Genomic DNA, 60948 nt, shown 5'->3' on the forward strand with positions numbered 1-60948 from the left:
AAAGTGGGGCAGCAGGCAATAACTTAACCCACCACAGGGTACATAAGGCAACACTAGAACTTGAATTTCACAGATTTTCAGGTTCCGGTAACACCACAGCAGACTGTCTTTGAGAGCAACAGAAAAACATTACCAGAGCAAGGACAGGGAACTGAAGAAAACTTCTCAAGAAGGTGGTTAGAAAGAAAAGCTGCAGCAACGCATGGAGGACTTGGTAAATGATAGAGAGGATGTTATTAATGTTCCCTCAGCCCTTGGAACTAACTACACGCAACCATGTACTGATTGCAAGGCCGTAACACGCACTTCAACAGCACAGGCATCCTAGGCCACATCTGGGAGAACACACAATCCAAGACACACCTAGTAAGGGCAAAACCTGCTCCTGAGTAATCTACGGGAATAATATCTTGCATCTCAAAGCCCCAGTGCTCACAAGCACCATCTTCTTCCACTTCAAACAAGGACTCTTTCTTCAGAGCTGTCAAATCTGCCAATAACCAGCACACTGACAGCAGGCAGTACAGCTCCTGCCTTTTCGAAACACCATGCCATGGAGCTGAAAAAGATCACGAAGAAGCCAGAGGACTGCTGAATTGACAGATTAAACTTGTAATATGATACTTCTGGTCCACAATGGGACTGTCAAGATGAGACAGAACAGATCCAGTCTCCTTGACCATGCTACCAATCGTTAAGATTGCAGGAAAGCTGAATAGCTGGAAGTTTACTAGTGAAGAAACGTGTGTCAGGGAGTTTTGGCAAACTTTCTCAGCTCTGCTGTACAGCAAGTGGAAGGGGGTCCTACCCATAGACCTCAGGCAGCCAACTAGCTACTGGCAAGACAGGGGGGTAACAAATATAAGCCATCATCACATCTTCACACAGCAGGGCAAATTGTTTTCTCCCCACCTATTGATAACATACCTTGCAGCTGTAACACACAGATGCCAGACAAAAGGGATAATAAAACATATTTTTAAAAGTTCCAATTCTAATGGTTTTAACTTATGAACATGCTTCTATGTGGCATGATCTTGATGTACTGCATCTCCCAAATTTAAAGCTGCCAAAACCCAATTCCAACACCTGAGCCCCCACCCTAGTGTAGGCTGGCACTGGCAGAACGGAATTCCGTGTCGTAACAGCCGATCTGTCCACAACCCTAAAGGACAGGACAATCTGACAACTGTTTTCAGTCTATCTAGCTACAGTGTGTCTGCTGTGAAAAACCCATGTTTCAAGACAACTGTTACAGGACCTACAAGTGAAGTGTGACATGGTGCATAATCAGGATGAATTCATACCACTTTCCTTGCAAGTTGGGGAAATGAAGTGACTGCAAATGAAATAATTTTTTTCCCATTTAGAGGAAGTCCTCGAGGCAGTTGCCTGTGAAGGAATACAATTTAACCTGCAGGCACCATCAGGAAAAAAATTGTTAAAATACTAGTAAGCTAACAAGAGGGACTCTTGTTCTAGCAGAAAGCTATTTTAAAGTACAAAAAACCCCACCCTTCTCTAAACTACACAGGCAGAAGTGTTAAATCCTAATGGAGGGACCAGCAGACTACGTGGAAAGATGTAGTTACAGATGTTAGGGTGGGCATGAAGATTAAGAGGAAGTGAACAGAGGGGCACCATCCAGAAAGGAAGAGTAGTTCCTACAGCTCCACCCAAACCCTGGAGACAGAAATGTTGATGTTCTCCCACTCTGCTGAAAGATTTCCCAAAGCAAGCCAGCCCTATCCCAAGTCTGCGGGCTAGGTTAGGGAGAGCTAGAAGAAGTGGTTTTTGGCAGGTACCCAAAGAAAGTATTTCCTCTTAGGTGATTTTGTTACCAGGCAACTGTAGTAGCTGACTTGGGTATGATGTCCTGAGCAAAAGCCAAGACTGATACCAACACACGACTAGTGGACACCAACATGAGGAGTGCAGAGAGAACACAAGTTTGAAGAAGTAACAAAGGTAACAGTCCTCATAAAAGGAAGTTGTCAGCACCAAGACCTGGAACTGCAGGCTTTCCTGGAACTGCAGGCTTTCCTTTAGAGGCCATAAGAAGATATGAATGTCTAGGCCCATGACAGCAACTGAAGTCCTTGCTTCCCAGTGAAGCAATACTCAGCCCCTGAAGGTCCTGCATCAACATGGTCAGTCCAAGGACACTGTTCACAATTGCAGAATGCTGGTACCAAGGAAGGGTGCAGCAGGTGAGGAAGGATACAGACCGTTCCTACAGGGTCATTTCAACCTCCCTTCTCTATCCTCCAAGTACCCATCTTCTAGCCGGAAGAGATGCAGTTGAAAAAGGTGTGTCAAACTTAACAGCAGGCAGGCTACTACCAAGGGTTTGTATTCAGCTTTGGCAGGACAGCTGTGCAACATGACCCTGAACCAATCTATTTTCTTAAGGCCTCCGGCAAGTAAGAAATAAAAAGAAAGCCATGGCTACAAAATTACCATAGGGAAGGCTGAAGTAGAAACAAACAGAACTGGTGATGCTAAGACTGTAATCAACATTTAATTCAAATGGAAAGGCTGTCTCATACCCTGTCACTCATATATACCAAAAGGTTTCAAAGTTTTATTGCAGTCTGTTGTTTTGGGTTTTTTTAAAATCCATCTCACATGCTAGGTTCCACATGTAAAAATTGTATTACTTACAGCTGGTGAAGAGATTTTTGAAGAGACTGCCATTTTTTTTAATCGAGCATACACAGACACTTCTGTTTTCAAAAAATCAAGAAGGTTAGCAATTCGGGGATTTAAGAAGTACACTTTAGGTTGCATGGACTCTGGAGCAGGAAAACTGGGCAAAAATTTATTCTAATATACGTGACACAGCACAATGCAAACCACCACGTTAGTCTTCTAACCTTTATTCAGTGTTTAACATTAAAATTAAAGTTTGCCTTTTATTAACAGTGAAAGACTGCAGTCAGTATTTGGAAAGCATTCCACAAAATTGCTAAACTGTTTATTTTCATTGACAAAAACCAAGATATTATTATTCTTCTGTGATTTCTGTCATGAAAATATTTATGACACTAACAAAAAATTCTACATAAAAAAATATTTTTAACAAAGGTTTTGCTATCATCGTTTACATACACATTATAGAAATTAAAAAATAATTATCATTTAATGAAAAAAAGGATAAAGCATCTTACATGCTACTCCATATAAAACAACTAATTGGTTTAAGGATGGAAAACCAAGTCTAGTATCAGATGGGGATGTGCCAAGGTAACTCCTACCCACTGTGGACCGTATTATTGTACCTGGGGGCTCCCCAGTTCCGCTGGTGCTGCTTCTTGCCCATTAGATACTGCGTTTTCCACATTCTTCATCCAACATGCAGCCTCAATAATTCCTCTACAACATACTAGTCTGCCAACAGTGCTGTCCAAGAGCAACACCCAGAGGCTAAATATACCGCTACAGCAACTCTGCACATTTTGACCTGTTTCTTTCCAAGAAGGAAAACCTTCATAAAGATAAGCAACAATTTCCTGTAAAAATAAAGAGCTGACAAAACTCTTTCAATGGTAACATTAACAGCGAAGTATTGCAGGCAAACAAGCCTGCTCATGAAAATCACATCTTTACAGCTATTGCAAACAAGTAAGAACAGATGATATATACACACACTTATGTAGAGCAAGCATTTGCAAAAACTGCTTGTATGTGTATAGTATTTTGGTTAGCAGCAGCACTGCAAAGGAACAACTAGAAGGATGCCTGCTCTCTGGAAAGCCAGTTGTGTTTTTCAAATGCAAAAACACAGAAAAGAGGCAGGCTGCTCTCCATTTCCTTTACCAGTTGTCAAAGCAGTACTTTCCAACCCCCCACCTTATATCTTGAAGGCAGTTGCTGTGGGAACATGTTGGCTATGCGATAACAAAAAGACTCTAGCAAAAAGGTAATACCCTAGAGCATCTTTAAGAGAAACATGTTATCTGGAATCACAGCAAGAAGAGGGATAGAAAACTGGATACAAAACCAAGTCACTAAAGCTTCACCTCTAACATTTAACAAGACTATTCTCTGTAAATTTAAAGCCTATATAACGGACAAATAAGGATGACAAACTGAGAACACAATCAGTAACATCACACTTATAGCCCTAAACACTTGCTTAGAATAGAATGTACTTAGAATAAAACACAGTGAAGATTATGTAGTCACAAACCATGACTGCACCTGCCAAACCTTTTATTATTTTGAGATTCCAGATCCAGACAATGATTTCAAAACCAAACAAAAACAGACATCTCAATCAAGCACCTGATGGAAAAGTTCATCATCTATTGAGTAGGGCTTGCTCCACTCTCCTCATTTAATCACATTCTTCTTTCCATCTGTCTTCTCAGAATCATGTTCTTCACATGGCTTATACTCTTCACCTGGTTGTGGTGAAACTAGAACCGCATCAACTACAAGAAAGCAATTATGCCTCAGCACCTGCTCAGCTGTCAGTCTGTTACAGCAGAACAAATTCAGGAGAAGAGATTTAACTTTATCATCCTATAAACAGAGGGAGAATGATTTCATCAGTAAGCAAAACAAACTCAATTACAAATAACAACCAAGTATTTGATGAACACATCTTGTAAGTGCTTAGGGCCCAAAGTCCTCACAAAAGGTTGTACCATAGCATTCCAATGGTCAGCAACGTTTGACAGTCATAGTGCTCATTAACAACAAAATAAAAGCAAGCATTCAGCACTAGCTCTGTCAACCTGGTGCCAGCAGATTTCACAGAAGATTATGAGTTATTATATTTTAAAATATCAATTCACTGAACTACCATAAATTAGAGAAATACTGCAGGTGGTCTTTCTACTGAGAAGGAACAGAACAGGTGCCATTCACCTTCTACAACTTCATCTTTTAACTTCTGTCACATTGCTTTATCTCTCTACAGGAGGACAGGAGAAAAAAAGAAAACCAAAGTAATGGGCTCTAAATCAACAGCAGCTCTTTTGCTATTAACCCACCACTTACACTTAGGCTCTTTGGATTTATCAGAACGGATTACATGCCTAAACACTTAGTACATTAACAGTGCTGGACTCCATACACAAAACATAAAAACCACAGCTGCTACACATTCATAAACGTCAGCTGTTGAGTGAGGAAGAGCACACACTGGATTTCGGAAAAGGGGACTGCAAGAAAGACAATATCAAATGCTGATCTAGAAATCTAGATCACCATAACTCAATGGGAGCAGAATCTTTCCATAAGAAGGCTTGCTTGTTCACAGTCTCCAAGCCAGCAACATCTCTGGCCAGGGTCAATAAAACAGCAAAGCACAAGCTACCTGTACACCTCTCACCTCTCCCCATTTCACCTAGACAGAAGAATCACTGTAATGCAAAGGAATGTACACAAGTAGTCATAAACTTGACAAGACAGAAACAAGCAGACAATTTCCAAGTCTTCCACTAATTATCAGAGTGACTCTGGAGCATTAGTCGCTCCCAAATAATCTGAAATCTGGGGGAAAAGATGAGATCTGAAAACCATTGATCTTACAGGCATAAAGGATTGTTAAATGTTTATAAAACATTTTAAATGCTCAATAGAAAAACCTCTACTTATGAAGATCCAAATGTGCAATGAAATACAGGAGTGAACCATGTCTACACACTTCCTCTGAAAAATTAAAAGTGAAGAAAGCCTGAGCATTTAAAGAGCTTGAAAAGCTTTGTACTTGTACATTTGCATTTCATGATACTATCAAACGTATGTCAACAACAAATATATCCCCTTCTCACACTAAGGAAACTGAAAATTGATTCCACAAGGAATACTGTTGTAGGACAACATTTCATTATATGAAATCCATTTCATTGTGTTTGCTCTTATTTACCTTTTTTAAAAAAAATAATACACAAAACTGGATGCTGAAACACACTGAACACTGAAGGTTGACATGGCTAAATGAGTGGCTACAAGATCTTATCTCTAAACTTTGCTTTTCCTCAACAGTTACCTGACATTAATATCCCTGTTTTAAAGCCTAATGTTATTTTCCTGTGGCAATTTTATATTTGCTGAAAACAACAAGAATTTTATTAGTTGCAAGTGTGCAATTCCTCTGGGCACGAGACTGAGACGGGATGGAAATTACCAGCCTGTCAAGAGCCTGCAGATGGGCATGGAGATTAATTCTGAATAAGCTGATTACAGATAAAGCACTTAAAAGCAAAACAGATTTTCCCCAAGAAGTGGGACAAGGATTAACAGCCAGGGGTCTAAAAGATTCCCCAAGAAACAGCTGAAAGATATTTATTAGTATTACATTTCTCAGTAAAACCTTTATGTGTGTTCCTGTGCACTGCAGGCAGCACAGATTGCTTTCCAGCAGACTTTGGTGGTTGGTGCACATGCGTGCACACACATCCAGGATGAATCCTTAAAAACTGCCAACTATGATGTATTGATTAGGATCGTATCATCTGACAAGGTCAAAATCAAATGCTGCTTCTTTTCATCAGGGGCAAAAGTTAAAGAAACTTGCTCTTATTAAAAGCTGTAAAATTAATTAATCCCTGCTAAAAACAGTAATGGCTAAATTAATTAATTAATTTTCCGTGAGATAAAGGCAGCTGTTTGCACTTCAGAAGATACCTGCTACAGAAGAACACATAAGTATAATACCCTGAAACTGGCTGTTTAAACTTTGATTTGCATACTTCAGACCTTATTTATAAAACATTATCACAGCAGAAATTTTATGGGAAACAGAAGTGAACTAACTCCTATTTTTGATATCCCAAGAAATCTTTTCTATCTCCTTGAACAATTACGTTTCTTTTATGTATGAGACAAAGTTAGGCTTTTCAGTATCTAAGGATTATTATGCATAATGCTGAATGCCACAGACGGTTCTGAGTGAGACAGACTCTTCTGTACAAGTTTTGTGGAATATATTTAAACCCCTCTTGTTAGCCCTAATGGTGAATCATGAAGTACTGAATCTTGTTTGCTATAGTATTTTGCGTTTCATGACATTCACCTAATTTTTAATATGAAACCAAGCAACTATAATGAATGACAAGAAACACTATTTACAGGATCACCTCCCTGCTCAAATGGTGCATGTTTTATTATTTTATTTTCCATGGTAGTGTTACTCTGGCAATACTTTTGCAGAAGGACTTGGTACAGTCCTGTGCTTCATCAGTAATGCTTTCATCACTGGACAACATTGCTGAAATGAAGTTATTAAAAGACATAGTGTAGAAGGTAAGAGTCATCTAATAAAACAAGATTATTTACAGTACTGTGTTATGCAGTAATACACAAGCTACCCTGCCTAGACACTGGAAGCACTACAGCTGTGTTAGGTCTGGTACTGTATCGTAACAGTTTCTTAACCTAAACACAGTAAACAGGATACACTAAGCTTATAATCAACACAATTCTAGTAATTTAGCCCCATGCTTTAATAGTTATCTCCGCAGAGCAGGCAAATCATCAATTCACAAGTATAACCAATAAAGAGGGATTTATTATTTGCGTTTCTTTTTCCCTTGACAAAACAACCCAAATTTATCTGACCAACAGCACCTCTGCTGCTTTGTTTTCTATTTTTCTAGAAAACATTGGGATTAACCTCCAACTCTTCCCTATATTCCTTAGGAAATTCTATCCATAACCTAAGACTTCACTTAAAAGCTAAACAGTCACCCACTTGCAGGTTTTTTAATAGTGTATAGCTTTATTTAAAGAGTTTCATGGCCTCCTCAAATCTAGATAAAGCAGTAAGCTCTCACTTAAAGTAAGATCAACAGAATAAGCATGATATGAGAAGTAGTCCATACAGATTAAAAAACACAAGGGCAATCCACTCAAGGGAGATGCGAGGGACACAGCACAAGAACAAAGCAGTCAGTAACTAGACAAGCAGAAGTACAGCAAAAGATTATGAAGCAGGAACTAGTCTGGGAAGGCTAATGATTTGAAAAAGGTCCATAAACCTCCCAGTGAATTTCTTTAAACTATGTATGGAGGCATCTCTTTTGTTATTCCAACTTTTATAAGGAGGAAAAGGAATCGCCTGTAGCAAAGGTAGAAGAGGTTGAAAGCAGGCAAGAAAAAAAGGTATTAACTCCTGGCCAGAAGGCTAAAAGCTTATGGGAAAGAGAGTTACACAAGAAAATAAACCCAAGGAAAGACAAGCGCTCAGGTAAATTTGGCACACAGAGAGAAGGCCATAAAATTATCTGCTTATGACTAATATCCAAAAGATAGGGAAGTTAGCAAAGGATAGACTTCAAAGTTGGAGACCTAAGTTGGGGAACATGAAGGCACACAGCTCTACTTATTCTCAAAGAGTCACTGAGGCAATGGGCAAGGATAAGCTTCAAAAAAGGGACTGAAAATAGAGTTCAAGGTGACAACAGTTGCTGGCATACAGTAGACAGAGAACAACAGTTGAAAGAATGAAAGCAATAACACAAATTCATATCATGCAGGGTCCACTTTCATCTGTGCATTTGTTTCAGAGGCATAGGAAAGTTTGTTTCACACACAAAAAAAAACCCCAAAGCGAAGAATAAAGGGCACAGTACGCTTTTACAGCCACATTTAATTGATTAAAATAGAATTTGGCTGTTTTATTAACGCTTAAGCACTGTGCAACCGTTATGCAGAAAGACAGATGAACATATTCAACTTCCCTGACTTCAGAAAAGATAGGCTGAATCTCAATGACTTATTCCCCAAGTCTGTAACTTGGTGTCATTCAATTAATAGTTATCTGTGAAGAAGTTGCTCCTCCTGAGGTCAGAGTTAAATATTAAGAAAACTCTGGGATTTTCTACCTTCTCAAACATCATTTTATTTATGCATGCTACTTAGGATTATCCAAATAGTCAATTAAGAACGTTTTCTCAACCCAGCACTTAGAATGAAATGTTTGACTTATTAAAAAAAAAATTATTGATTAACCACCTCTAAACAAGAGCAGTCTAATCATCCTTATCTAACAATTAACATACCATGACAACCACATCTACTTCAGGTGTTCCATCTTCTTTTGTGCTGAACTCCTGGTTTTGAATGCAAAGCTGTAAATGAAAAGACACATAATGCATAACACCAGTGGGTTTTTTTTCCTTTTAGTTTAACAAAACCAAACATCAGTCGAGGACATGCCAGGTTTCACGTGAAAATGGACTGTTACAGGAAAATGGCAGGGAAAGGCTTTCTTCCTAATTTCACAGTAGGGAAAAAACATGCAAGGGGCTCAAGTTCCCCTTATGCAGAAAGAAGGGGAAAAAAATTAGTATCAAAAGAAACTTTTAGAGGTCAAAACAGACTTTTAAAAATATGACTCAAAGTCCATGTCCAAGCTGTAAGTTTAATTATATATCCTCTTTAAGAAATGCTGAGGAGTACTGTAACACACAAATACGAACCCTGTAGCCATAAACAAAGTAAAATTTCCCCAGTCTTTACTTTTGCCTAGAACCATGCCCGAGTACAACATTTTCCAAAACCCTGCCCGCAGGTTCAGCTGAAAATGCCTCTACTCTGAACAACTGCATAGACAGCAAAAGGAAACGTGTTTAGCTGGTGGTTGGCTGTTGTGACACAGATCAACAGAGAACTTGAAAAACCACTGTCTCAATTTTAGAAGTGCCATTGCTGTTTAACAAGGGAGAATGCAATTTCACATGCTCAACATGAAACCAGCAACTGTTGAACATAATACTAACACTTGACCTAGAATTTTCCATCAAATAATCAATACAACACCAAGTCCGAGCTGAAGATTAGTTGCATATGGATTAATCTGAAATTCAGCTGGCAAACTTGGATGAGGTTTCACAGAAGCATGTCAAGCTTGCTGCATCCCAAATATTCTCTTCAAGCAGAGTCAGCCACTTGTAAAACAGTCTTTTTTTTTTTACTGTTGTTTTTTTTCTTTTTACTCACTTCTACTTGTAAAAACCTTTTTTTCTAGAACAGATGAAGATCTGATTAGTGGTACTGAAAGTGTTTTAAACCATACCACATTAATAAATTATAAATATCTACGATGTTAAGCTACACTTTAGTTCATCTATTTCAGCAGAAAAATTACTTAATTTTGAGCAACTGCTTCCTAAATTAGGAATAAAACATAATGAAAAGTGACTTTTATATGAACCAGCTTCATCATCTCAGCACAGGTAACTGACAGTGGCTACCTATCAACTTGCAGTTTACATCTCTGTTAGGAAGCGGTTTTAAGATGCCACAGCACAAAAGGGATTACTGAAGCCATCACTGTACAGCTGATGGAACTGCCAGTTTTTCCTAGGAAGACCCCCATGTACCTGGAGCTCCAACTGGTACTCATTGAACCAGTTCCAACGTATCAAGTGCTCATGCAAAGTCACTGCCTGGGAACACCAGCACTTGCTGGGTAGCTTGTGGCTTTTCAGGTCTGGAAGATTTGAAGTTTTCCCATTCAGAACACATGGCACTGACACCCTGAGTTGGGGAGGCAGCAATACAGTGCCAGAAGACAAAGAAGAGATGTAGGAGATGCTATGCAACATACCACTTAACCAGGAAAGTAGATTGCTTTCTCCTCCCTGGCATAACACACACTAAGAAACAAAACACCTAATCTAAGCACTGTTGCCAGCAACAAAACATAGGACAGTCCCCATCCTTGTCTTCATCTTCCTTCTCTTGATTTGGGTAATTCCTCAAGGACAAGGTCATAAAAAAAAGAAAAAAAAAAAAGGCTCACAACGAATGAATAGGAAGTGCAGTGCAGTAAGAACTGACAATCCACAGCATGGGAAACAAAAGCATAATTTTTGTTCCTATTACTATACAAATTACATTGTATTTTTTACAGAAAAATGCACTGTGTTCTGCCCCTAATCATAACTCCCATTCGTTCTCCACTTACCACTCAGTTGAAAATGTGAACACTTATTTCACCAAAATAGTTCAAAGCAGAAGCTGGAGATAACATTCATTGCTCTTTATAAGCCTGCTACAGTTCCGTAACATTGCTAGAAACTCTCCCACAAGCCATTACATACCCAGAACAGAAGGCAGCCATAAGCATACATGTCAGAGGCTGGAGAAGCTGGCTGTCCCATTTTCAGTTCAGGAGAAACTAAGCTCAGGGTACCGACAACCATAGTGTTTGCAGCAGCACGTTGTTCCTACGGGGAAAAAAATTGTACCCATAATTTCAAGCGAGATCAACAGCACACTGAAGCAGATGCATCTCCCTCTCCCTTTTAATGTGTCAGACTTTACCATAGAGTTCTGTGCTCCATACTAGAACTATTAAGGCTTATAAGGTGGTAAAGAATACAAACTGCAAAACTTCTCAAACCGGGGGGGGGAAATCACAAATATTAAAAGACATTCAGCACTATTTTGGAGAACTCTAGTTCTGAAGTTCAGTTCTGCCAGCTTTCCTATTTTCTCTTCTCTGCCTTTCTGGTCTTCACCTGAAAATAGCTGCTTCCTCCCTCCTGGTTTCCAGCATATTTTAGGACTGTCTACTGTCAAAATAAAAGCTAGATCCTGAGTTTCTATCCCCCTCCATGACAGCAGCCAGCACCAGCTATAGCCAGACTGGAGAAGGCTACACTCCAGATCACCAAGAGTACTCAGTAACACACCAGTTACCAGCTCCACTCGTGCGTTTGTGATCATGCAGAAAGTACAAGCACTGAGCAGTACTGACATCCCTATAGAAAAGGCACAAACTGGATCCCGGCTGTGAACCATGGGTAGAACTTTACTGCTCTATCACATGGGAGCTGCTCATTTCAGCACAGCTCATAGCTGCAAGGAGCAATAAAGAGAGGGATAGTCTTCCTCAGCTTTTGCACTTTTCACAATGAAACCACGTGTGCTGAGTATGACCATTCAGAAAATTCAGCTGTCAAAAATTTTTAAGGCATCTTTCTTCAGCATGTTGAAAATTGAAATTTCTTTCAAGGGAAGCACACCTTGCTGTCCAAACATTTGACACTCTTCCTGAGATTAACAGATAATGCATTTCCAAAGCAGAAATAAAGGTTCTCAATGAAACTTACTTTTATTTATATTATGTTTATTATATTAATATAATGGCTTATTATTGTAATATATATTACTATGAAAAAATTAAATAAGCATAAAGCAGACCTCTAGCACAAAAAATTTTAGCTCAAATGAGTTTAGAAAGTCAAAAGGTTACTACAGAAGAGATACTATTATTGAAGACTTTGCTATGTAAGCACAATGAAGAGTAAGAAAATAGCTTGTGTTCTTAAAGAATATTAGATTTTCCCCAAGAACAACTATGAAATTCTTTACTACAGAAACTGAGGACTAAATCAGAAGTACATATAAATTCAAGTATATGTAGACATGTAAAATCCTGTTAATTTACCAAATACCACAATAGATTAAAACACATACTAGAACCCCATTACCTACCAAACAGAAAGGCAAAGACTTCATGAGCTTGATGAGCCCTTCAAACATGAGTTCTTACCCTCACCTCTGATGACATTGATTACCTTTAAATATACAACAGACAGCCAACAACTACTGCAACTTCTCTTTTTTGCTTAACCAGAGCCCACACTCAGCAATTCCTTTTTTCCCCTCCAAGATTAGATTGTTTAGAAAAATTTCAATAAGACTCAAACTGCTCAACCCTATTCAGAATATGAAACAGCAATCTCACTGTTAAGCACAATAAATCTTTTAAATTGCACAGTCAGCTGTCTGTTTTGATACATAATTCTGACTAAAAGTCACTAAAGGATTTTTTTTTTTACCTCTGATTTCGTGAAATCAAAGTCTCCAACAATTCCTTGTTTTCGATTCACAGCAAAAACATTATTTCCATGCAGAGATCCATGCACTATATTAGCTCCATGCAATGTTTGTAGACCTTGGGCCACTCCTTTCATCACTTTTAATGCCTCCTAATGATATAATTTGGGTGTTTATTACAAAGATAGATATGGAAAAAACAAAGCACAGTATCAAGTATGTTTCTGTCCAGAACTAAGACTTCTTATTTTCAGGTTTGTACACATTCAGAATTCATGCTACTTCTATTTTATGAAGCATCGATTAAATCCTAGTAAGATTATTATGACTTGCACAGCCAGGCAGGGCAGGGGGTGGGAAGAAAAGCCAGCAGTCACTGATTAACAAATCACTAACATGAAAAAATAGGGGGGGACAGGACGGGACATGCCACTTGGACCTTTACAAGTAGGTCCAAGTCAGCAAACAGAAGCTTCAAGTCATCAAACAGAACTAGAGAAAAGACTGTACTGGCTTCTAGCTACTGCTTCTTTGAGAAAGGATGACTATCCAAACTGCCTATACACTGTGTGGGGAGGATGGAAAAGAAAAGGAGGGGGATGAAGTGAGGGAGGAGAGATGGAAAAATAATTTAAAAAAAAAATTACACACACAGGAGTCCTCTAAAACTTCAATACAGAAGGACCTACCCCTGAACATCTAACGTGTTCAACTCCAGTACTTTTAAAATGTACTGGTAATACAGCTGAGGCATTAATTTCAATAAATGAAAAAAGTGTATCCAAGCAAAATCTTTCAGAAAGTTATAAACTGCTGCCTGACCGGATGCTAAGAATGCCAGTCAAGCTATCCTGTGCAACCCTGTACAGTCACTGTCAGCCACCAAAGGAAGTACACTGGTGAAACACCATCAGCACCATAAGATACAGCAAAACAGCAAGAGTTCAGTTCAAAAACACATCAGCTAAAATGCTGATAGTCTAAGTAGTTATACTTACTTCTAAAGTTAAAGGTGTATCAGCCTGTAAAGCTCCCAGACTTGCTCCTGGGTAGTACGGGACCATTAAATATACCAAAGGATCAGACTTCAACAACAGAAGAAGAAAAATAGACTGTTTCAAATATCAGGAGTATTGGAATTTTAACATGCATTAGATGTGTGATAAATCATTTCATTATCCTAAGCAGACAGTTTATCTAAACTCAGAAAGGAACTATTTTTCTCATTCAATACTCCAATTTAAAATATGTTAACACTTTAAGGTCCAACTGCAAGTTTTTCAGCTTAAACCAGAAATCAAGATCATCAATTTGAATCTTGCCTTGCAGAAAAGAAGGAACAACAGTTGTAATAATCCAGATCTTTCCTTCTGTTGATTCCAAGCTCTGTGATACTTGGCAACTCTTTCTATCACTTTGGCTTCTGAGCTTACATCTACAGAGTAGCCCTTAAAAACAAAACAGATACCCGACCTATTACTCCTAATGCCTGTGACATTATAGCATTAAACTTTTTTTAATTAAAGAAATGCATATTGTTAGGTGCCATCAAATAACTTCCTCTTCTGCTTAACACAAAACTCAATTCCAACTGTCACAGACTGTTCCCAAATTTTCTTATTAACTCTTAGAAAATTTGTACCAACAAAACAGGGAGCATGTCTTTAATGTGAGATTTAAATAAGCCAAGTCAAAAACAAGAAGAGTATTTACAACTACGCCTCTCATAATACTACATCCCCTCATTTCCCAGTTGCTAGCAGATTGGTAGAGAAGCAAAGCAAGGGAAAAGAAGCAGTTTCTGAAAGGTCTCAGTGAAACCATCAGGAAGACAAACCAGCATCTGCAAAAAGAGACAGGATTAATGAGCACGATAAAAGGTCCACCAGATGCCAGAAAGGACAGACAGTAGAGGGGAAGCACTATTCATTACAGCAGTCCTCAAAAGAAGCTGGGGGGAGTTGGGGGGGGGGGGGGGGGGGGAATTCAGTAAGCAACATGGAAGCAATCAAAGGAAAACAATGCTTCATGTTCTACAGGCCCCAACAAAAAAAAATCTGCCATCAGAAAAGACCTGTTAAACACAGGGATATGAAAGGAACAGCAAAGTTCACTAAGAATCAGCACGTTAATAAGCCAAGGCCTCACCTACAATGCTAACTTGAAAGCCAGTGCCAACATTACCTTTAAAAGAACCTTCTGGCCCTGAATTTCCGAACACACTAAAGGTCGCTTTGTGCTCAGTTCCTTCATGGGCTCAGCATCCAAAAGGTCGCGCTCCAGGCTGTATGTCAGAAGTCCGCCAGAGTTCTGAGGCACATGCACACACAGATATCCAGGGTAAGCGCATGGCATTTAACAGCTGCTAAGATTCAGAGGCTTTGACTCCCTCTCCTCAATCAACTTAGCAGAGCACAAAATCAGTTGGGACATGTTAAAAAGTTAACAGCACCTGTTATGAAGAGGCTGGTCATGATGAGGCAGCTAATGAAATGCATTCCTTGAACATCTCCCAGAAGAGGGGTAGAAGGAGGAAGACCACAACAAACAACGCTCAGCATGTGTCCCCCAAATAGACACAAACTGTGCAGAGCATTGTTGGTGCAGAGTCTTGATAGTGCCTGAAACAATTAACTGACAGTGCATTCAAACACAATCTCTGCTTACCATAAAGTTTAGGATTCCTGCTTCTGGATAAAGAAGTGGTAATTCAGGGAACCATTTCTGTACCAAATGTGTAAGCTTCTCCTAAATGAAGGAAACAAGGCCCAAAGTTTCAGGTCACTGGTTTCTGACATATAAATATACACTGACATTAGCAATGTATACCCAGGACATTCAAATGTAGGTTGACCATGACTGCATCTCCTTCAACAACATCATTCAAAGTAACATTGCCATTTGCTTTAAAACAAACAAACAAAACCCCCAAAAACCACACCACCCAAACAAACACCACTCCCACCCCCCAAAAAAAAACCAAAACAAATGAAAACCAACACACACAACATGAATACAGGAGTTCAATATGGACAGATTTTTTAAATCTGAGGGTGGGTAGTGTTAAGGCTCCAAACAGCTCATGCACTATCACAGGAAACATTTCATCTTTTCTACAAGAGGCATTAGTAGACCTAAACAAAGGAAAACTACTTCACTACGCATAAGTGGAAGATAGAAGTCAAGTAGTAGCACAGACCAGGCCAGCATCTCATGCACCTCCTACACAGCTGTAATGCTGCAAGGTAATTATTACACACAAGTGCTACATCTACAGAGGTAGGTATATCACCACAAATTCTGGTGCCCTTCTACTTACTCACAAGGCAATGGTTTCTGATTCTTCCTTCCACATACACAACAAAGAAAGGGTGATCTCCTTCACTTCAGGATAAAAGCCTGCTTTAAACTAATCATAAGGAAACAGTTCCCCTTCTTGCAAGAAATACACTCTTTTTTTCAGCAACTGAGCTTATGCTTTCACCTGCAGCTCTCCTGGGTTGAGAGCTACAGCTTACATTTTTTTCTCACCTCACTCCCTTATGGAGGGGGGAAGGGGAGGAAGGCCTGAAGAAACTATGTTCAAATAGGGATAAAATTGATCACCCTCCATGCTTTCTCCCATAGGTTTCACCAAAAAAGGACCATCTTAACATTCAACACTATAAAAATCACATTTTATGTTTTACCCAGAGCACACATTAAAACAACTGAAATGTAGAGGTGCCTCATACAGGTTTGGTTTAGCTGCCTAAGTAGTTTAATACTTACATATTCTTCTTGTTCCTTGGATATTCCCTGAAGAACCCTATTTCGCAGATCAGCAATTTCCTCTTTTATTCTTGTCATTTCGAACTCACTGTAATCATCAGACTGCATTAGGAATAACAAAGTTAGCATATAATTCTCATTCTGCTATTATACCAAACAATGGTAACCTACTATATCAGGATTAAAAAACTTCGATATCACAGTTCCAGAGTTGAACATATTCTCAAATGCATATTGTACTCAGTCTCCTTCCTGGAAACACAACAGAATCTCTTAAAATCTAATCACAGGGAAAGTTGTTCTCTTTATTTATGTGACAGACCAAACATTCTAACCCTATGCCTACTTGTTTCCTAAAAAAAGAGATTATTTTTTTATTATTAGTTGATCACATATAATCTTAACAGCAACATAATTCATCTACCAGCAATGCCAGTTCCATAATTCATTCACTTTTTTCTCCCATAAGCAGGAATTTTCCTCATGTCACCTCATTATTCAAGAACCCTTTTCCCAATGGGTTTCATTAGCGTGTCTCATTTTAAATCTCTCTTGGAAGCTTACTGCCCCTGTACAATGCTTACAGAGAAACACATGCAGGTTCTTTTTTCTCCTTAAGCATCATCAGATTAATTAATGTACAATCAAACAAACAGCACTGAAGCTGCGGTAGTATGTACATTCTTTGGACTTCTCTGAAGGGAACAGACATTGACTTCTGTCACCAAAGGAGAGGTACACCATTAAAGTAAAAACTTAAGGTAATCACACAACCAGCACAGTAAAAACAGCTGGACAAAACTGTTCATGCTGTGAACAGCAACCACCACCAGAGGGACTTAGTTAAAAGCACAGTGCCATGACTGGGGACTGAAACAGAGAAGTGGCTATGTACTGACTTTTTTTTTTTTTTTAAAAAAACATTCAGGCTTGGTCTCAGGGGCCTCCAAAACTTCCACAGTTAAAAGCAAAATTCAGGTCAGAAAAACACAAACTGTTCTATATAGTTACTACTTACTTAGAATAACCAGAATTAATATTTCTAAACCAATTTAAAAAAAATAACTGACAAAACCACCAACACTGTAACATTTTCATACTTCCTCAAAGTTGTTCTTTTCAACCAGCTTCCACCTTAACTGGGCCTTTAAGCTTTTCACAGTTTTCTTAATTAACAATAAGTTGTTAATATCAGGTCTTCTATTGAGCCATTCCTCAGCCTGTTTCTTGAACTAGGACAAAAAAGGAAAAAAAACAAAAAACACACAAAAAAACCAAACACAAAAAACCATCAGAATGTGTTCAAGCGTTCTATTTTAATATCCTTTAGTCCAATGCAGTAGAGAAACTGCCTGAAGCCTATTTCAATTCAGCTTTTCAGGGTCTTTCCCCACAGAAGAGGGGTTTTATTGTGTTTCATTTTAATTACTTTAACAACCTTCTGGAAAAACAACATCCTGCTTAAAGCTCAATCCCCTTAGGTTACATACTACTGATTTGTAATGAATCCAGAGATTCCAGCTTCCACAACTTCGTTTTTTTAAAAACTATCTTTGTATTTAAATGAAATTAAGCATTGGCTGAGGTAATGCACAACTGCAATTCTTTAGGCTTAACCCAACCAATCTCTCATCACCAATATACTCCTAGAATTTCCTTATAAAAAGAGGATACCTTTCAAAAAGAAATTATGTCAGAAAGGATTACTAGTATAGATCAGTGTGACAGAAATAAGGCATAAACTCACCTCAACACTGGCCAAGTATCTGTTCTTTATGACAGTGATCATACTTTGCTCCTGACAAACTTTATGTATAACTTTATTGTAAGTACTCATAATTATTCCCTTCTCCGTTTCATCATACTCCTGGATTGAATTACACAGAGGGAGATTAAAGATAGAGAGTTCTTCATTTATGCACACCAATGTTTAAGATCTAAAACTTTCACTAAGAAATTCCATTGTTAATGGCAAAAATAATTTATCAGATGTTTCTCTCTCTTCTTAAAGAGATTCTAAAAGGGAAGTTAGCAAGTCTAAGAGTTCATCCAATAGTTTCAACAGAATAAAACTGATTAGCACTTCTATGCAGAAGTCCAATTTCATATTCCATGTGCTATGAAAGCATTTTTTTTTTAAGAATAGCACAGTCAAATAGATATGAGACATTAAAGCATGCAACCATTCTTCTAAACGAGTCACTGGTTCTATCACAGAGAGCAGTCACAAGCACACTAAACTACTGGTTTTTTGTTAGTATGATGCTGTATCAAAGAACAGGTTCAACTTCTGCTGACATGACCATCCTCTGGCACAGTAGGGACTGGACTCGCATTGTAGAGACAATGCAAGTACCTCAGAGTTAGCAATAGAGAATGGAGGAAATGCTTATCAGAAAAGGTAAATAACTGGGAAAAAGGCTAACACAAGCATAAAAAAAGATTACCAGTAAGGCAAGAACACTTGTCCCATGGAAAATGAAAGTGATTAAAAACTAATAATCTCTTAAAAACTGAAAAAAGTAAATTTATCCATACACATTCACGCCAAGAGGCAATCCCATTATTTTAAACATAAACTTACTTTTGATCACCTGTATTTTCAACACAGGCACCAAAACTCAGTACAGTTCAAAAAGCTACTCTGCACATAATGGGGGAAGAACCAGTTTTCCCAGTATTTCTGTTAAGCTAGTCATATGTAAGCTAAGTTCCAGTAACCCAAAGCTGTCCTCTGCCTGTTACCTGGAAAACACATTCTTTTCTGTCTGGAAAGCAACCTGAGTGACTTTCTATCACATCTCCACAGAAAAAGATGCTGCCTTGTAGCAAATAAACTCATCCGATACATTAAGAAAAGCTTTAAACTGAAATCAAAGATGTATAAAATATATAGAAGTCATGACACAGTAGGCATGACTAGAACTTACATGTAAGTCAGTATCCAGTTCTTCACAAATAGCCAACTCAACCTTTTTGAGAATTTCATCCAGATTGCCAACCACTTCCTCTAAATCTGAAGACGCTTCTGACATCAGGTCAAAACACTTCAAAGAGAGGCGAGGGGGGGGGGGGGGGAAAGTCAGCCTTGCAATCGAAAGTAAGAAGTTAGCAAGCAGACAGCAAAAAAAAAAAAAAGCAAGAAATACAAAGAGTTAGCACAACTGGAAGCCTAATCAGGATTTGTGTCATATCTCACCTTTAAGTGCCTCACACTTCAGTGATATAATGACTTCTATAACTAAGATTCACCAGGCAAGAAGAAAGTTGATTCTTACCTTAATCGCGTTTCATTTTCCTAATCTCATTTTGATTTTTTACCAAAAATGGAACAGTTGAAGAATCCCAATCCTTCTCCTATTGAGTTTCATGTCAAAAATCAACATGTGTGCTGCCCACACAGTGATACACAAGACGCTCAATCTGGCACTTTCACTGTCAAGTGGGCTTTCCATTCCTATACAGTACTACCCGAGATAAAGAAACATCCTGGAATCTATTTTGCAGTTTATCAAGTGTGAAATAAGGTTAAAGATTTCTCCAGGAAACACTATGTGTTTTCAGAGAAGTCAGGAATAACTTAGCTTCAAGAGAGAAGATACAGAAGGTGCCTGTCGTGGTTTAACCCCTGCCAGCAACTAAGGACCACGCAGCTGCTCACTCATTCCCCCCCATCCAGTGGGATGGGGGAGAAAATCGGGAAAAAAGTAGTAAAACTCCTGGGTTGAGATAAGAACGGTTTAATAGAACAGAAAAGAAGAAACTAATAATGATAATGATAACACTAATAAAATGACAACAGTAGTAATAAAAGGATTGGAATGTACAAATGATGTGCAGGGCAATTGCTCACCACCTGCCAATTGACACCCAGTTAGTCCCCGAGTGGTGATTCCCTGCCCCCCCATTTCCCAGTTCCTATACTAGATGGGACGTCACATGGTATGGAATACACCGTTGGCCAATTTGGGTCAGGTGCCCTGGTTTTGTCCTGTGCCAACTTCTCGTGCCCTGGCTGGGCAGGAGAAGCTGAAAAATCCTTGACTTTAGTCTAAACACTACTGAGCAACAACTGAAAACATCAGTGTTATCAACATTCTTTGCATACTGAACTCAAAACATAGCACTGTACCACCTACTAGGAAGACAGTTAACTCTATCCCAGCTGAAACCAGGACAGTGCCAGAGAAAAATCAGTAGGATAAGCTTATAATTACATTGCATGTTGTTTTCAGCAAAGTTTTATTACTCATATCTGCAGAAGAAGAGATATTACACTGGCAACCAGAACTACAATGAAAATATGGTCCTGTATTTAACATGCACAATACGCAGTCGTAATAGAAACCTGCAAGCTCCACCTTGTTCACTTACCTATCAAGCATGTGTATTCCACTAAAGATTGTGACAATATTTTATTGCCTTAACCTTAAAGGAACTAAAAATAAAAACATTAACAGTGCAAGTTCAAACAGTATGTTGCTCCCCAAAGCCTGGAGTTGCATACGGGAAAGGAGCCATCCAGTCTCTGAAAATTTCCTAGCCTGTCATTGACCCATTTCCTATTGTAGATTCTGATTGATGCTACATGAGATTAATTTGCATTCAGAAAGAGAGGAAGAGGAGTATCTATTTAAAATAAAGGGAAGGGAAACACTTCAAAGAAGCATTTCCTCTACACGATTGCTCACACTTTTTCTTAAAAAAGGAGGTAGAACTTAAATTGCAACAGAATAATTGCATATCAAAAGCTGAAATGGTTAAATGATGGATAAATGAAAATTTCTTCCTTGGTCTACCCAGCAGCACTTTACCAACCCATGCCAAAAGTCTGTACATTTCCTGTGTCTCTGAAGTGTTTGCAGAAAAGTTCAGATTTGAAACAGGTAAACCAAAGCTCATCACTACACTAACAAACTTTAGTCACTTTCATACATGCAAAATAGCACTCTGAATTGCACCCAGCAATCACAGAAACCCACCTGCCAGTTTGTTTGCCCCCTCTAATAACTGACATGATCATAAACATCTGCAATTATACTCATCAACATTATACTGCACATGACATGCACCAAGTCTACACTACTGCTGAACAGCATTTACCATCAGGTCAAGGAACACCATCACTCATAACAGCATCTGGCCACAGTAAGTGCTCTGGGTACAATGAAATGCAAGGGCAGAAAACCTATTCACTATGAAAGCGCATGGCCCTTGTGGATTATGTACAATTCACATGGGCAGGAAGGTTATGCTGACACAAACTGAGAACATTTACACACAAGTGCAGCAACATGAAGGATGCTGGGCCTACAGGAATGGAGAGGGAGCAGCTTACAGTCTTTCCAGAAAGATTAAGAATCCTAAACTGAGCAGGAACATAGATATTAAGCACAGAGTCAGGAAAGCTGCAAAGTTACCTCCCTACTTTGCACTTTCACTACAAGCAGAACTCAATGGATGGTAACCCACTTTCACCATCCATCTCCTTTTAAGACAAATAACACACACTCAACTTCAGTGCTCCAAACCTCCTACAACTCAGACAGAAAGACAGAACATCAGAATGGTATTCCAGAAAATATTGCAGGACATGCAAATAGAAGTGGACAATTTATTTGCATAAACTCTCCAAATTCAGCATTTCAATGAGGGAAAAAAACCCTAAAACTATTATATATTTGTCTGCAACTTGTACCTAGATCATGTCCAGTCAGGTTGGCTTATTCTTTGCAGTGATCTTTCATCACCTCTGTCAGCAGCATTTATGAACTAGAACCTTTTAAAATCTGAAGTCCTTCCATCCAAAGGCCACTTCAAAGGACTAATTAAAGCATTTCAGTCACAAAATGAACAGACAGAGCACACCCATACAAAAGTTATACTTGCATAAAAGTACTGATCTTTACACAAAAGATGTCCTTTCACAAGAAAGCATAAACTCTGGCTCACCACAAAGGTACACTAAGAATACAGGTAAATTAACATTGTGTTCCTCAACACATTACCCTTCCCTCTGTATTGAGGCACTGTCATTTAAAGCCACTGTTAATAGGCACAATCTCCCTGCCATAGCTAGTTGTCCCTACTAATGCCTACTCCTCACAAGCTTGGTTAGACAGTGTCATACTTCATCTTTTTCACCAACAGGAAAAATTGACTGTTCACCTTACCTTTACAATGCCACTGAACCAGTCAGCAAGAATTTGCAGAGCTGTGTCCGTATCATTTCTGACACAAATTAACTTCTTCATTTTAACATTCTTCCACTTAAAGAACTGTTGAAATATCTCCTCAGAGTCATCTGCTTCAGAACCTTGACCATACACCATCTCCAGTGAAGCAGACAGTTCCTGTGCATTGAGTGAATCAAACAAAACCACGTTTGCAATCCAGGAGAATTTTGCGACCATATAATATCTATAACAATCAAGATATTTAACACAGAAAAAGTTCGCACTACCTGCTGTCATAAAATTATTTCTACTATGAAAGCCTTTTTCCATATCCAGTGAAGTATATTTTATATCCACTTTCCTCTCAGATCTAGTAGCAGTATGTCTACCAGAAAATGCAATGCAGAAAAGGATCTCACACAGAGATAATAGTGTCTGATTTTTCCCTTCAAAATATGGAAGGAAAAGACAGCGCAAAAAGCTTAACAGCTCCTAAGAATTCATTTGTATTCTAGTTTCTTCTTCCCTACTGATTGGACTTTAAAGTCATACTCATCAGAATAAAGAACAAAATAGGGTTCAATTTATAATGCTCCTCATAGGACTGCTCAAATTCAGAAAACAAAGTGAACTTGTACTAGGAAACAAGGTGAGCAGCCAGACACCCAAGGAATGCTTCTGGACTGATCCCTCCCTTCAAAAGTCACTAGTCAAATCTCTTCTGATGCACCTTCGTCATGACACTGATGCCCAGATGGAACAGCAATTACCTACATGCCTGATACCTGAAGGCCCTCTGAAACGAGTTTTACAGTCTGGAAACTTCTGTTTCTATCTTAAAGCCAAGTATCCCGCAAGTATATGAAGCATAAAGTCTACCTCCTTTTGACTTGTATCGGAAAAGAAACTGAAGAGCTGCACATAAAGGAAAGGCATTGAGGCTAAAGCTCAGGGCAAGCAGAAATCACTTTTAAACAAAGGGCAGTCTGTCAAATGACCTGAAGAATAAGCAGGGAGGAATGTATCAGTCAAGTACCAGTGGAGACAACATCCTGACAGAAAGCAGCCTTCCTTGCACCTGGGTAGAAAGTCCCATGATGAAAAATACTTGAGAGCTAAATTAGTGCTTGCAGGCAATTTGCTGTAGTTCAAACGAGAAAATTCTCCCTGAACAGTGGGATTTGACTGGATAAACCTGTGCTTTCATAATAAATAGCATCCTTAAGCTTTCAAAATCCATCATTTTACTTACCCACATCATTCCTGACAAGATGACTAACGAAACCCCGAGAAAGGCTACTAACAGTTTGCTTATACACAGTGTTTCACTTTTTTTCTTTTGTCAGATCCCAGAACATTTGAGTTAAATACCACAGACCTTCCCAAACAACACCTAGGTCACATAGATGAAGAAAAACACCAAAACACCTCTCTCTCCTCCTCTCGAGAGAGGTTTTCATCTTTGCATCCCTTCAGATGCAACAGCCAATACCATGGAAAAAGCAATATGACAGAACTTAAAGTCACTTGTCAGGAAGCAGCAGCAATGGCCTCCCCTTGCCAAGGACTGCAGGTAGTGCAGAGGTGAAGAAGTGAGCTTGACCAATTTTGTAGAACTACACATGATGATGCCACAACCAGGCCCCAGCTCCACAGACACAGCACAGCAAAAGTTCAGATTGGGGCCAAAAGCATAACAATTTCCTCACATTATAACTAACTAGTGACACATACACCCCCTCACACAAAAAAAAAAAAACACCAACCCAAAACAAACAACAGCAACAAAAAAAAAAAAAAAAAAACCCCAACCAAACAGTATCTTATGAAAATTGTAAAACCACTTTGATAACAACTGTTACTACAATGAACAGCATTCATTCAGTACAACAGATTGTTTAAAACAGCAATTTCCAACCGAGCCAAGTGACATGAGCTTTGTACAAATATGCTTGTCTATAAGTAAATACAAGAAGGAAGTTCATGCTAAATTTATGGAGGCTATTTAAATCACTTAAGTGCACAACAGATTTTTCTTGTATTTTTTTTAAACAGCTGGAACTTAACACACCAGGATACACATGGATAGAAAATAGCATGGCAAGGCTTTGAAGCCAAGTTCAAATGGAACAGTCTGAAGGAGGGAGAAAAAAAATCATCCCATTTAACAGCAGCCAGAAGTGGGTAATAGAGCTGAGAAAAGTGCTCAGTAACAGTTTCATATCCAATATCACACTCTGTTTACAAAAATAATAGCACTAGTCACACCAGAAGAGTATCTGCATGCATTCCATCAGGCTGTCCTCAATGAAAGAATCCTGTAAGTTACATCCTATTTCTTCCCATTTCTTTTTCATAATACAAACACACTTCCCTAAAACATTAGCAACTTCACCAGCATATGGATACAGAAGCAGGCTCCAGAAGGATAACAAGTTACCATATGAAGACAGCTCAGTGGTATACAAGAACTTATCCCAGTTGCTATTTCTAAGCTCCATAATTCAAAGGGAGCAGAACAAGCTACTACACACTATCCATGGGGCAGAGGAAACATGCTTACAGACAGTTAACACAGAACAGCTGACCAACTCTTCAGCTCACACCCTAGCTTGCTTTAGAGTAACTTATGTGTATGCCCACACTCTCAGCTTTCCTCTTCACCAATGCAGTATTATCACTTGGAAAGCATAGTGCTCACTGTTTATTTCGGTCCTAGCCAGTTGGACCAACTGGAGCTGAAGCTGTTTGAATTTGCCTGTAGTTGAGGCCAACAACAATTCTCACCAGAAGGTATAAAACATAAGCCAGAAGAGACGCATGATGCAGAAGAGAGGTTTGCAATACAAAGCCTCAGTGAGAGGGGCATTAGATCCCAAGCTCCTGTTCTGAGAGACAGTGGAGAAATACTTGTTCTCTAGGACAGCACAGCATGACCTCTTCAGCTCTTTAAAACTGCAACCAAGGTTCTCGCTGATACTTTGTAAAAACTTATTTCTGTTTCCCTGCGTCGGAAAACTGTTTCAATCTTCTAGCTCCTAATACAAGGGAGGACCATAAACACAGTTAAGCTAAAGCCCAAAATTCACTTAACACACCTAGCAGCATTTCAGTACCCCTTCAAGTATTTTCAAAACACTATTAAAATTTCACTGCAGTGCAATTATCTAGAAGATGCTTAATGCCTACCACCTAGTGGATTAGCACAGCATAACCCTTAAACACACACCAAAAAAAAAAAAAAAACCACCAAAAAACCAAACCCCAAAACCAACCACAAAACAGAACCCCTCTGACGCCAACACCACACCATGACTTTCTTCTGTCTGAAGGAGCAGGATCCACACAGGGCCTCCAGTGATAGAAAGTCATGAAATGCCAACCATCCAACCTCTTTTTGAATTAAGACACCAATCTGCATATCAGACCAGAACCAAGAAATAAGTGTATCAAAACATTTTTTTGAATGGCATTGAAAAATAATTCCATTAGAAATTGAGTAAGTAATTCCATGAAAATTTGAAAGCTTCAATTTATTAATGCTGCTCCAACCTTAAACAAACTTATGTGCAGCCTGTAATCTTGGTAATTTTTCATAAGAACAGAATTTTATACATGTATGGATGAATAGATCTCTGGAATTTGTACAGACAAGCTGTCAAACTACTGCCAAACTTTTTCCCCTCTCCACACACACTTGCACAGTCAAAACAAAACCAAGTACTATTTCTGAAGTTAAAAAGAAGAAAAGAAATTATTTCTAATAGCAAAGGCCAGTAACACCAGCTCAGTAATATTTCTGTGGGTAAAGTCCTCTTCAAAAGTTCTCACTGCCTCTACAGAGCCTATTTCCCCATCTACTTCCCCACCTTCTTATGTTGGGTTGACTGAGAGGGAGAGGGACTCTTGCTATAAACATATGCTTCTGTGGTGTTTAACTCTCACCTTAAAAAAAAAAAAAAAAAAAAAAGCTTAAAACATTTTACACTTTGCTACACTAGTCCAAACTACACAGCCACCTTAACAGAAAGGGCTAGGAAAGCATATCATCCAACCATAAAACCCACCACCACAATTTGCAGGACAACTGCATTTAATTTTTAATTGTAGGTTCTCTCTTTAACGCCTGTCTTCTGCTAAATATTCTGTGCTTAGTGAAGTCTTTTTAGTCACCAAACACAGTACCATCAGAGAAAAGCTGTTGCTCAAATCCAGGATCTAGATAATGATTTCCCTAGAAACAAAACATCTAGGAGACCAGGATCACAAGTAACACCGAGAACTACGTGTCAGATGTACAATTTAACTTGGAAGTATTATCTAAAGCTTCATCTGCTGCTGTCGGGGTCTCCAACTATAAAACATGTAACATTTAAGAAACACCCTCCACAGATTCTCTGTTTCAGAATCAATACTGATAAAAGCAACCTCCTTACCTGTAACGTTCTTGAGCGCTCAGAGAGGGGCAACTGATCCACTTCCAAAATTAATTCTTCCACCGCTGAATACAAGTTCTGCTGCACCTCATCCCTCTTGGTAATCAGTTCATCTCTTTCATCCTACACAGAAAGAAAAGCAAGTCAGCAACTCACACCCAAACGCCACATATACAATGTGGAAAGTGATACAAAAAAGCGTTTTAATCCTTGCAAAGTATGAATAACACAACACATGCCTGACTAGGGATGAGTGAAAAAACAAATTTTGGTTTTAAACTCTACTCCTATGACATGACCACCTTGCACAAATATAGCATCCTTTACAGTGTAAAAATATGACATTATCAGACAACTGAAGAAACAGTTTCTGCATGACTGTTGATAACAATGGGAGTCCTAACAGCCCCTGTAAACTTAAAATGTCCTTGTTGTCCTGCAGTTTTTGATTGTACTACAGAAATTAGAATTTGGATTATCCACACTTACATACATGCCAAATTACATCCACAAAGTCAGATTACAAAAGATTTCTTGCTGGAGAAGAATATTCTAGAATTTAAAAAAAAAAAAAAACAAAAAAAACAAAAAAAAAAACACTTTACCAATTTTTTCCTTTCCTTCTAGCAGGAAAGACAGGTGACTTGTAAACTCCCTACTGATTATCTGCAGTAAGATCATCAAACTAAAAATAATTTTCTAGAAAACAAAAACAAAGTTTCCCTTGGATGACTGGCAGGGTTAGTTCTGCTAATGAGAAAGTAACCCCACATTCATAACAGACAAGGTACCTAACAGACTCACCAAACCCAAACCTCTCAAAATGGATGAAGGAAGTTAAAAATCTATACTCAGAAGCACGTTTGCAGTGTTCTTTTCAGTAATTTAACTCAACATGCCCACAGAAATATGAAAATATATATGTGAACATGGAAGACCAAAACTACAGCTTTACAGACCTGCTGTAAATTGTTGCTATTTCCTTCTATATCCATCTTCAAATATAAAAAAGTAAAATGATTGAAGGAGCTATAACATGCCATCCCGACACATGTTCCCCTCCCCACCCTGACCCCCATTTCCATTTAAAGAAATGGAAAACAACGGAAGAGTTAACCATGGCACTAATACCAGTTTCACATGGCGCCAAAGAGAAGTCAAATGAACACTTCCTATTAACAAGCAATATAGAATATAAATGTATCTGTAATATAAATATGTATACACAAACACAGGTTCAAGAGTGTTTTTAAATTTACATTATCCAGTGAAATCTTAGAAGTTGACTTCATCGGGAGTTTCTAAGTATCCACAGAAGATAGACTAGAAACCTTTTGCCTGTAACAGACAAGGACAGGAGATCCCATGGTTGGAAACGGATAGGTGGACAAACTCCAGCTAAAAGTAAAATCCCAAGTTGTAGCATACACTGCTTTAAAACTTACATTAGCAATTGAACAGATGTCGTCATTCAGGCAAACATTAGTGGGCTGGATAATAAAAATCACTGGATTAAGTTCTATTATAAAAGGTGAAAACAACATACTGATTCAGCACTTAGAAGCATGAAACAACAACAAAAAGATTTAACAGGCAGTTCTGCACTTCTTGGGCATCTTGGGTAACCAAAAACACACAATTTTTACAGACTTCCTGCTGGTTTTCCTGCATGAGACAGGATTTAGTTTGTAAAAGAATACTGTAACACACTGCATAAAAAGGATTAAGGACCCCTTGTCATAAAGAACACCTTTCAAGACAAGATTTCTGCAGAATATTAGTTTAAAATCTAGAGCGATGGAGACGTAATGTAGTAGAAGATTCAGCCAGGCAACCAAACTCCAATTAATACCAGGTTCAAGCAGTAGAATAAATTTAATAGTCCACACATGACTAAATGACAATCCAGGAACTCAACAGACAGCTCAGGAGCCAAAGGCCAAGTCTCCTTCCAATGTCTGCCATTTAACTGGGTAGATGTGACAGTTCATGGCTCAGATAATGTCTGTTAAGTAACAGTAACTTTAGAGAGCATGAAGTACACAGGCAGTATTTTAATAGTCTGCTTTATAAAGATGTAAGCTCATCACAACAGCAAACAGTAGAATTAAACTCCTTTAAAACAGGCTAAACACTTCTCAAACTACAATATTTAGTTTATTTTGTGTCTGGTTCATCTTATACCTCTCACACAAAAAAAACCAAACAAACCCCAACCCCCCAAAAAAACAACAAACTACACACAGCCAACCAACAGACTCGGTCATACCAAATGCCAAGCTAGCTTACCATCTTGTTTCCAATAACTATAGCAATGCTTATGAAAGTCCGTAACAGCAGGATATGTATAGTGCAATCACCTCATCGATGTATTCTTGCTTTAGTGTGATTTAATGACCTCATAAGCAAGAGAAAAAAAAATGAATCCCCCTCCATGGATAAGTTCTAAACCATTTTTAGAGCTTATTTCTACTTTCAGCCCCAGTTTTTGGCTCCCTTTAGTGCAAGTTACTACTTCGCAGTATACAAAATAGCTAAAACTAGCTCTGGCATCAGCATCCTCGTTAAACAGCTCTATTTATCACACCCTCCCCCACTTTTTTTTGTTTTAAATGAGCAACTGAAGAGTTCTTTTTTAAACATTGGCATGATTATTTTTAAATCCTTCCCACAAAAAATGTTTTGTATGTACATTACAGTCTCCAATAAAGTAAATCTTGAGTTTCTAAATGAAAATCAGAAATTAAGCAATACATCCATAAAACACTATCTACAACGTCTGAAAAGTCAGTATTTGTATTACACCCTATTAACTATGAGTATCTACCTACATCGCAATCAGGGCAACTTCTAATTATCCCTGTTTTTTTCATTTGTAAAGCTGCCATCCTCTCAGTAACTTTTCATACGAGAGCTGGTTAAGTGATCAGCACCACTACCTTCCTATTTGGATGCTGAATTTACATGAAACTCTATGATTAGTTTTAATACATTTTTAAGCATTTCCACTCCAGAAGAACCATCTTTGTCATTTTCATACACACCATGCCCCAGTACTACCTCAGTTCACTGAATACCTTATGCTTCCAAGACATATGTTACACAAATACCTTATGAAGAACAAATGCTCCAGTCGCCCATCTTCATTGTTGGGACAGTATCCAGGAGAGACCCAGTTAAGCCAGCATAAACCAACTAAGAAAGCACAGACAATGGAAACTGAAATAATGCCATTTACTCTGCACTCAAACTTTACTGGGTTTACTCATGCCTGTGATGTTTGTTTAAGATGCATTAGGTTTCCCCCCAAAGCAAGACAAGATGTTCACTCCCAAGAGCTTACAAACAAATGAAGCTTGTGACAGCATCAGCACTGCAGGGAGGTTAAAGGAAGAGCACATTGCTTAGGCAACCAAATAGCAAGAATTAACTTAGTAAAAGAAATTTTGGCAGCTAGGTTGACAAATTAAGCAAACAGAGTTAAACAGTCTGCTGTAGTTTAATAGCCAGCTATTTCATCCATCTGTTTGGGTTCACTGGGCTTCCTGTACACTGGATTTAACTGTACCTCATTTTAACTGAGCAGGAAACAAAGTTAGTGACATTAACATACTTGTTAGCCTATCTACAGTCAGTATAAGTTAAGTAGAGATGACAGGCAGAATAACAAGCACACCCTTTTACTGTGTGCATCCTGAACATTTCTTGTATTTGCAAATACAGTAGCCAAGATTCTGTGGCATGTTAACAGAATATAAAATACATCTTTAAAAATCAAAATGATTCTCAGGAAAAAAAAGTTAAGTCACTACACTGCACACTGAAACAGGATAACCTTTGTGGTACTGTAGCTCTAGCATGATGCCACCAAAACTCTTGTTCTGTACCCTTCACCTGCCAAAGTCTTCAAAATACTTGAGACAAATTCCACAAGAGCCTTGCGATGTCCTGCTTCCAGCTGTTACCAATTCATCTTGAAAACTAAATTAATTCTTCAGGGAGCTCTACACTTCCACACGCATTCCCACTTGCATACCCTTTGCAGCACTTGGGCACTCTGGGGGATATGTGACATCTAGCAGAACTCCCATCATCTTTATTTTTCCCTGTTTAATAAAATATTTGTGACACTACCATGACAAATCCTGTCTTCAGATAGCAGGAAGTTTTTTTACAGCAATGGCGTGCTCTTGAAAGTCGCAAGATTTCATGCCACCGTTCATTTACACCTTAGCTTCGGCAACCAGGAACAATGTCAGAATGGGGCGGGTGGGATGAGGATGTGGGGGCTTGCTGATTTCTGAACAAAACAAGTTCTGAAGCCATGTGTGAGGCCACAACTTGCCAACAAAAAACAGAGGGCTACAAAAACACATGTGGAGCTACCAGAAGCAGCATAGTGCTGTAACCTCATTTCAGCTGTATTTCGAGTATTTTGGCAGCATAACACCCTGCAACACATCATGCAGACGCGACTTCATTGTTAGCCATTCACAACTGAAACAGGTGACAATGTCCAGATTGTCTAACATATTCCAACAAATTAGTCCATCAGAAAAACCTCAAGCACTCTTCAAGAATGAAAACTCTTTCATGATATTTCTCATGAAAAAATGCTGCTCACTGGGGCTGGCAACTCAAAAAAAAAAAACAAAAAAAAAACCCCAAAAAACCAACCTAAACCTCAAACACACTGCCACCTGAATGACAGCAAAGCAACCATCTCCGCTATCGAATAACCAATTTGAGACTCACCAGTCACACCACTGCATCTGCATCTGTCCTAACTCTTGTCCACGTTACGAGTTTTCTTTCCCTCTATCCCCAGCTCAACTAAGTCAAAGCAAAACTGGATGACTGTGGTGGTGCAGGTACCTCCAGGCCACATTGGGATGTCAGGATCAGCCAACATTTTGTTCTTGTGCAGTGAGTTGCGACAACCTTGTACCTTCTTATCGTGGCTACAGTACAGTGAGTTAGGATGATTAGGCATTCCCTAACCGTACATGAAACTCCTGCCACCTGGACCATGGCCCACCTTGGAGGGTGTCAGAATTACCTGACAAGAACTATGGCCAGAATGGAAATACATTGACCAAATTCACCTATACATAGTAGTCCTAAGCAAGACGCTTTCAGCAATCTGGGATTGCAGCAGGCTGTGACCCAGTATCTCCCCCTAAGTTGGGACACCTCTCGGGGTAGATTTCACAAGGATTTTAAGTAGTAGATATTGTGAGGATTTCAAAGAGTAGATTTCACAAGAATTTCCAAGATTGTCTGCTGATAGATGCCAATAAAGAAGGAGGGGTCAAAGACCATCTGCTGACAAATGTTGATGAAGGAGAGTAGTGAGTAATTTGCTAGAATTTGATTTTGTGAGGTTTTTAAAAATAATTTGGTATCAATAGTTTACTATAATTGGCCAAAAGAGAAAATCTTGATTATAGGTTAACCTCTGTATCTGCGTGTGTGATGTAAGAAACTCTGTAGTGCTGACAGCAAACTTTATTAAATCACTCTGATAATTGGCTGCTGACTAAGCATTGTTAAAAATCATTCTTCTACACATTACTTCCCTATACAAGATGCAATATTAAAATGTCATCTGCTTGTTAACACTTATCTTGATGCTGCCAAGTTTAAACATTTGACTTAGTTTTTAGTAAACAAAAGAATCTCTTTTCACCTACAGCAATCAAATGTATGCCATGCTATAGATGTTTTAATACTTTTCCCTGCATGAGCAACAGAAACAACTTACTTGGATTCTCCTCATGGCTCATTATTTTCTAGTCCATTTCACGAGCTGTTAAATTCAGTGTAATACAGCAATACTTCTTAAGCAAAAATGTTTAAAATGTTTTAGGTTATACTTGAAAATAGTTACAAGACGTTTGCTGTTGTTCTCCCAGATGCACAACTACCATCCCTTCCCTGCCTTACCACAATGCCTGCCACAGACCCGGGAACCTTCCCGTTTGTAAAAGCAGCATCGCTGCACACAAGAGACACAGTACATAACCACCCTTAGCAACACAGCCATGCCTGCATACCCAGGCAGGCTTTTCCAGATCTGTGGTTGCAGAGAAGTTGCACCAGATGGCAGCTTTCCCCTATACAAGTCCATCTTCCTCTACAACGGCATTTGCATACCGCTCTCCCTACACCTCCCCATGCAAGGGAAGCATATACTAAGTAGTGGCATGCTGCTTTAACAAAAGATTTTGAAGACAGACACTGCAGCTGCACAGTAGAAGTGGTTTCTAACTATTACAGAGCAGAAACCTTTTAGCTACCATGTTCTGATTTCCTTATATTTCTTTACAAAAATCAAGGGTGTCAAAAAGTCTAGGTTTAACACAAAAAAATACTCCACAAATACATCAGTTGCGGCAAAGGTAGCAAAGCCTCTGACCTTACCTAGCAAAGGAGAGATGTTTCCATGCTGCGTTCATGCTATCCAGCTATGCTTGTAAGACTAAAATACTCCGTCAATAGCTGTTAAATTATAGCTCTTGAGAAAAAACATAATTCTAACCTACCACATTTCTGCATAACTGAATCCTCTCTTGAGCCAAGTCATACTCTGTCCAAATCTTCTGCAATTTTTCCAAGGAACACGGAACAATGAGACATCCTTCTGTGACCACTTTTATGGCTTCTGAGAGCTGCTCCCCAAAACAACTGTTCTTACTTGTGTGCCTAAGTTGTAAGGAGGAAACAACGTTTTACCAGTATTTTTTTTTCCAATAACTCAAGCAGTTTAAAAATCAAAGCTATTCAGACCCCTTGAACACACAAATTTTGAGATAGCACCTGCCTAATAACCTAGGTCCTTTCAAAAGGTAGCAGCAGCAATTTGTCTCATTCAGCTATTAAAACTTTTGAGGAAGGACCAAGAATACACTCATTATACCTCACTATTAACGAGGCTGTATGTGGAAATTCTCTCCTGCTCTTAATTTCTCTTTTGTCCTATTTCCCCCCTTGGTTTTTTGTTGGGGTTTTTTTTCACCCATCTTCCACGAACACTTACACCAATATACCCATTCCTTCTTAAAGGAGCTCATGGTCATTCCTATTTCAAGTCTTTTTCCCACTGCATTTTTGTCCCTTCCTTTAAAACCAGAAGGGTAATTTGGGCTACCATAAGAGATAAACCTCTCACAACAATACAGATACCCAAGGAACTCTGACTACCCAGTTACTTTTAACAACTAGCTGCATTTACTAATTAGCATCTTCCTTGAAGATGGAATTGAAAGCTCTTCTTGCAACAGCTACAATAAAGGAGCAGAAGTGAATTGAAGTCATCTGATAAACACTGAGAAGCATACAACAGAAATTCCAGTGTGAGCTTCCAAACAAGCTCAGGTTTCACCCTTACTTTTGGGCAATAATCCCCTCCCACTACATTTTTCTTGGAAAATTAACAAAACAAAACTTTTGGGAAAAAAGCATGCAAGACTTCAAGAGATAAGCAGGGCAATGATAAATAGTACTATTTTAGAAAAAAAATACATACCTGACTTCTTTCAATGCCTTCACCTTAGCAGCCAAACTTCTCATTTTCGTTCCAATGTAAGTACGCAGGGTTTCCTCAAAACTTTCAGCAGTTTTCCTGGATGCTTCCTTCTCTCTCTGAATTATTTATCGTTTTTGGAGCAGTGTTTCAACAAACAGAGATAAAGATAGATCAACAGTCAGCCAGGGTTACTAACATGCAGACCACAATTTAGACTTTTGAAAATTAGAGATAAACGCACACATATGCGTGTACACACACAGACATGGCCGTCCTAAAAACACTAACAAAATGCCTAGAAAGACATTCAAACCACTGAGAAGAATTTTATTTTCTTTAATAGCCTCTTAAAGGTAAATGGTTCATTTACTTCCTCTCATTTCAGTAGTGATGTGTGCAAGTGTATTTCTTCAATTACTCACTATTTGCTAGCAAGTCTTCAGACAATATGGAATTTTTTCTTCCCTTGCTAAAGAACTCCTACCCATTAGTTCACGGAAATCAAGTCCAGGACCTCACTAAACTCCTTACTCACACCACTACAACACCTCAAAGTGGTGCAGCAAAACAAGAACTCTTGCTGTACATACAACCATCCTGACCTTCCTACAATGAATATTCTTAAGACAAAATAAGGAATATTCTTGACCCCAAAAAAGCCCACACACCACATCAGGCTATATCCCCTCGAGAGGCAACCTAAATTTAAAAGCTCTTGCTCTCATACCACTGAGATGCTTTTATAAACTCCACCTTAGGTAATGAAACACAGTCTTTAAATGTTGTTAGCCTTTCAGACTCATTACATATTATACTAAAAAAACAAAAACGCCAAGAAACAAAAAACCCCAAACTTAGAAGGATTTAAATAGTTTTGTATTTGTAGATAAGCATCCAAAGTCTCATGACTGCAGGGTGTTTTGTTGTTTTTTTAAGTGCCTCTTAAAGCCACCACTAAACAACACCCTTCTAAAACAAATCATTGCCTACCATAGTGTTTTGAGCAGGGAGCAAGTATTTTCTTACTTAAAAGAATATCCACAACCTTTTCTTTTAAAGCAGTTTACTTGCATTCAACACAAAATAGTAATTTAAATTTATAGAAATCAGTGTTGTTTTTTTTTTAAAAATCATCAGACTACATGTAAGAAATGCTTCTACGAATTCCTTGCATTCAAGTATTTTTTCTGAGCTGCAGACATGTTGCTTGTTAATTTAGTTTGCATAGAAATGCATAAACATCATATCTTCAGTGGACAGAGAATCTGTGCAGTGACAGGTTAGTATATGTAGAAACACAGATGTTCTAGGTAGAGGTAACCAAGTAGCAAAGCTGGTTATGAGTAGTTTTATTCCGCAAGAGAGAAAAAGGAAACAGCTGTTTGCAAGTTCAGGTTTGGGAGTGTCAAAGGGTTATACACAACAGCAGATTTTCCTTTCATATCTGTAGAGATAAGAGTTTGCCCAACATTTTTCTAAGTTCATGGAAACATAACAATCTTTCACACAATCTCTTCTTACTACTGCTGTTTATCACACTTAAAAACTTTCACAGCGTTTTTAAGTCTATCAGTAACTATTACTAGGTACTGTGCTTCTCAGATAGTGCTAGGAACTTCCCCTGGAAAGAAACATAAGCACCTTTTCTATTAAGCAGCAATTAAGGAAATAATAATTTTTATCCAGTTCTAAAATTCCACAGCTGCTATGATTCTGTGAAGCTTAGGAATTTTCAGCCCAACACACAAAAAGCTCTTTTTCCCCCCTCTGAGTGAAAAAAAGGCAAGGATTACATCCTTATACACGAAGCATGTTCTTAATCACAAAGTGCAAAACTCCACATTCAAACTGAACACCTGCAACCAAACCAGCAGTTGCATCAAGCATGGCGGCAAGCCAGTACGTATACCAAGGGGAGCCAGGGTCCAACCTGGACTGCAAATGTGTGCTAGCACACATTGACAGCATCTCCCTGCATCAGGGCAAGAGAAGTCTTCATGCAACCAGATAAATCCTGCTGTATTCCAAACAACAGTGCACAGGTGAACTGCAGTACAATGAAACCATAAGACAGAAGCATTGTCAGAAACATTTGCAACAAGGAGAGAAGCATCCTCTTCGCATTTCCACATACCTGAAGTTCACATTTCAGCTGTTGAACCTTCAGTTCTAGTTCCTTCTGCCTCTGCAAGAGATTTACATGCTCCCTTCTGAGAACTTCTTTCTCTTCAGACAGCTTCTGATCTGGTCTTATATCTGCCAAGCTGGTGTCTGACACTGAGGTAGAAGCTAGCATTTTTTCCCTTTTCAAAATGAATTAAGAGGAATTAATTTAAAAAAAAACAAAACAAAAAAAAACCACCCACAACATGCATTCTTTCATACTATTGTAATTTCAGTAATGACTACAGAACACCACATCAAAAAGACTGCAGAAGCACCTACAGAATCATGCTTTGCTTCTTCAGAATTTGTATCCTTCTCCACACCAGTCTTTACAAGACTGTTACACAACACTACGGAAAAAAATACATCATTTGAAGACAACCTTTTATATGTTTTCATAGTCACTAATTCAAAGTCTTTCCCATCCAAAAAACATCTTACAATACCACATTGCAGACCCAGGAAAGTCAAGGTCTGTTGTAATTCGTCTTCTACCTACTAAATAAGCTAAAGCGCTTTAACATTAGTGTTTGGGATCTACACCCTAAAAGTTATTTTTATAACCAAGAATAGTGATGCGAAGTTATCTGTCTCAGAGTACTGTACAGTACCAAAGCTCCCTAGAACCTACATCAAATTCATCCTCAGCTGCATGGCTTTGATTACAGCCTAGCTTCTTTCTTTCTCAATTTCCTTCGCAGGCATACCATCCCAAAAATGCCTGCAACATGCAAAAAGTTAAAGGATGCCAAAACATACAGAAATAGAATAGTGAATCTGCTGGCTGCTCAGGCCAGTCAGGATAGCGCTGTACACAAAAGTATCTCAATGCTGCACGCCACCAAAAAAAAAAAGCTATTTCTTTTTTTAAATTAGATTCAGAGCATATCTGTAACTCAGAAAACAGGGCAGATGAGACTATCAAAATAATTCAGGATGAGGCACTTTAACTATAAATTTAGACTTTTTTGAAGAGCACTTCATTTCATCTTAGTGTTTGTTAACAGCTTAGACTTGCCTAAATGATCTAACTGTAAAACAGATTTGGATACCATGCCAGTATGTGGAAGGGTGTGCCCTTAGGTGAGTCATTGAAACACTGGAGAAGCTCAAATTATGGAACATTAGCAAACCCTAAACAAGTTGGGTTTTTTTTGGAGAACATTACTTCTTACACCACCTCAACTTTCTGAATACCAAGTACCATCTTTCCCACCCACAAACATTTTTCCTCAGCAGCCTGTTACCATGGCAATTCTAGAAACTGTAGGACAAGTGTCTTTAAAAAGATTTCTGACAACAACTGTAACCGCCAGCTTACCATCACCACTTGTCAATGTAATTACAAGCTGCAGAAACACCATTATCCCCCAAAGCTTACTTCAAACAGTGATTGCTGGCTTTATTTCTTATAAGCACATTGTTACATTCCTAAACAAATAAATCAGCAAAGTATGTTTGTCCTGCTAGGCAAGTGTACTTTTTCATTCCATATCTGTGTCCAGTGAGTTTTTAATAGAGGGACAAAAAGTCTTAAGCACAAGCCTATGGAAATTATACAGATGCTAAAACAAACATCGTTGCCTTGCCTATCACTGCAAAATCTGCTAGTGGCCCAGTGTCCCACAACCTTTGCTTTCAGCTAAGCTTTCTGCTATCTTCTCCTCTGCTTACTAGCTGCTACACCTTTCTTCTTTTTCAAAATCTTGCATTAAGATACATAAGAACAGTTTGTCTCTGGAAATCAAATGAGGACGAACAGGATATCAAACTAGCAACAACAATAATGAACAGTTTTCTACATACTACTGCCCCAATTCCCCCCACCACAGCACGCACGTGCGCACACACGCACTTCCCTTCCATTGAGTACCAGTATTACTTGCTGCTGGCAAGACAGAAATTGAACCTTGTATTTTAGATACTCACTTCCCCCTCCACCTTTTCATAAGCCCATATCCCCCCACCAACTAAGCTAATCAGATCATTCATACAAAGTTTTCTATGACATCCCACTGCCTTACTTTGGGGCAAACATACGGTTTCCAGTAAAATTCCGATTCCTTGTGCTGGCAGCTACTTGGTCAAAGTACCCTCTTGATTCACTGTACAGTGTGTGACCAGACCTGTTTATCAACAGTGGAACTGTAAGTTTTATCTTCCGATGCTGGTTTTCAACGACATCTGGTTTTTTCTCTTCCGCATCTTTAGTGTTTCCTGGAGGTGTGCATTTTGCAGCAAACCCTGCCTTGGCCACCTCTTCCCCAATATCTATTTTTTCACATTCTGCCTGGGCAATAATAGTACCATCTTTGTGCTTGGCTTTGTGACGTATTTTTATTTCTTTTTCAAAAACTAGGCTGCTCAAGAACTTCTTTCCCTGTAACAAAAAAAAATACAACAATGTTGTGTACTGCACACTCTGAATGCTTTTGGCTGAAATCATCCATCTTTCTTTTAAGAAAAAGAGGAGATGTTTAATACCAAAACCCAAAGAGCTGCACAGGTAAAGCCTATGTTTAACACATTTATTCTGAAACAATGCTGCATCTGTACAGCTACAACTGTACCTGATCTAATCATTGCCAATGCCAGACTGGACTTCCAACACCAACAGTTCTCCCTCTATGTTCAGCTTTGAAGAATTCAGTATCATTTATAAGTGACAGAAGTTCCAAGTCCCATCAACTCTCAACAGAAGCTGGCAACTAGGTTATCCAAGTCTTTTAGAAGATACTAGACCAACTATTTAACAGTATTATACAAAACAGTATGAAAAAAATATTCTGATTCTTACATTTTTTAACAGCCTTTCAATAAGTGGTCCAGAAGTTGAAATAGAACATAGCGACAAATTATAATGCGTATGTATCTACCTTACTCATTTAGAAAGTGGAAAATGCCAAAATTGGCAGCTATCAGTTTCATCAGTAATATCAAGGAAAAACAGCTCTGAAAGACTGGGGATTGCACTCAAGACCTTCACAAAACATCTGGGAAGAAGTTATCTTTTATTAACAGGGTTTTTTCTTTTTGCCCCACCACTTCTGAAAACAACCTGGTTTTGCTGAAATTTAAGAACAGAGGGGGTGGGGGCAGAAAAGCTACACAGAGCAAGCAAATAAAGCTTTAGCTCGAGGAACAAGAACTGTTAAAGAAAAAAAGAGAAGAAAAAAACAACACACCACCATACAAACAAAACCCCAGGGAATTGAGAACAGAGAATTTTCATCTGTCTTAAGTGATCATATTAAGCAATGTCACTAGGACCCCAGGGATGAGACCATTCACAAGGGGTCTCAGGATCTCCTCTAAATGATAGAGGGATACAACAAGGCAAGCAGGACAGCCACCTCCTGCCTCCTCCTCCAGCAACTGCTGCTCCCAAGCCACCGGCTGGAGAAGCACAGGCAGTGCCAGGGACAAGCCTTCAAGAAGCCTGCCATTAAGACTGTAAGTGGTGTCCCAGAAAGGGAGACGGCCACTAGTAAAACTCGACCAAGGGTCACCAGTGCCACTCAGAAGGGCTCAAAGATTTTACCAGTCCTGTTGGCATCAGCCCCTGAGCTTTTTGCCTTCATTGCTGGCCAGGGACGAGAGGGTTCCTACTACCACTCACATTCACCTGATATTCTCTCTCTCTCCTCACTAGAAGTTTGTACAGCACCCAGGCACACGGCGTTCAAGGAGCTCACAGATGTAAGTGAATTTATTGCAGTTTCTGTGACCAAGGGAGGTATTTTTCCCTCTGAAGGGAAAGAAACAGAAGTACTTTGTTTCCTCAGTGCTAGAACAAACTCAGGTCAGTCAGAAATAGGCCTGAGGCTCTGAAGATGGCAAAAGCATACTCTAAAAATTACCCCCTAGCATAACCTGAACCGTTTTTGACAAAACCATTTTAGTTTCTAGAGTATGTTCAGGGTAAGAGATCAGACACTCCTTCCCAGCATGCCCTGCCTTCACAGTTAAACATCCAGCTCTTAAAATACTCCTCCTGGTGACACTGTGCTGATACTTGGCAGCACCTGTTACAGATCCCATCATCTAAATGCTTCAAAATCTGCCACTCACCTGGTCAAACATGTTTAAGTTCTGATGAGTTGGTATCTGCAGCCCCCAGAGCGCGTACTTCTTGGCAACACTCGGACATTGCAAGTTTGGTGGAATTTCAACTATGTCTGATCTATTCAGAACCTCAGAATTTCCATAGTCAATGTACAACACCTGACACTGCAACAATAATATAAATCAGCAGAGGTTGCACAAACCTCCCACAGAAATATGCGCTGACAGCTACTAGAATATAAGCATTTTAACACATATGCATGTTGCAGAGATCAGAATCTTCCGTACTAAGCCTAGACACCCTTCAGAGGAAGGAACCAAGTTAGAGAAATCTCTTAAGTTCGCACCTGTCTAAAAGCTTAGCGACAAAACTTTAAGTAACAAAATAGATCTTTGCTGCCAATTTTGTTTTTCTCTAAAGGCTACGACTAAGAAGCAATACAGAAGGCTTTCTTCAATGGACATACATGCAAGCCAACGTTTTCAAGCCAACCAGCCTGTTTCGAAATTATAGTTTTAAATAGGAATTATTAGCCTTCTGTATCAGTCACTGAATGCTGATTAACAACTCTTTGAGGTCATTTGCATCAGTGTTAACATGTCACATGAAGGCTGCCATTTTCACCACTCAGAAGTTTTGAAATTAAATTACATTGCTTAACAACATTAACTACCACTCATTGTATCTCTTGATAAAGAGATTCAACTGCACTTTGCAAGTATGTCGTGTTTTGCCAGGATTTTCATCAGCATATCCAAAATTACAGGTCACTTGGAAGTCATGTCCCACATGTTAATTTCACTGGTTTTAAATGCATTCACACAAAGTTTCGAAAAGAGGAGGAGTTGCATTTATTTCTATCATCCTGCAGGTAGAACTGATACAATTCATGACTTAGAAAAAAAAAAACTCCTGCCTTTTCGTTGTTGACCACTCGCTGTACCATACATCTGTACCAACATCCATCTTCAGAAAAACACCCACCATAAATCTGGAAATTAGGAAAAAAGATCAAGAACAGCATTCTGAAAATACAAGCATAACTCAAAATGGTTATTTGTAATACATTACAAATCTTATTTTCACACTGTCCTATAATTATCCCAACAGTGGTATGAAAACAAAGTAATGCATTTGATATCCTATCTCTCTTAACAATATATGCCAGATGCTTCAAAAACATAATCCTCTACTCCAAAAACAAGAGCTCAAAGAAAATTTTGCAACTAGAAAAACACCGACATCTTACACAGCAGACTCCCATGGCTTTTCTGTTAATGTATTGCTACAATATTTTATTGACACTGATGGCTTAGTAAGCCCAACAAAGGAAGAAGCCAGCCACAAACATGCTGGGTTTGCTCTTGGTGCATTTTCTTCCTTTTCAAGAGGAATGTAGAAGGTCCTACACACACAAACAGTTCAAACAAATCGTTTTATTTAAAACTTACTTTGCAATAAGCCATCAGTAGTTCACACACAAAAACAAAAGTTGCCATTGCTCTTTGTATGCTTCTCACAGAACTGCTATTAAACATGTCCTTGTTAAGAGTACTCTTAAGAGTACTTTGTCCAGCACATTTAACATTACAGGTTTTTGTAAGATCCTCCACACTTCTTGAGATGGAGCAAAGAATCACTTCTCTGAAAAAGCGTTGCTCTCTTGTTAAAGACAACCCATAATGTATACTGGACAACAAAAGAGAATTCAGCATTCTGTGTATTACCTTCTTGTAGTATTTCATGAGTGTTAAAAAACACAACTATAGTTGCCTTATTTATCTGAAGTCTGAAGTGCAGAAAGACTTAAACTTGCTCACACAAACTAAGTGTTTTCTTTAGGAAAGCCAGCAGTTCTTAAATAGGTCTTAACAGAATATAACCCACAGCATAATCAAAGATCAAGAAAATACCTAAGAAAATGGTTGCACGGAATTAAGGCTTTTACATCTAGGTGAAAAACAAACTCCACATACGCACGACCTACTTACCTTACTAAAATCAGGTGTGCCAAATACTGCATTAGCCCGAGGACAAGCTTCTGCCAGCGCACAACTTAATTTCAAGAGGTCATTATATCTACTGACATTCTAAGTGTGGAGAGAGGGTACGAGTTATTAACTGTCAGTTTTAATAGATACTTGATGGCTTTTAAGAGCCAAAAATTAAATCAAAACAGTTGCACTGCTATTGAGGGAAGTAATGCCCACCTTAAGCTTTCAATCTTCATGATTTTAGTTGCATTTGTAAGCTGCTCTCATTTTCTTCCAAAAATTAATGAAATGGATCAGGGGCAGGTAAGGTACCCCAGAGAAATAGTTCGCAACTAACGTTTCTAACGGTTTAATTACCAGCTTCTGCAATCAGTATGCAGATCTTACTTATCAATACTTCCTCACAAATTTTAGCACGTATTTGGTGTTCTTTTTCTTTCTCTCCTTAATACAATGAGACAACAGCTCTGGCATACCCCTCACTCTCTGTACATGCAAGACTTGGGTTTCGGTTCGGCTGAGAGAAGCAGTGTCCTTCCAGTTACAACTTGGTATCTGAGCCACTGTAAGACTGGATCAATTCCAGTAACATAGCATTTATTAGACAACATTCTACTCATAATTCAAAGGAAAGGATCCAGAACTTAGAGCAGGAAAGAAAACACTAGTGCAACTAAACATTTTGTTAACCTTAGAAGTACACTCCTAACTTTTGTACCTTACAATATTAAACAAAACTCTGTGACTGAGTGTCAGAATGCCAGGGTAAGAACATAAAGGAGAATTACCTATGACTATTACATCTAAAAATCCCTTTATCAGAAGAAGCTATTCCATAAACAGAATGAGTAAAGTTTCGTCCCCCACCCCAGATTCCTATTAGGGACATGACAACCAGCATTACCGCCTCCAACTGGTTCAAAACTACACGCGTGTTGACTAATATGCACACACCAATTAGCCCACAGACCAAACAGAAAAGGCAAGCTTTAGTACTCCTGATTTTCCCCTCTCCGTGCTGCACCCCCCACATTAGTGAAAACTATTCATTGTTTTGGTTTTTTTACTTCTCCTCAGTCCTCCTGTCCAACATCCTCCTGTCCATCTACAAAAAACTTTAAAGGACCTAGCATCTTTGAACCATCTCCATGTCAAGTTTCATTAAAACTGCCCCAAATGCTCAGCTGTTAGAGTAGGGGATCCTGCTCCTGCAGGGCTCCACCTGCCTTCTACAGTATTCTTCAGTCAACAGCAAATAATTTAAGCCTAATTTATTTTCTTTTTTTTTGGCCTAGCAAATATTCAAGAAAAGCCAGCTACAATTCAAATGGATGGATGAACAATTCTTCTTGACACTTCAGAAAAGAATAACTGATTTCAGTTTAAAAGGGAACAATAATACTTGCAATTCTGAAATCCAAATTAACTATTTTCCCCCAACATCAACTGCTATCATTTATTCTTACTTCTACAGAAATGGGGGGGGGGGGGGGGGGGGGGGGGATTAAACATCTCAGTCAAAATGAAATAGTTCCCTGAATTCACCTGTGCCCAAAATGTTACAGCATCTTCAACGTGGCAGCCTACAACATCTTCAACTTGAGGGGAAAGAAAAGAAAAAAAAGATTTAAATTATTCTCAGATGCGACGTAAATTAAGATCATGGGTTGCATGGTCATTATTTTTTTGTTAAACCACCTCGTGTTACCTTTGCCATAGTCCGCGTCTCCATCCATGACAACAGATTCTGAAACATTACAAGATATCTATAGTTAAAGAAAAAATTAAGGTTTTCTTCCAGAGACCCGTGGCGTGGCGAGGCACACGCACACACAGACGCACCCGCCTCGCAGGCCCACACGACTTCTCCCTGCCCCGAGCGCGACGAGACAGGTTCGCTGCTTCGTGGGCTCCTGCCCTCCTACCGCCTCACCCCCACGCTTCTCAGCCCTTCTCCCCGCCAACGGAGGCGCCCGTTTCTCAAGCGAAAAACGCTTTTTTACGCCAAGACGCGCCGTAAGGGCTGGCACGGCCGCGACTTTCCGCCCGCAGAGCAGGGTCCCCTCCTCACACGCGCAGCCCCGCGCCCCCGGGGACCCCCGGCAACGAGGGCCGGGCGCCGGCCTCCCCGCGACGGAGCGACCCCGGCGCGACCTGAGGCGGCCGGCCCTGCTCGGAGGAAAACGGGCCCCGCCGCCGACCGCACGTGTTCCCGCCACCGCCCCTCAGCGCCCGCCACCGGCTCTGCGCATGCGGCCGCCGGCCCGGCCCGGCCCAGCCCCGGCGGGCTCTTCAGCGCGCCCCGCCTGCGCCCGGGCGGGGGCGCTGCTCCCGCCCGCCGCCTAAGCCCCAGCCCACCCGGCGCAGGGGCCGCGCATGCTCTTCAGAGCTCGCAGGCGCCAGGCCGTTGCCTTGCGGCGCCGTGAGCGCGTGCCCCGCTGAGGCGTCCCTCAGCGCACAGAAGGGCGGCGGTCGGTGCGTGCCGGCCCTGGAGCTGAGGCACGAAGGAAGCAGCGGCAGGGAGGCTCCTGCGCGAACGACGCCCTCGCCGCCGGCCTCCCCGCTCCCTTCGCTCGTGCTCCTCCGACTGCCCTCGTCCGGCGCGTCGGTGCTCGCCCCTGGGTGTCGCGTACAGCGTATCGGCAGTTTTCCTGTCCTAATGCGAGAATGAAGATGGGGGAAGCCGTTAGCGAGGTACACGCAGGCGGCGAGTCACGGTGGACTCCGGGGCTTTCCCTGAGGAGGCGACCGAAGGAGGACGTGGGCTCAGTGCCCAGCCAGGGCCGGCCGGCACAGCGAGTGTAAAAGCAGAGCTAAAACCAGCGTACAGCCGATAACGATTTACTCTACCAGAAGACAAATGCTAAGGGCTCTGAAGCGAGAGTAGGCTTCCAGACAAAAGTAGTATCTTCTGTTACGAAAAAAAAAAAAAGAAACCCGAACAGGTACACCTGTGCAAGGTCTTTTAGACCAGAAAACCTTTGTTGCCGTTTTCAATTATGTTTGTGCTAAGAAGAAATACTATCGCTGCCTGCAAAGCTGTCTCTTTTCTTAGGCCACCTGGCTACAACAAAACTACAGCTAGAGGCTCCAGGGACACGGAGACACGAGACCTGGAAACCATTTAATATGCACAACGTGTTGTAAAGACACTGACAACTTGACAAAGTAATTCCGCACGGATGCCGTTACTGGCTGTGAATTCACACATCACGTTCCCCTGCCTCCCAAACCTGAGACAGACAGATGCGTCTTATATTTAGTACCAGAGCAGCAGGGAACGGGGAGGAGCCCCTTGCCCTCCACTTAGGATCGCTGACCAGTCTCTGCCACCATAAATGGCCAAGGTACACCTAAGCCTTTTCATAGGATGATTAAAACTAGTGAAAAAAAAATGCTGTGCTACACTCTAGGACTGTTACAATAATGGCAAAATATTGATTCAAAAGCCAGCTATTTAAAAAATGAGACGTGCTTAAGCATTGCCTAAGACCTACGCAATTAGGCTTTAACAGCTTAGAGCACTCGTGTGTATGACAACAAACCATTTCCCCCGCGCCCGATTCCTTGGATTAGAGTCAGAAACGGTTAATACATCTAGCTGAACGACAGATATACGCCCACAAATAAATGATACAGATGAACCAATAACTTATCTGTCCCATGATATTATGTTCAAAGTTCACGACTGCTCTCAGGAGAACAAATCATCGACAAGTACTCCTTAAACTGAGCTCTTTATTTAATGACCACTGTTAATGGCAAACATAGTAGCATTTGGTCTCTGCTTTTACCGTTACAAAAAAAAAATTTTTAATAGAAGTATAAAGAGATTTCTCAATAGAATTGGAGGTTGCAATTTTGATCCTACAAAATGATATTTTTTTTTAGGGTAAAAACAAGAGTAATTCCAGTTAAGTACAAATTTCACTTAAGACATAATATCAGTGTCCAGTTTTCACAGCCAGCAACATTACGAGATATATTGTACCTGGTTTTTCATGTGTAGGTGTGAATAAAAATTCTGCAAAAAAGTACTACATGAATACCAGGAAGTCACAAGTATGCCTTCTAGTAAGGAAAGTAGGTTTCTTTTACTTTGACATCATCAACATGGGCTAAAAGTGGTCAGAACTCCTAAGCAGTATTTAATGCAGTTAGTATTTTTAGGATCCCACCTGTTTTCCAACTAAAAAGAAAATAATGAAATAAATGTAATAGCTTTTCCATATCGTTTAAGTGGAAATGTTAAATAAATTTAAGCACAGAATAAAATTTTTAAAAATTGACTTTGATAAAACCAGTTCATGATGATCAAAGTACAATGTAGTAAGACTGAATTTGGCAGAGCAAACACTTAAAACTGACAAGTATTTTTAACTCAAAATGTCAATAAAAGCACAATACATTATTTCCTAAAAGCAAAAAGTTATGTTATCAGTACAAATACAAGTTTTTTGTAACAATTAAAACCTCTGTCTATAACAATATTTTGCTGTGAGTGTCCTTGTTTTGGCTGGGATAGCGTCAATTGCCTTTCTAGTAGCTGGTACAGTGCTATGTTTTGGGTTCACTATGAGAAGAATGTTGATAACACACTGATGTTTTCAGTTGTTGCCAAGGAGCATTTATACTAAGTCAAGTACTTTTCAGCTTCTCATGCCCAGCCAGCAAGAAGCCTGGAGGGGCACAAGAAATTGGGAGGGGACGCAGCCAGGACAGCTGACCCAAACTGGCCAAAGGGGTATTCCATACCATGGGACGTCATGTCCAGTATATAAACTGGGGGGAGTGGGACTGGGGAAGATCACTGCTCAGCAACTACCTGGGCATTGGTGAGCGAGTGGTGAGCAATTGCATTGTGCATCACTTGTTTTGTATATTCCAATTATTTTATTATTACTGTCATTTTATTATTGTTATCATTATTAGTTTCTTCCTTCCTGTTCTATTAAACTGTTCTTATCTCAGCCCACAAGTTTTACCTTTTTCCTTTCAATTCTTTCCGCCATCCCACTGCGGGGGGGCTGGGGGGGAGTGAGCTGCATGGTGCTTAGTTGCTGGCTGGGGTTAAACCACGACAGTGAGAAACCTCGTCTCTCAAATACACACATACATTTCTAGAACTGCATTCCCTAATGGGTATAGCCACGGGGATAAATACGAAAGTAGAATAAACTTCCGCTATTAAGCTTGCAATAATGTCGCTGAAGACTGAAATTAAAATATTTTTTCTATATTCTTATTTACCTTTTTTTTACCAATGTTATTTACATTTGTTTTTTTCTTGTAATTCTATTGTGAAATCCCCATTTACTTATGAGACCAAGTAGAGAATCTGTAGAAATGATTGCTTATTAGGACCAGAAGAGGGAGCTCCAATTAATATTTTTATTTATTAAGTTAAAGCAGTACGTAGCAGTGTAGAATTTAAAGGTAAAGGTTATTTTAAAATATTCATTAACAGTTTGATATATTGCACCGTTAAAGTAACAGATTAACCTCTCTGATTGGCATCTGTAGTAATGGCAGCATAGGTCAGAGTTAAGGTAAATGGCCTTTTTTAATCTTTGAATTTGGGCAACTGAGCCTTCCATTCCCTTCTCACTTGGATTCCAGCCATCTCCATCAGTCACTGTACAACCTGCATGAAATCCCAAGAACTCTCTTTCCACACCTGATATCTGAACAAAAAAGCAAGTTGCCCTGCAACAAATGCCTTCAACCTCACCTCTTTTCCTCTGCCAATCAGGCACATAGAGGCATTCTCTCTGATGGGAATCAGAGCTTTGTAAGCTTCTGCCAACTCTTGCTATAACGTCTCAGTACACACATACCACCTGAAAAGTCTTCAATCCCAGACATCTTCAAGTATTTTTAAGCAGAAACTGACTTACACCTCTGTTTTCAAAGGAGACTAACAAAGTTAGCTCAGGCTCTGCCTTTGCCTCCTAAACTGCAGCCTCTTCCAGCTATTCTGTACCAAGTTCTTGCTGTGCTGCTTCGCAGATTTACACCACCACACAAAGTTACCGAATTCTAAATTTTCCTGTCCCCCACCTTTAACACAACATATGCTGCCACAGCTGTGAATATGGGCGAAGAATACAAAAGCACATCTCCCTTCTTGAGGAAGTCTGTGTGTTGGATTAGACATGATGAAAAGAGTATCTGTTGGATAAATAAATGGATAATAAAACCATACAATTATTTGTTTACATGCAATAAATAGCATATCCATTTCCACTTAATGTTTTCAGAAGTTTAGTGTAATAGAATCATTGTTATGGACAGTATCAGACAGAGAAATCTGAGATAAAGTATACAAGCAGGATCCCTTCAAGTAGCTAGTAAGGATGTGTGGAAACGGGTTTACAGGCGTACAGAACTTCACCTATAAAAAAATATTTATACTTTGGCAAGAACAGAGCCTAGAGAAGCGTGAGAGAAGCGTGAATTTTATGTAAAGGCAATGAAACCAACAGAAAGAGAAAAAAAAGATTTGAAGGAAAGATTAAAATGTCAATATTAACAAAACGAATACCACCAAGTAAAAATCCATGAACAAGATGAGTCCTAAGGACTCTACAAATAAAGTGCGTGCGTCACAGGACTGTAAGACATGTATCTTCTTTGCCCTACTACAACGAAATACTTAAATACATGGTTATTCTCTCAGATCTTAAATAACAGTTCTGTAAATCTCTAAATATGATTTTCCATCCTCAAAGGAATATCTATGTAACAATTACGAAGATTACAAATGCATTGATTAAAGTACCAATTTTTATTACAAGATAATTAAAAATTTAATTTCAGCAATAGAACAAAACAGCAGAATAAAACATGAAGAAATACAAGCGTGCAGGTAGGGACAGTGAAAAATACTCTTCAATACAACGATTAACACTGTGCCATATAATAAGTTTTTATTAATCTCCTGGCTTCTTTGATGGCACTGGACTTTTTTCTTTCCGTTTCGCAGCCTTCTCCTTTTTCAGCTGTAACAAAGACAGACACCAACAGTGGTTCAAGAATTAATTTGCAAGTCGGCTAGCAATGCAGTATTAAATCTCTACATCCACTCACAAATTCACCAGAGCGATAGATGCGGTGGAGCGAGCTACAGATCATTATTAGCCCAACCTACTATCGCTTACTTTTGCATCACAGGACAAAGGAGCATTTCCATAGCTCTGCAGCTCCTCCCCTATTCAAACCAGCGCTGCCTTTATCTCTGATAATGGCAATCTAGGTATTTATGTATCCCTCAAGTCCAAAGTGCCTCACAAATGTTCATGGGTTTATCTTTATGTCAATGAAAGGTAAAGAAGTTTTATTACAGACAAGTGACAGACACAGACTAACCAACATGCACAAAATCACATAGGAAGTTTGTTGCTGAGGTAGATGCTAAACCTCCATCTCACTGTCTCCTCACTGACCCACAAGGTCACATCTTCCTCTCGTAAGATTTTTTTTACACAGTAGGCTCTTACAGCATGGTATCATTTACCAACACACATACATTTAACTCTGCCATTTTGTAGTAAGACTATTAATCCAAACAAATATATCTGTTGTTTTTAGAAGCAACGCTTGTTCTCAAGTATTGTTACATTAGTGAATGAAATTCTATTTAGAGCAATTACCTAAAAGGGATGCATGGACTTTTACATCTCATGTAACATAAGATAATCACGTTGCTATCAAAAATGCAAGGAAAAATAAAATAATATTTTTAACATGCTTTATTTCCTCATAAAATAGTGTCAAAAGGAAGCAAAGCCCCAGTCCTGATTTGGATGTCTACAAATTAAGTCACTGCTAAGCAATCCTGTTGTTGGTCTACACAGAAACTAATTTTAAAATATTCTTCCCTATTTGGAGGCTTGAGGTTTGTATCTGAAATTCCTACTACCTTTTGCAAAGAAAATAAAATCTTGCGGGGGGGGGGGGGGGGGGGGGCAAGAAACGCAGCAATTTGGATTTGATAGTAACGTATTTTCTCCTATAAACTGATACTGTATTTCTACCATCTTACCATATTTTGTGATGATTTCCAAAATAAAGAAAATTATTTAAAATTTCACAAAGCTAGAACAACTTTCTCATTAACAAACACCTTGTTGCAAGCAGCAAGCGTAACAGCAGTTAAGATTTTAGAAGTTAATTATGCAACATTGCCTTACAAAAGAATTCATGAACAGTCAAGACATACTCCCAGCTGAGATGGTGGAGCTAAGGAGCTAATGTGGTGAAAGAAAGTATTTAAGCATCTAAATAACCTACACCACAGGGCATTTAAGATAGTCAGTGGGGTGGAGGAGGCACCTTTAAGGGGGTGATTCAGGTCATATAAGAAAGACGCACCAGATTTAGCCCAACTACGCAGACATTTGCAAGGAAAAGAACATCATAAAGTTTTAGGTAGCAAACACATTCCTAAATGTCACAGGGAACTTTTCTGTAAGTCTGCTTTGTTGTGTCTTTTTGTCACATAGTAAAATATTTTGTTGTTCTGTAATGGAGAGTTACCTCAATAAAAATCTGTCCAGTTAAGACAAATACCATCATGACTAACCTCTGAAATCCTGCAATAGCTCATAATTGTATTTAAAACTTTAAGAAGCTAGTGTTTTCTCAGGAAGAGAACAAATTATGTACTGCATTTATATGCCACTTAAATCATACATTTATCTTTTTTTAGACATCCTCTTGTGAAAATATATTTGAATTAAGCAATAAATGTAGTAACTTGCCCGTTCTTGGTAACGTTTTTCAAAGTAAGCCATGTCATCATCTTCTGAATGCTTTCCATGAGAAACTTGCCTTGTGGCACTAGAACCACCTGAAAAAAAACCAAAACCAAAACCAAACAACAAACAAACAAAGCCCAAAACTTTTTTCATTAATGATACTTGCTATTCCATTAGTTATGTTTTACATTTGGCAAAACACATTCAAAGTGAGAACTCACCTTTATAGGCAAGTAACAAACCCCAGCAATTTGGACCAAAGAGTAAGCCCTTTAGTGTAGGCTAGCAGCTATTATAGTCTTGGAAGAGTTCAACAGTTATATTAATTGCTAAATTCTTATACTAAATAAGGGACATAAAATAAGCATAACTGATTCCATGCAAAAAAGACTTTCTGGCAGAAGGCAGTTTCACAGGATATGATGAGCTTCTAGTGGGAATTAAAAATTAGAACAACTGATCCAATGAATAAGTGACACCATTAATAGGGAAGATACAAAATGCTAAAAAAAAAAAATCATTAAAGTTAAAAAGCACATCATGAGCAAAATTAACAAGACAGTTACTCTAAGCAATTCAAGGATATGAATGGTGTAGTAACTTTTCAAATAACAAGGCTTCAACACTCATTTAAATTTTTAACTTTGATTTTAGCCCTAAGCATCCTTCAACTCATCCATAAAACCAATTAATTTTATATTACATATTTTTTGTAAAACAGTATTATCCTACTAATATAGCACCTGCTATCTGTGAGATGGTTTGAGCAGAACTAGAAGGTCCCTCAAATGCTTTTAGAAATGGATGATCCATGCTGGTAACAAGGGATTCTGCAAGTTCAGCAGGAGGAGTCCCTGTTATAAAATAAGTTGAATGAAAACAAAAATTAACTTCAGGAGATATATTAAGAACATACAAGACGGGGTCAAAACAAGGCTACAGATTCATATCTACTATACTCAGTGCAGACACCATAAACTCAAGTTAACAAAAGCATTACAGATGGCTTCAAAAGAAATGAAAGCTTTGTTTCTTTAATTACTACAGCCATGCTATAGTTCCTAAACTTCAGACAAATCTAGGAAACCAGATCAGAATTTAAAAAAGAAATAATGAGTACATGGCAATAATAAATAAAACGGTATTTCAGGACAAAATGTGTCCATTACTAAACGACACAAAATCACAGAGCAACAGAGGTATCAAGGCCAACTAACATGCCTGTCAAAAATAAAGTTCTACAAATGACTCTTGGTTATTTTATGCTAAACAGCTATTAACCTTTGAGCTTGGGTAAAAAAAAAAAAAAGCAAGCTGTAACTGTATAACCAAGAAACACCTGGGCAGTATTAGGCTGAAGGATTAACATAAATATAACATGGAATTATTAAGAGAAAAACAGAAGTTACAGAGTCCTTTCTAAAAGATATGCTCCACTTCAGCCAGAAGCTACTGGGCTGAACACCATAATTGTTGATAAAGAGGTTTTTTATCTGTTCACAGGAAGTTGGACAAGATGGTCATAGAGGTCTCTTCACACCTAAGGACTGCTGGAAAAAAAAAATCTGTCTTAAGTCTTACTCCTATTGATCCACTTTGCCTTCGAACTTTGAAAATCTATGTTGAATTACTACTTTTCAAAACTACTTAGTTAAGAGAATTAAGTTTCATCTCAGGTCAGCTGCACTTACCTATTCCACTGTCATCGAGTCTCATGTAGCCTTCTGCTAGTGAACTAAAACCAGTCAGTCCTCCCATAGCAGCGTAAGGAACATCCTGCCCCACAGGCTTTCCTTGGGCTAAGCGCTCTTGTTTAGTTTCCACGACTGTCTCATGAGCATATGTTGGCTGACCACATGCACAGGTAAAGCAACTACGAAAGCCCAAACACTTGGAACCTAATTAACAAATAAATAAGTGTAATGAGTGAAATTATAATGGAACTTATACTTTACTGCAGCCAAAATGGTGTTTTCCTAAACTGATCTCATAAAAAACTAGAGCTCCTTCACTACAAAAGCATCCAGCTATGCTTTCTATTTGGAAACATGTACATGATTTTAGGCAAAGCAATCAGCTATCTTTGCTGAAACCTTTTACAGCCTTTTCATCATGGTACAAAAATGCTGTATAGAACAGGAGAAAGGATGAAGGTGGGGATTAGATCATAGGGGTCATCCAGTCTCTGGGTCTCATTCAGTCAAGTTTTGAGTACCTCCAAGGATGGAGAGTCCACCTCTCTGAGCAGCCCAGACCAATGTTGGTCTTCTCCTGGAGCAGACATCTCTTTCCTAATATCTAACTGGATTTCCTATGTTGCAACTTGTGTCCATTTCCAATACTAACACCCTTCTCTATCCTTCCCTTGACAAAAAATAAAAAAGAGAAAAAATCCTGTCAGTGGGTAAAGAAGACAACCTGCCAGAATTTTGGCAGTATTATCTCCAAAGGTGTACAGCATGTGCCAATGTTGCACGGCCAGAAAACTTAGAATCTCAATTTATGACACAAATCACAATTTAAATGTCTCTTAAAACTAGCAAAATTATCTGGGTAGTAAACAGAGGCTGTGGCAACAGCAAAATAGGTTCTACATAAGGGTACCATTAGACTGACTTTCAGGGTTTTTTTAAGCTTACATAGCCACAGGATGTAACTGAAATAGTTACACAAATGACATGTGACATTCAGAAACACAGACTGAAGTGAAGTGATATATCTGCCTAAGCTACAGCTAAGACTGTCATCAAAGCCCTGCTGGAGCAATGATGTGAAGAAGAAATTGAGGAACTGATTTTGCAAATATTTCATTATACAAATTATCCTGCTTCCAACTCGCGTTAGAGTTCATTTTGCAGGGCACCAAGAAATAATTTTTTTAAGTCTTGCGTAGTATGTAGAAGGATCACATTCTTGGAAATGTTAAAGAATTTTTCATATAATTTTGGGCACTCCTCAATAACAGAGCTCTTATTCTGGATACAGAATAAAGTGCAACAGCAATATTTTTTCAATTATAAAGAGAGTACATCTCCAATTTATCTATCACATTAGATTTATACAGTACCGGGCTAGACTAATACCAGTACATTAAAACAACAAAGTCCAAAATAGGAGCAAGTCTTGGCACTTCTCTCTGTAATCTTTGAAGCCATCAAGGTATTTTTGAGAAACACTAGAAGAAGTGCATAAGGTAAATGATTATTAAAAACACTGTGTTCTAAGGATTCAGTCTGAATCATCCAATTGCACATTTAAGAATTTCATATTACTTAAAGCAAATTCTTGAAAGACTATCATATAACTATTTCATGTTTTATTTTGTGAGATATGATTCTCATCCAGCAAAAGCTGTTTATGATTTTTCCTGTACAAATTACAGAGACTTCATGAAAGAAATTTACTGACAGTATGGAATTCGTAACAAAAAAAGCTTCAGCTTACTTAATTTGAGGTTTCAAACTAAAACATCTTTATGCATTATTTAGTTTTTATGGTTAATAATTCCTGCTGTTTCATTAAAATAACCTCAAACAACTGACGCACAAAGCTTCCTCTTAATGCCTTCTCAAACCTTTTGCTTGAAACTCCATTCCCATTTGCATTTCTGGACTCACAATCTGTATGCTTGGGAACTGCTTTGTTAGAGTGCTAACTATTTGGGAACAGAGCACTACTTCTTATTGAGTTGAGAAAAGATATAAAAATACATTAACATTATATTCAGCCAGGCAATAGAGGAACAGAGATCAACACTTCCCTCTCTCAAACTACCAAGTTCAAGTAGAAAAGTCACGTGCATGCAGCAGTGGAAATGACAAACTGTAAATGGAGTGCTTTCATACTGCCTAACTTGAGGCAGCTGTCTCCATATGCACCTAACCGAATCATTCAGAAACTTACTCTCCTTCACAGAACTTGGGGAACCTAAGGCTGTTGTTCTAAACCCTCCTGTGCAAAAGGCGATGTCTTCCTTCCCATTTCCCATCCTTCTGCAAGGACCAAAATACGCATCAGTGACAAGTGCAGCACGTACCTAATACTCTGGGCAGAATACAGATCCCTAACCTGCTGTTCCTGTTAAGTTTCCTAGCAAAGAAGGCTGCAAGACCATCAGCAACTTACAAGAGTTACATGAAAATCCAGGTGCTGCACTGTGCTGATCAGCAAAGTGTTTGCATCTACAACGGATGGGCTGCGTGCCATTTAGAGGGACATAGTGATAGGACTGGCACTGACAATGGCTCACTCTACAAGGCACACAAATAGGACGGTCTTTGGGAATCACCTCATAGTCCGTTTTGTGTTGCTTATACCTAAAACAGGCAAAAATAATAACTTTCATAACTTTGTTAGTATTAACAGAAAACTAACTGAAAGGCTTATTATTTATCTTACAAGTTCTGTTTTGAAATATCTTTAATTAATTACTGTTGATTGTTAATTTTCAATTAAATTCATAATATCAGGTGCTTTTATATCCTTTCATTACATAAATATGACAGATCCTTATGTTTCATTTTGACAACACTATCAGAATCAATCTGATCTACAATAACTCATGCCTTAAAGCTGAATTTATTGAAGACTACAAAATCATTTTGGTCTCAAAAAAACGTATTGAGATTTAGATTTAAGAACAGTTCTTATGATTTAAGACCTGATTTTCTCAGCCCTTAGACCTTAAATCAACTTGCCTATACTTTACTGTAATGTACCTGAAAACATTTTACGTTTTCCTCATTTTAAAAAATACAACAGTGCAAAAAAAGAAAAGATACCTACCGGTGAGTACAAAAGCACAGTGTCTCTGGTCCCACAAGCTTACAGTCCATGCCAGTTGGTGATCTCCAGCTCACATACAACCTGTTCTGTAACCGAATTGGTAATACTTTTCTTTTGTACTCCTCATATTCCTCAGGGGTAAAGAGCTTTCCTCCATCGTCATCACCTACAATTCTGTAAGCATGTCATAAAAAAAAAAAACCATAAGAACATGGAAGACAATAAAAGTAGGCTTCTCGAGATATTTTTTTCAAATAATATATACCAACACTTGTGCTGTAAATGCAAAATCTTATCTTTCATAATACTGTTCTAGTGATACACAATTAGCAGAATTATAGCTGACCTTTAGAGAAATTTTGTGAATAATGCTCTTTTAAAAAACTTGCTCTGACAGACTGAAAACCAGCATTGTAGGAGAGAAGGAAAAAGTAAAGCCAACTACCAAGCCCCTTTTCATACAGCAGAAAAAGCAAGGGGCATCAAGGGTTGTGTAACCAGCCAGCTCTGCCTCAGGCTTCTTGAATGACCTCTGGCAAGTCCCTTCACCCATCTACACCTAAACTTACTGCAGACTTGTATCAGGTTATCAAACCTTAGCCTAGTCTGAGGAAAATTATTCAACTGCAAGCATGTAACCGCACTGCCATCAAAGTAACAAACAACACATCCAAGCAGTCTTCTACTTTGGAAGAAGTCTATGCTAGTTTCTGCACATAATGTTGATCACAGCTGTATCCCACACTGCGGACAGGCCCATTTGTTTAAGCTATCACTGCGTTCAAATTCGAGGTCACTAAAGAGCGGGAACTCTGGAGCAGCATCCAGATTCTACGTTTATGGAGACAACTGAAGACAGTAAGTAAAATCCGTAAAATACAATTTAGACTTAATTGCAGCACTTACCTATGCTGAAGGTTAGTTTATTAATGTCCATAAATATTTCAGTTATTGTTACTGTTGTTAATAACAGTATTGTTCAGTTATTGTTTAGGGTGTGCTAAAACATACCGAGCGAGAGATTCTTTGTCAAATATTCTGTGGATTCGTACATTGCCGATAACGTACAGCACCAGAGTAACGTGTCAACACATCACCGTCATTTGCATGTCGATCCAGCTGACACCCACTGAATCAGTGCATAACTACCCACGTAAGAAAGACCACCACGCCTACATCTGGTGTTTTACTCAAGGTTTTCCTAGGCTAAATTAAGACCACGTTTCGGCGTTAACGACCCAGTCCGTGTTTACTTGTGCTCAGGATCCATCCGCTCTTCAAGGGGAGCGCTGATGAGATTAGCACAGGCGCGTAGGAGTACGAGGGCAGGCGCCCATACGCTGCAAAACTTAATTCACGACGCGCGACAGCCCACGTTTCCTGGAAGAGCGGGGCCGCTGGCAGGCCACCCTCTCGCACCGCGCCGCACCGACGCACGGCCGGGCAGGCTGGTGCGCAGGCCCGACGTCGGAAAGCGACGCGTTACTTCCCTTGCGGGCGGGCAGCGCGTACAACGTGCCTTCGCACCGGCGAGGCGTGCAGGCCTCCCGGCCCTGAGGCCCGCCTCTCCGCCGCAGCCGCTTCAGGGCGGGGAGGCGCTCCTCCTCCGCAGAGAGCCGCTCCCGGGCACCTTCGCGGAGTGCGGCCAGGGCACGCCCCGTTTCGCCGATAAATGGCGGGGGAAGGGGTGGGAGGGGACGCGGTGACACAACGAAGCCGCCGCAGACCCCGAAGAGGCGGCCTCAGGACGGCGGGACCGCCCGGGCCGCGAGGATCTACCTCCTCGGGGGAAACCCCGGGCCGCGGGCAGGCCGCAGGGGAGGGAAAGGGAACGGGAACGCCGCTGCCACCGGCCTCCCCTCCCGCCGCGCCGCCCCTCTCCCCTGCCCAGCGACAGCGGGCTCGGCCCGGCTCCTCCCCTCACCGCCGGTACTCCGCGTACTCCTCCAGGGCGGCCGCCTCCACCTGCAGCCGCTCCATGCCCGGCGCCGGCGGGCTGCTGGAGCGCCGGGCGCGGAGAGGGGAGGGCGAGAGGCGGGCGGGGCGGCTGCGGGCCCGCGGCAGGTGGAGCGCGCCGAGCGGCACGTACCGCAGGCGGCGGCGGCGGCGGAGGAGCGCGCCTCTGAGGACCAGGTCCGTGCCGGCCTGTAGGGGCGGGGCAAAGCCCGCGGGCAGGGCACGCGCGGGTGCCCACACAGCCGCCGCGGGGCGGGGGCGGTCACCCCTCGCACCCTGCTGTCGGAGTCGGGGGGGACGCGCTGGGGGCGCGCGGCGGTACAGGCAGGCGCGGTGCCGCAGAAGGGGCACCGGCACGGACACCCGCCCGCAGCACCGGACACCCAGCAAACCCCGGCCCCCCCCACCCCCCCCCCCCCCCCCCCGCCTCGGCGCCCGCCCCTGCCCCGAGCTGCCGCCGCCGTTCGGGCCTTACCTTGGACCACCGCGTTTCGGGCGCGTAGGGGAGGGGTGGTCGTGGTCGGTCGCTCGTTCCCGGGCACCCCTTCCGTTATAAAATACAAGATACGCTCCGTTATAAAATACGTGTTCCATTATAAATTACATGCTTTGTTCGTAGTTCAAGACAAAAGGAGGCCAACTTCGGGAAACGCTCGTAACCAAAATGGCTCTTAGACTGGCAACCTGCAATTCCCGGTTCCGCTCCACGTGCCACAGGCGAGGCCACCGTGTTGAAACGACTTCCCCAACGTGTTCGCAGGCTGCGGTAAATAGAACCATAGAATCATTTAGGTTGGAAAAGACCTTGAAGATCATCAAAATAGACTACGGGCTGCTATTTCTGATACCGCACTGTGTAAGTTGACCGCTTCCACTTGATAGAAACATACTGGTCACATCGTGACTGAACAGGTGAGCAAAAGATGTATGTTTTTCTGACCTGAGCTTTAGCAAATTGATATTTAAGCTGTGCTCTGCGTGGTAGCATAAGCTACGAGCCCTCAGACTGTCAAAATGAGACCCAGGAGGGTAGGCTTTTTTCCATACAATAACATGACATGTGCCTGTCAAAAAAGGTACAGCAATTCAGGGAAATCTCCAGATTGCTTTGCACCGGGCGAGCCACCAGCAACAAAGCAGAAGGTGAAGAGAGATGTCACAAAGACCAAGACAGCATTTTGCCAGAATGTCCCCCAAAGAGAGATGACGCAGCAGGGAGACTCTCAGGTTTCCACCAGTATCTAAATAAGGTGATGGAGCATATGGTCTGGGCATTTGTCCTGTGGCTAAGCCACATATGGTCTGGGCATTTGTCCTGTGGCTAAGCCACATGTATAAGAAATTTCACCAGAGCAGCCAGCGCTGCAGTACAACACACGTGTTCTGTCACACTGAGATCTGAACGCAAACCAGTCCCTCCTAAAGGCAGAAAAGATAGGGGTGCAAGTCATCACTGCAGTCAATACATCTTCAAGTAAGCTAGCAGAGAAAAATAAAACCACGCAAGGAAGTCAGGATTGTTTCTCCAGGGAAAAGAAAATTCCTCCTGTGACCAGAACTTCAAAAAAGAAACAGATGGGGGAAGGGAGAGCTTGAAAGCAGGACAAGAAGCTCTGCAGGCAGGGAATTCAAATGTACTGAGGAATACACTGCTGCACAGGAACTGCACAGACCAAAGATCTTTGAGATACCTTATCTGTATGCACATTTCACTAGTGCCAGAGATCCCAGCACTGCCAATAAAGCTGGGGGGGGGGGGGGAGCTCTGGCAAGCCTGGTTCATGCAGAATGAGCAGGGCTGCTATGTCGTGGGTTGATGGACCTCATCTGTGCAAGATCTTTGTTAAAAACAGTGCTCTGAAATACAGTTAGGGTTTGGAGAGCAGAGCCATGTTTTGGTGAGGGCTACAAATATTAGTCTAGATTGTACGTAGTATCAGATTACCTGTGAACAGTGAGTAAGAAGGTATTGAGTAGGAAATAAAAAGTTATTTTTTTGTGGGGCGCCTGTTCTGTAACTACCTCCCATCTTAAAAATTGAGGATTTATTCCTGGATTTGATCACAGCAAGTGTTTTCTGTGATAAAGTGACAGTGTTCAGCTTATTAGCACCCCAGCATCTGCTTGGATCCAAATTTGTGCTCATAGACTTACTTGGGAACAGCTGTAAAAGGTGAAAGATTTTGTAATTAAGCTAATAAAGTTATTTCAAGCACCCATTGTTTTACTGTCATAGCATGAGCATTGGAATACATTTTGGATTCAGAAAACCCTCTCCTGTTTCGCATCCCTTCTAAGAGATTATTAATGGACATCCAAAATAAAATTCATTAAAGACTGAGTCAAACCAGATTTTCCATGGCAAACTATCGAATAATTTTGAATCGCGGGGGGAGGGTGGAGGGAGGCTTTCTGCTACTGTGAAGAGGCTGTGCCACAAGGTAAGTAAAAGGAACAGAATCCAGATGGTAAGTTTTACCTCCTATGGTTGTGATGTAGCATACGGA

General features: G+C 39.9%; 2 protein-coding genes across 2 annotated transcripts; both read right to left on the reverse strand.

Moving 5' to 3' along the window:
* Window positions 1–4335: 4335 nt before the first annotated feature.
* STK31 (serine/threonine kinase 31) lies at window positions 4336–47056 on the reverse strand. The gene is made up of 25 exons (XM_049798915.1): window positions 47040–47056; window positions 45353–45597; window positions 44650–44688; window positions 44487–44539; window positions 42939–43037; window positions 41864–41938; window positions 40953–41111; window positions 38906–39261; window positions 36850–37018; window positions 34716–34831; window positions 33733–33892; window positions 27188–27310; window positions 22749–22928; window positions 19506–19622; window positions 18323–18442; window positions 17676–17807; window positions 16576–16677; window positions 15472–15552; window positions 14989–15114; window positions 14127–14252; window positions 13803–13889; window positions 12807–12956; window positions 11061–11186; window positions 9015–9083; window positions 4336–4527 (listed from the first exon to the last, which is right to left on the reverse strand). Exons 1-25 carry the CDS (start codon window positions 47054–47056, stop codon window positions 4336–4338), a joined length of 3219 nt encoding a protein of 1072 aa, XP_049654872.1.
* A 2714-nt stretch (window positions 47057–49770) lies between these two features.
* Window positions 49771–58512, reverse strand: FAM221A (family with sequence similarity 221 member A). The gene is made up of 7 exons (XM_049798139.1): window positions 58410–58512; window positions 56486–56659; window positions 55826–56016; window positions 53392–53598; window positions 52444–52554; window positions 51704–51792; window positions 49771–49942 (listed from the first exon to the last, which is right to left on the reverse strand). Exons 1-7 carry the CDS (start codon window positions 58463–58465, stop codon window positions 49874–49876), a joined length of 897 nt encoding a protein of 298 aa, XP_049654096.1. The 5' UTR covers window positions 58466–58512; the 3' UTR covers window positions 49771–49873.
* Window positions 58513–60948: the final 2436 nt, after the last annotated feature.

This window comes from Accipiter gentilis, chromosome 4 (assembly GCF_929443795.1).
Source record: "Accipiter gentilis chromosome 4, bAccGen1.1, whole genome shotgun sequence".
Lineage (NCBI taxonomy): Eukaryota > Metazoa > Chordata > Aves > Accipitriformes > Accipitridae > Astur > Astur gentilis.

What these genes read in the sequence shown, in the direction of transcription:
- STK31 (XM_049798915.1), bottom strand. An exon ending in CGCGCTCACGGCGCCGCAAG is followed by an intron (nt 44,689 to 45,352) that starts GCAACGGCCTGG and finishes GTAATGTTTCAG; the next exon opens with AATCTGTTGTCATGGATGGA. An exon ending in GCACACCTGATTTTAGTAAG is followed by an intron (nt 41,939 to 42,938) that starts GTAAGTAGGTCG and finishes CCTAATTTCCAG; the next exon opens with ATTTATGGTGGGTGTTTTTC.
- FAM221A (XM_049798139.1), bottom strand. Translation starts at nt 58,465, where the DNA reads ATGGAGCGGCTGCAGGTGGAGGCGGCCGCCCTGGAGGAGTACGCGGAG. An exon ending in GAGTACGCGGAGTACCGGCG is followed by an intron (nt 56,660 to 58,409) that starts GTGAGGGGAGGA and finishes ACATGCTTACAG; the next exon opens with AATTGTAGGTGATGACGATG. An exon ending in TGGATTTTCATGTAACTCTT is followed by an intron (nt 53,599 to 55,825) that starts GTAAGTTGCTGA and finishes TTTGTTAATTAG; the next exon opens with GTTCCAAGTGTTTGGGCTTT.